The following is a 72,089-nucleotide window of genomic DNA, read 5'->3' as shown; positions in this document are numbered from 1 at the left end:
TAGATAAGCATGATCTTTCATTACTTGACCGGGATGCAGGTTTTAGCTATCAACACACAAGAAGCATCCTATGACATAACTAGGAGTTATACTCAAGGGAATGCTGGTGACATTGCTCAGACCACCATGGAAGAAGTAAATTACATGGGGAATTTCTCTAGAAATCCCAATAACGATCCCTATGCAAACACTTTTAATCAGGGATGGAGGAATCACTCTGACTTTGGGTGGAGAAAGCAGCAGAGGCCTCAACAAGGCTTCAACAACAATCAGGGTGGAACCAATCAAAATAGGTTCAACAACAGACAGTTCTAACCCTCTCAGCAGCAAATGGAGACGCCTCAACAAAGCCTCTCTGACTTAGCCACAATAGTTTCTAACCTCTCTAAGACCACTGATGGAGAAAAATTGTCGATAAAGAATTTCACAAAAATGTCGCGTTGTAAGTATAGTTCTAAACCAATAAATTATCCTCGGTCAATGTTTAAATTGTTTGTCACTTAAGTAAACCCAATAAAATTAACCGAAGTATTTAAACCTCAGGTCGTCTCTCAAGGAATTGCAGGAAAGTATGTTTATTATTGGTTATGAGATTGTATCTTTTTGGGTTTCGAGTTTAATAAGCAAGGAATGTAAATAACAAGAAAATAACTTACAACTAAGAAAAGTCCTAGCAAGGGTTGAGAATCGGAATTCCTATCCTCATTATCATTGTCAATTGTGATGGTAATTGCAAATTTCTCTCACTTAGTTAACCTCTAACAATTGAAGGAAAGTCAAGTGAGCAAATCAACTTGAGTTCACAAGTCCTAATCAAAGACTAGAGTTAGTGAAGCTCAAGCCAACTAGAAACTTTCAATCACCAACCAACAAGAGACTTTGACAATTCAAAAGTCTCCAAATTACTCAATCCAAGCTAAGAATACAAAAATCTAATTAAAAATATAACCAAGCATTTTATCAAACACTTGGTAAGCACAAAATAAAAGCATGGTAAAATTGCAATAATAATAAAATCTAACAACTACCAATTGAAAGAAATTAACAATGACAACTGAAGAAAGTAATAACAACATGAACATATAAATTGCATTAACAAAGATCCAAAGTATCAGGAGTGCACAAACATAAGGATAACAAAGTGAAGGAAATAACAAGTAGAATTGAAGAACAAAGGTTCTAGAATAATAAATTGCAAGGAATTGTAAATAAAAACAGAAATTAAATCTAAATCTAAGAAGAAATTGGAGTAGAAACCCTAAAACCTAGAGAGAGGAGATGATGACAAGTCATCTTAGCCTAGTTTTACTAGCTTTTTTCTTTTGTTTTCAATTGATTTATGCACTTTCTTGAGCCATAAGCAAGCCAATTGGGTAGATTTCCATGTTTCCTTTGATTTAATCAACCATAGATGAATTAATGCAATTTCATGAGGATTTATGCTATAATTGCCACATATTATGAAAGAATGACAAACTCATGATTTTGAGCATAGCTTTGATGTGTTTGGTTGATTGATGATAGGTGAAGAAAGCTTGGAGAAAGGTTGAAGAAAGAAGGAATAGCTAGGAGCAAGAGAGAACAAAAAGTTTGAGCAAAAGTTTGCCTCAAACTTTAGCTCAAACTTTCGGAATAAGTGAAAACACACCAGGGAACAAAAAGCTTGAGCAAAAGTTTGCCTCAAACTTTAGCTCAAACTTTTGGGAGAAAAGCTTGAGCCAACGTTTGCCTCAAACTTTTTGGCAAACGTTGGCATCACAAATCAATACCCTGGAGGACAAAAGTTTGCGCCAACGTTTGCCTCAAACTTTTTGGCAAACGTTGGCGCCATCAGCAACACACCCTGGAGAGAAAAAGTTTGCGCCAACGTTTGCCTCAAACTTTTTGGCAAACGTTGGCGCCATGAGTGTGCATAAGGGGGCCAACGTTTGAGCAAAAGTTTGACCCCAAACTTTAGCTCAAATGTTGGTAGCAGCAAGAATGGGGCAGCTGGTGTAAAAAGTTTGAGTAAAAGTTTGCCTCAAACTTTTACTCAAGCTTTTATAATTCCCAACCCGGTTCACTTCGGTTCTCTCTCCAACTCCAAGAGCAATCAACCAAGGCCTCTATCAATCCAATTCCATCAAGATGCAAAGGCCCAATTCAAAGCTTGAAGACCATTTGAAGAAAGTGTATAAATAACTTAGGATTTAAGTTTTTAAGGGAGCTTTTTCTTTTAGTTTTCATAGAGAGTTTTCGGAGAGCTTTCCTTTAGTTTTCGTAGGTAGTTTTGTAGAGAGCTTACCTTTACATTTTGGTATTGTTGTTTTAATTCAAGAGAATTTGGGGAGGAGATTGATCTCTCTTCTTCCTTGTTCCTGCTTGAATACTCTTTACTTTTCTTGCTTCGGATCTTGGGTGGAGAATTGAAGAAATTCTGTTTCAATCTCACCTTGGGATCTTGTTTAATTTTCCGCATCATTGAATTTCAGTTTCTGTTGATTGCTTCTTCTTTTACTTTCTCTGCAATTTACATTTCTTCATTTCCTTTGCAATTGTTCTTGCTGGATCTAGGAAGGCATTGAGATCTAGACTTGGTTATCTAGTCTCTTGAGTCCTGAGATCTGGATTTCCCATTTTCGATTCTCTGTTTAATGCTTTTCAAGCCCATTTACAATTCCATTTTAGATCCGATTCAATTCAAGTTATCTTCTACTCTTCTGTTTGTTGAATTTTACTTTTCCTTGTTTAATTTCTGCAAATCCAATTCCCAATCCCCTTTACAATTCAAGCCATTTACATTTCTTGCACTTTAAGATTCTACAGTTTACATTTCTTGCGTTCTAAGTTTCTGCCATTTAATTTCTTGTTCTTTAAGATTCAGCACTCTAATTCCTGTTCTCTTTAATTTCATGCAAATTTCCCATTCCCTTTACTTTCTGTGCAATTTAAATTTTGTTAATCACAAATCTCTCACCCAAATCATGATTCGCTTGACTAAATCAACCACTAAGCTAAAATTGCTCAATCCTTCAATCCCTGTGGGATCGGCCTCACTCCCGTGAGTTATTATTACTTGATGCGACCCGGTGCACTTGCCGGTGAGTTTTGTGTCGGATCGTTTTCCGCACATCAAGTTTTTGGCGCCGTTGCCGGGGATTGATTAGATTGACAATGATTAAGTGAAGTGGAGATCTAGATCAAGCACTTTTTCTTTTCTGTTTCTTTAACTTTTGACTAACACGCTAACTGTTTGAATTTTTGCCTAAGCTAACTAATATTTCACTTCAGCCATGGATTGAAGTGTTATTGCTTTTCTGGTATTGTGTGATTCTTGTGTTTTGCTTGTATGTCAGATACAAGAAGAGAGATCCCTACCTTTCATGAAACTGACGAAAGAATCCTCCGAAGGCTAAGAAGAGAAGCAAGAGAAAAAAATGTTGCTGGAGAGGAAGAATCAGATGAAGAATATCATGAATTGGAGGAACACTCAACAAATCCAACAAATCCACCAGTGAGAATGGCCAACAACAATGGTCAACCTCAGAGGAGAGTCTTGGCTTCATATACATTTGCTAATCCAAGGCATTGTGGGAGTAGCATCCTTACCCCAAATGTCGATGCAAATAACTTTGAATTGAAGCCCCAACTCATCACCTTGGTGTAGAACAACTGTTCTTATGGAGGAGGCCCATTGGAAGATCCAAACCAGCACCTATCCACCTTCCTGAGGATATGTAACACAGTGAAGACCAATGGTGTGCATCCTGACAGTTACAAATTGCTGCTATTTCCATTTTCCCTCAAAGACAAAGCCACTCAATGGTTGGAATCCTTCCCAAGAGACAGCATCAACAACTGGGATGATCTAGTAACCAAGTTCCTTGCCAAGTTTTACCCACCTCAAAGAGTTATTAGATTGAAGACTGAAGTACAAACATTCACACAAATGGATGCTGAACCCTTGTATGAGGTATGGGAACGATACAAAGCTTTACTCAGGAAGTGTCCACCAGAGATGTTTAATGAATGGGATAAACTCCAAAATTTCTATGAAGGACTGACAATGAAAGCTCAAGAGGCACTTGACTATTCAGCAGGAGGCTCAATGCAACTCATGAAGACAGCTGAAGAGGCCCAAAACCTCATTGATATGGTGGCAAACAATCAATATTTCTTTGCTCATCAGAGACAACACCAGCCATCACAAAGGAAAGGAGTGTTAGAAATGGAAGGGGTTGACACCCTCCTAGCTCAAAACAAGATAATGCAGGAGCAGATTCAACAACAATTTGAGTAGATGGCTAAAAAGATTGATAGCTTGCAAGTTGCAGCAGTGAATACAAGCCAACCATCAACCACATGGGGGCAAAATAAAGAAAACCAAGAAGATCAGCAGCAGGAACAACCTCAATATGTGCACAACCAAGGTTCAGGCCAAAATGAGGTTTATGGTGACACCTACAATCCATCCTGGAAGAACCATCCAAATCTCAGATGGGGAGATAACCACACTCAAAACCAACAACCATGGCAAAGGAATTCAAACCAAAACAACTCAAGAAGCAACCAGAACAACAACCAGCAAAACATAACCCACAATCCATATAGAAAACCCCAAAATGACCACCCAAATTCCAGCTATTATCCACCCAATAATTTAGTCACTAACCAAAACAACCATCATCCACCTTCCACATCCACATTCCACCCACAAAACAACCCCACAAATAGTTCAAACAACTTCCAGCAACAACCATCTCACTTTACACAACCACAACTAAATCCAGACTCCCAAAGAATCTCTAATCTAGAGATAATGGTGGAGAAACTCATAAAAAATCAAGAGATGGCAAGACAAGATCAGGAAGCAACACGGAAGGATCAAGCCATAACAAGTAAAAATCTTGAGAGGCATATGGAACAAATGGCTAAACGAATTGCAGAGATGGATGAGAAGCAATCAAATGTATCCCATAGTGCCACTCAAGACCACTCAAGGGACAAAGGAAAAGCTACAAAGTGGGAGGAGTGCAAAGCAATTATAGTGGAAAGTGAGAAGAAAGCCATCAATCAGGAAGAACACAACAGAGAAGTTCTACAAAAAGAGACAGAAGAGAGAAGTGAAGAAGATCAAGAAATCAAGAATGCAAAAAGCTCAAAGAGAGATAAGGACATCCTTGAAACACAACTACAAGAGAAGAAGGAAGGGGTGAAGCCACATATCCCCAAACTTCCATACCCTCAGAGGTTCAAAAAAGAGAATGAGGATAAGCAATACTCAAAGTTCCTGGACATATTCAAGACCCTCAGCATCAATATTCCTTTCTTAGAAGCACTTGAACAGATGCCAGTGTATGCCAAATTTATGAAGGAAGTGCTGACAAAGAAAAAGTCCCTAAAAGAAGGACAAATTGTTGAGATGACAATGGAATGTAGTGCTATTCTCCAAAGAGAGTTACCAGAGAAGAAAGATGATCTTGGGAGTTTTTATATACCTTGCACCATAGGAGACATAATAATTGAAAAGTCATTCTGTGACCTTGGTGCAAGCATAAACTTGATGCCTTTGTCTCTAATGAGGAAACTTCGAATTTGTGAGCTGAAATCCACACGAATACTCCTTCAAATGGCTGACAAATCCATCCAGCAAGCAGTTGGAGTTGTAGAGAATGTACTGGTAAAAGTGGGAAAATTCCTTCTCCCAGCTGATTTTGTCATTTTGGACATGGAGGAGGACCATAACACCCCCATCATCCTAGGGAGGCCTTTTCTTGCTACGGGCAGAGCACTGATAGATGTTGAAAAAGGGGAATTGTTGCTGAGAGTGCATGATGAGCACCTAGCATTCCATGTTTTTAAAAACCCACATGAGCCCACTCAAGAAGAAGATTGTATGAAGGATAAGGCCAAGGATCAAAGCTTGAAGGAGGCATTCAATGAGTTAACTCCAAGACTTCTACATCCATGCTTGAAAGAAGTAGAGATGGTGCAACAGACCAAAGAAATCAAGGAGGAACTAGATCCAAAACCCCCAGATGAGAACCTCAACATTTCAGATAAAGAACCACCAAGGCATGAATCATCTCCTAAGAAAGAAGAGAAGAAGAAGAGGCCAAAAGGGTGGAAAAACAAGAAAATCCCCACCGAAGGCTTTTCACCAGGGGATAAAGTAGTGTTAAACACACAACCAATGAAGATGTCTCCACAATTATTTGAATATTACACTGTGAATCGGGTCCTTTCACTTGAACACTTAGAGATCATCAAAGAGGAGACTGGAAGGAAGTTCATAGTAAGAGGAGAAAAGTTGAGGCACTATGATTTTCAGCCCCATGATCAAAGAATGAAGGATGTCAAGCTAGTGACATTAAAAGAGCGCTTGTTGGGAGGCAATCCAACCTGAGGTAGTTCTTTTTTTTTTTCATAGCTAGTTCAATAAAAAGGTTAAGTAGATTCACCTGTATTGTAAGGAGCTAAGTTTGGTGTTGCACACCAAAACAATTTAAGGGAGAATGAAGGATTCTAAGTTTGGTGTTCCACCGAAATCTCATTTAAAAACACATTCTCACCTTCTGCATAAAGGGTTGCTAGCTCCAAGCAATCAGATGAATCATTTAATCATTGTCTGTTTCTAGTTTTTAGTTTTATTGCCTTTAGCAAAGACACAAGGATTTCACATGTGGTTAACTTGATGCATCAGAGGCAGTGGCAAGGGACTAAGTTTGGTGTTCACACACCAAAGTAAGTTCAAAAGCCTATAAGAAAGTCTTGCACACTAACCAATTACCTAAGGGCTTGAGAAGCAAGCAACTTTTGAGAATTGTGCAGGGAATTCACCACCATTCGAAGACACTATGCATCATAACTCAAAAGGGCACAGCAGAAGGAAGGACAAAGGAACTGCAAACCAATAGGTTGTATCTACACTTAACTCTTGCTGTTGAAAAATGCTTTGACTTGTGTCTTGCTAATGTGTTCATCTAGTACAAGTAGAATCACTCTTAAAATAAGTAAGCTAGTCTAAGTGTGTGCTTGTATGTTTACTTTCACTTAACAAAAAGCATGCTTTGTCCCCTGCATTTTTAATTTAATAAAAGAAATGTTTGAATGTGAAGTAAGATAGTTCTCTGTTAGATAGAAGTACAATAAAAGTAAGTGGTGGTATGTATGTGTGATTGTATGATAGCTCACTTTTAGTGAATAAGAGAACTAGGATGTCTCCTCTTAAGTAGAAAGTGGCCTACTGTCTATGAATCTCAATCAAATAAAAGTCCTTGGTTAAAAAGAAAAACAAAAAAAAAAGAGAAAAGAAAAAGCCAAAAATGGCAACAGAACAAAAGAAAAACAAAAAGAAACAAAGCTGGACACCAATAGCTTGAACCTTAGAATATATGCCTGTGGTTCCTTTGTACTAGGATCTGCTTGGATTATTAAGCTCTTTGGAATGCATCAACACTCGGTGACTTGGGTTAACTAACCTGGGATCATCAGCTGAAAGTCCACTATCAAGAGCAACCTAACTACAAGGCATTTAGTAACCCAAAGAGGTGCTGGGCATCAATGTTTTAAGAAGGAATGTGAGCCAAGTGTCTATAGTGAATAATGTGTCAAGTATAAAGAAATCAATGAACTTGTTACACATGACACTCAAATAAAGCTTATGAACAAAATAATAGCCAAGGATAAAGGAATAATGAGAGGTCATAGCAGTGTGTTGCTTGATGGTTGAAGAAGACTTTCTAGGCCTAAGAGTCAATAAGAAGTGAGTGTTTACATATCCACATAAAACCCCATGAACTACCAATAATACTCTGCTAGCATGAACATCATCTTCCATTTCATTCTTTCTTCTCAATAATTCATTTCTTGCTTGGGGACAAGCAAGCTTTAAGTTTGGTGTTGTGATGACAAGTCATCTTAGCCTAGTTTCACTAGCTTTTTTCTTTTGTTTTCAATTGATTTATGCACTTTCTTGAGCCATAAGCAAGCCAATTGGGTAGATTTCCATGTTTCCTTTGATTTAATCAACCATAGATGAATTAATGCAATTTCATGAGGATTTATGCTATAATTGCCACATATTATGAAAGAATGACAAAATCATGATTTTGAGCATAGCTTTGATGTGTTTGGTTGATTGATGATAGGTGAAGAAAGCTTGGAGAAAGGTTGAAGCAAGAAGAAATAGCTAGGAGCAAGAGAGAACAAAAAGTTTGAGCAAAAGTTTGCCTCAAACTTTAGCTCAAACTTTCGGAATAAGTGAAAACACACCAAGGAACAAAAAGCTTGAGCAAAAGTTTGCCTCAAACTTTAGCTCAAACTTTTGGGAGAAAAGCTTGAGCCAACGTTTGCCTCAAACTTTTTGGCAAACGTTGGCATCACAAATCAATACCCTGGAGGACAAAAGTTTGCACCAACGTTTGCCTCAAACTTTTTGGCAAACGTTGGCGCCATCAGCAACACACCCTGGAGAGAAAAAGTTTGCGCCAACGTTTGCCTCAAACTTTTTGGCAAACGTTGGCGCCATGAGTGTGCATAAGGGGGCCAACGTTTGAGCAAAAGTTTGACCCCAAACTTTAGCTCAAATGTTGGTAGCAGCAAGAATGGGGCAGCTGGTGTAAAAAGTTTGAGTAAAAGTTTGCCTCAAACTTTTACTCAAACTTTTACTCAAGCTTTTATAATTCCCAACCCGGTTCACTTCGGTTCTCTCTCCAACTCCAAGAGCAATCAACCAAGGCCTCTATCAATCCAATTCCATCAAGATGCAAAGGCCCAATTCAAAGCTTGAAGACCATTTGAAGAAAGTGTATAAATAACTTAGGATTTAAGTTTTTAAGGGAGCTTTTTCTTTTAGTTTTCATAGAGAGTTTTCGGAGAGCTTTCCTTTAGTTTTCGTAGGTAGTTTTGTAGAGAGCTTACCTTTACATTTTGGTATTGTTGTTTTAATTCAAGAGAATTTGGGGAGGAGATTGATCTCTCTTCTTCCTTGTTCCTGCTTGAATACTCTTTACTTTTCTTGCTTCGGATCTTGGGTGGAGAATTGAAGAAATTCTGTTTCAATCTCACCTTGGGATCTTGTTTAATTTTCCGCATCATTGAATTTCAGTTTCTGTTAATTGCTTCTTCTTTTACTTTCTCTGCAATTTACATTTCTTCATTTCCTTTGCAATTGTTCTTGCTGGATCTAGGAAGGCATTAAGATCTAGACTTGGTTATCTAGTCTCTTGAGTCCTGAGATTTGGATTTCCCATTTTCGATTCTCTGTTTAATGCTTTTCAAGCCCATTTACAATTCCGTTTTAGATCCGATTCAATTCAAATTATCTTCTACTCTTCTGTTTGTTGAATTTTACTTTTCCTTGTTTAATTTCTGCAAATCCAATTCCCAATCCCCTTTACAATTCAAGCCATTTACATTTCTTGCACTTTAAGATTCTGCAGTTTACATTTCTTGCATTCTAAGTTTCTGCCATTTAATTTCTTGTTCTTTAAGATTCAGCACTCTAATTCCTGTTCTCTTTAATTTCATGCAAATTTCCCATTCCCTTTACTTTCTGTGCAATTTAAATTTTGTTAATCACAAATCTCTCACCCAAATCATGATTCGCTTGACTAAATCAACCACTAAGCTAAAATTGCTCAATCCTTCAATCCCTGTGGGATCGACCTCACTCCCGTGAGTTATTATTACTTGATGCGACCCGGTGCACTTGCCGGTGAGTTTTGTGTCGGATCGTTTTTCGCACATCAGGAGACTCCTCTCTCTATAATTCTACATCTAAATCCTAAAATTGTGTGAATGAAAGTTAGTCTCCCTTCCAGCTCTACTCTGCAACCTCTAATATGTATTTTCGGGCCTGAAATATGGTAAAAAACTGCCCAAAAATCGCCCCAGCAAATTTTGTTTAATGCAGCACGTGACGCTCGTCACGCGTACGCGTCAGCCACACATACGCATCACTGAACGAGTTCCTGGTCACGCGTACACGACATCCACGCGTACGCGTCGCTTGCCTGCTGCACTAATCACGCGTACGCGTCATCCACGCGTGCGCGTCGGCTCTAGCTTCTCAAATCCTCAATTTCTTGTGTTCCTTCCATTTTTGCATGCTTCTTTTCCATCCTCTAAGCCATTCCTGTCCTAGAAAAGCAGAAAATACTTAACAAACATATCACGGCATCGAATGGTATTAAGAAAAGATTAAAATTAGCGAATTTAAGGCCACAGAAGCATGTTTTCAGTCATAGCACAAAATTAGGAAGGAAAATGTAAAACATGCAAATTATATGAACAAGTGTAAGAATATTTGATAAAATCCACTCAATTCAATACAAAATAAACTGTAAAATAGTGGTTTGTCAACCACCCATAGCTTTATACAAGAGACTCGGTCCTCTATTCGAAACTTGAAGATACAAGTGGGTCAGTTGAGTAGCAGGATACCCGAGAGACCTCCCAACACTCTTCCAATCAATACAGAGATAAATCCAAGGGAAGAGTGCAAAGCCCTCACTATGGGAGAGGAGGCCAAAACCAAGGAAGAGTAAGCTGCTGAGGATTTGAAGGAGAACAATGCTCAAATGGAGACTGGGAGTGCAATGATACACGCCCCAGTGGTAACAAAGGAGCCTGAAGTACAACATTTTCTGAACATGCAAAAGGAGACTGAGGATGGACAAATTGCTCAATTCTTAGCCGTCTTCAAGAAATTACAAGTTAACATTCCTTTTGTTGAGGTGTTGGAGAAGAAGCCTCCCTACATGGCCTGTCTGAAAAGCGTATTTTCTGAGAAAAAGGTCCTGAGGGGATGATAAACCCATATTTTATGATATATTTTGTGCTTAGTTTGAGTGATTTATTCAATACTTCACCCACTTATTCATGTTAATTGCATGGCTCTACTTTCCCTTCCTCATTATATGATGTATGTGAAAACATGTTTCCTATGCTTTTAAATTAATTATTTTAATCACCTTTAATTCCATTCGATGCCGTGATTAGTGTGTTGAGTAGTTTCAGATCTTCTAAGGCAGGAATGACTCAAAGGATGGAAAGGAAACATACAAAAATGGAAGGAAAGTGCAAAACAGAGTTCTGAAGAAACTGGCATCCACGCGATCGCATGGACGACGCGATCGCGTGCCAAGCGCGAATCAACAGCGACGCGGCCGCATGACTGACGCGACCGCCCGCCTTAAGCAGAACGCATATGACGCGGTCGCATGGCTGACGCGACCGCGTGGTAAGGAAAAGCTCCGAATGACGCGACCACGTGACCCACGCGGACGCGTGACAGAGGCTACGCATCGGAAATTGCAGAAAACGCTTATTGCGAATTCTGAAGCCCTTTTTGGCCCAAATCCAAGTCCAGAAGGCATAGACCAGAGGTTATGAAGTGAGGGAATGCAACCATTCAGAGAGATTCTAGTTTAGTTTAGTTTTCATGATTTAGATTTAGTTAAGAGAGAGATTCTCTCTCTCTTTAGGATTAGGATTTAGAATTAGGATTCTTATTCACTTTCAGGGTTATCTCTTTTGATCAGGTTCAATATTCCTTTTATTTACTTCTGCAAGCCACTTTATGAATTCTTTCATGTTACAGATTACTCTTTTATTAATGTTAGTTGAGGTATTTCAGTTTAATATTGATTTCTTTTGTTTATGCTATTGTTGCTTTTACTCTGAAGACGTCCTTATTCCAAGTAGATTTACTTTTCTCCTTTTGGCCTTGGTTAAGAAATCAGTAACTCAGGAGTTATCAAACTCAAACGTGATTGATAATTGTTATCTTTTTTAATTGAATTGAACTTCCATAATCCCAATCTTTTCTTAGGAAATAAATAGGATTCGAAGATCAAACCAATTAATCCCTTGACCTTCCTTTATCTTAGTAAAGGTTAACTAAGTGGAATTAAGATTCAACCATCATCATCATTGATAAGGATAGCTAGGATAGGACCTCTAATTTCTCGTACCTTGCTAAAATTTTGCTTTACAGTTATTTATTTATTCTAATTACCATTTAATTTACTTGTCATCAATTTACTCGTTCCTCATTCTTGAACCCCCAAATTTACAATCTCCATAATCAATAATAAGAACATACTTCCCTGTAATTCCTTGAGAAGACGACCCGAGTTTAAATACTCGGTTATCAAATTTAAAAGGGGTTTGTTACTTGTGACAACAAAAACATTTGCACGAAAGGGATTTTTGTGGGTTTAGAGACTATATCTACAACGCGACTGTTTTTATGACATTCTTTACTGGCAAAAATCTCGCTCGTCAGGGGAGATGAAACTGTGGTGTTGATCAAGGAGTGCAGTGCTTTAGTGCAAAAGAAGCTACGTCAAAGAATGCCAGATCCCAGAAGCTTCCTGATTCCATGCACTATAGGGACCATTACATTTGAGAAGGCACTATGCGTCCTTAGATCAAGCATAAATCTGATGCCTCTCTCTATGATTAGGAAGCTGGGGATTCAAGAAGTATAACCCACCAGGATCTCACTGGAGATAGCAGGAAAGTCCCTGAAGTGGGCATCTGGAATGGTGGAGAACGTCCTTGTAAAGGTTGAAGACCTTTACCTCCCTGCAGAGTTCGTGATACTTGATACTGGAGAGGACAAGAACAATTCCACCATCCTAGGAAGGCCCTTCCTAGCCACTGGGAAGGCATTGATTGATGTTGAGAGAGGAGAGCTAATTCTGAGCTTAGGGGAGGATCATATCCTGTTTAAGATTCCCAACCCTCAGTCTCTTTCAACCAAAGGAGGTACTACTGTACAACACTTAGTGTTTCAACCTTCTTTCTCAGTGGAAAGCCATACAGAGCCCCGTGACATCAAACCTAAGTTTGGTGTTGGGCATTCATCACCCACTAATGAAGGAGGAGGTCTCAAGAAGAAAGTACCCAAGGGCTGGAGGAATAAGAAGATTCCGACTGAAGACTTCTCACCTGGCATAAGGGTAGTCTTCACAAGAAGTCCAGTCATACCGCATACTATAAACCGGATCCTGTCTTTAGAGCATGTTGAATTAATTCATGAGAGCATAGAAAAGAAGTTCACCATGAGGGGTGAATATTTGAGCCCCTATGAACCTCTGTAAAGGAGCTGTCCGTCAAGCTAATGACGGTAAAGAAGCGCTTGTTGGGAGGTAACCCAACCATATGTATCCTATAGTTTACTTTTCCTTTATTTTATGATAATTTAGTTTATTTAAGTTTGATTTCATATTAAGTTATTTTATATTTATTTTCATAGTTTTCCTCACTTTTCTAACGTTTGTGATCATGACTAGCACTTAAAACAGAAATAGAAAAGCATAACAGGACAAACAGAACACCCTGGAAGATACCCCTATTGGCATTCAGCACCGGAGGAAGGGATGCAAAGTTGGATGTTAAACGTCCAAATGGGAGCTATTCCAAGCCATGTTTTGGTCCCTCTAGGGCGTTCAATGCCCATTCTTGGCGTTGAACGCCCCAAAAAAAAAAGGGATCCCCCTTTGGTGTTCAACGCCAATCCAGTGCTGAACGCCCAAGAGGGAGGCAGTAGTGCACAAAATCGTGATCGTTCATTCCTTGGTAACGGCGCCAAAAACTTCATGCGCACGTTCATAATTTTTGTTCTTTGTCACAACTTCGCACAACTAACCAGCAAGTGCACTGGGTCGTCCAAGTAATAAACCTTACGTGAGTAAGGGTCGATCCCACGGAGATTGTCGGCTTGAAGCAAGCTATGGTCACCTTGTAAATCTCAGTCAGGCAGATTCAAATGGTTATAGAGTTTTAATAATTAAAAGATAAATAAAACATAAAATAAAGATAGAGATACTTATGTAATTCATTGGTGAGAATTTCAGATAAGCGTATAGAGATGCTTAGTTCCTTCTGAATCTCTGCTTTCCTACTGCTTTCATCCAATCCTTCATACTCCTTTCCATGGCAAGCTCTATGTTGGGCATCACCGTTGTCAATGGCTACATCCTGTCCTCTCAGTAAAAATGGTCCAAATGCACTGTCACCGCACGGCTAATCATCTGTCAGTTCTCGATCATACTGGAATAGGATTCAGTAATCCTTTTGCGTCTGTCACTACGCCCAGCACTCGCGAGTTTGAAGCTCGTCACAGCCATCCCTTTCCAGATCCTACTCAGAATACCACAGACAAGGTTTAGACTTTTCGGATCTCAAGAATGGCCGCCAATAATTCTAGCCTATACCACAAAGACTCTGATCGTAGATCAGGAGGCTAAGAGATATGCATTCAAGCTTGTTTGCATGTGGAACGGAAGTGTTTGTCAGGCACGCGTTCATAAGTGAGAATGATGATGAGCATCACATAATCATCACATTCATCATGTTCTTGTGTGCGAATGAATATCTTAGAGAAGAAATAGGCTTGAGTTGAATAGAAAAATAATAGTACTTTGCATTAATTCATGAGGAACAGTAGAGCTCCACACCTTAATCTATGGTGTGTAGAAACTCTACCGTTGAAAATACATAAGTGAAAATAGGGTAGACATGGCCGAGTGGCCAGCTCCCATGGAGGTCTCAGAACGTAAAAGTTACATAATGTGTTCCAGAGATGTGAAATAAATCACTAAAAGTAGTTTTTATACTAAACTAGTAACTAGGGTTTACAGAAATGAGTAAATGATGCAGAAATCCACTTCCGGGCCCACTTGGTGTGTGCTTGGTCTGAGCATTGAAGTTTTCACGTGTAGAGGTCTTCCTTGGAGTTGAACGCCAGTTTGTAACTTGTTTCTGGTGTTTAACTCTGCTTTGCAACATGTTTCTGGCGTTTAACGCCAGAATAGGGCAGAAAGCTGGCGTTAAACGCCAGTTTCCGTCATCTAAACTTGGGCAAAGTATGAACTATTATATATTGCTGGAAATCCCTAGATGTCTACTTTTCAACGAAATTGAGAGCGTGCCATTTGGGTTTCTGTAGCTCCAGAAAATCCACTTTGAGTGCAGGGAGGTTAGAATCCAACAGCATCTGCAGTCCTTTTTCAGCCTCTAAATCAGCTTTTTGCTCAGGTCCCTCAATTTCAGCCAAAAAATACCTGAAATCACAGAAAAATATACAAACTCATAGTAAACTCCAGAAATGTGATTTTTAATTAAAAACTAATAAAAATATACTAAAAACTAATCAAATCATACTAAAATCTATGTAAAAACAATGCCAAAAAGCGTATAAATTATCCGCTCTTCACAACACCAAACTTAAATTGTTGCTTGTCCCCAAGAAACTGAAAATCAAATAGGATAAAAAGAAGAGAATATACTATAAATTCCAAATATCAATGAAACTTAGCTCCAATCAGATGAGCGGGACTAGTAGCTTTTTGCCTCTGAATAGTTTTGGCATCTCACTTCATCCTTTGAAGTTCAGAAAGATTGGCATCTATAGGAACTTAGAATTTAGATAGTGTTATTGATTCTCCTAGTTCAGTTTGTTGATTCTTGAACCCAACTACTTTATGAGTCTTGGCCGTGGCCCTAAGCAGTTTGTTTTTCAGTATTACCACCGGATACATAAATGCCACAGACACATAACTGGGTGAACCTTTTCAGATTGTGACTCAGCTTTGCTATAGTCCCCAATTAGAGGTGTCCAGGGTTCTTAAGCACACTCTTCTTTTTGCTTTGGACCTCGACTTTAACTGCTCAGTCTCAAGTTTTCACTTGACACCTTCACGCCACAAGCACATGGTTAGGGACAGCTTGGTTTAGCCGCTTAGGCCAGGATTTTATTCCTTTTGGGCCCTCCTATCCACTGATGCTCAAAGCCTTGGATCCTTTTTTACCCTTGCCTTTTGGTTTTAAGGGCTACTGGCTTTTTGCTCTTGCCTTTTGGTTTTAAGAGCTTTTGGCTTTTTCTACTTGCTTTCTATTTTTTCTATTTTTTTCGCCATTTTCTTTCTTTTCCTTTTTTTTTCTGCAAGCTTTGTTCTTCACTGCTTTTTCTTGCTTCAAGAATCAATTATATGATTTTTTAGATTATCAAATAACATTTCTCCTTTTTCATTATTCTTCAAGAGCCAACAATTTTAACATTCATAAACAACAAATTCAAAAGACATTTGCACTGTTCAAGCATTCATTTAGAAAGCAAAAAGTATTGTCACCACATCAAAATAATTAAACTAATTTCAAGGATGAATTAAAAATTCATGTACTTCTTGTTCTTTTGTAAGTAAAACATTTTTCATTTAAGAAAGGTGATGGATTCATAGGACATTCAAAGCTTTAAGACATAGACACTAGTGATCATGTAATAAAGACACAAATATAAATAAAACATAAGGCTCAAAAACCGAAAAACAGAAAAATAAGTAGACAAGGAGATTAAGGAATAAGTCCACCTTAGTGAGGGTGGCGTCTTCCTCTTGAAGAACCAATGGTGCTTTTGAGCTCCTCTATGTCTCTTCCTTGCCTTTGTTGCTTCATCCCTAGTGATTTTGGTGCTCCTATCCTTAGTTGCTCCCAATAGTTGTGTGAAGGAAAATGTATCCCTTGAGGCATCTCAGGGATTTCTTGGTGAGGGAATTCCTCATGCTCTTGTTGAGGTCCATGAGTGGGCTCTCTTGTTATGCAGTCAAATGCTCTACTACTGAGCTATGGACCCTTGAGATGAATCTCTCCATCTCCCATGACTCGGAGGTAGAAGCTTTTGTCTTCCCTTTCCTCTTTCTAGGGGTTTCTCCGGCCTTAGGTGCCATAAATGGTTATGGAAAAACAAAAAGCAATGCTTTTACCACACCAAACTTAAAAGGTTTGCTCGTCCTCGAGCAAAAGAAGAAAGAAAGAAGGGGAAGAAGAAGAAAATGGAGGAGATGGAGGGGGAGAGAGAGAGGTGGGTTAGGTGGGGATCCTGTGGGGTCCACAGATCCTGAGGGGTCAAGGATGTATCATCCCTGCTCCTATTAGGCGTGTAAACGCCCTTAGAATGCATGTCTGGCGTTAAACGCCAGCTTGCTGCTTGTTTCTGGCATTAAACGCCAATTCCATGCTCTGTTCTGGCGTTAATCGCCAGTCTGGTGCTTGTTTCTGGCGTTTAACGCCAGCTTGATGCTTCTTTCTGGCGTTGAACGCCAGTTTGATGCTTCTTACTGGCGTTTAAATGCCAGTAAGCTCTTCCTCCAGGGTGAGCTATTTTTAATGCTGTTTTTCATTATGTTTTTTATTTTTCAGTAGTTTTTGTGACTTCACATGATCATCAACCTAAAGAAAACATTAAATAGTAATGGAAAATAAATAGATATAATTAGATAATATTGGGTTACCTCCCAACAAGTGCTTCTTTAATGTCAATAGCTTGACAGTGAACTCTCATGGAGCCTCACAGATGTTCAGAGCATTGTTGGGGCCTCTTAACACTAAACTTAGAGTTTGGTTGTGGCCTCTCAACACCAAACTTAGAGTTTGGTTGTGGCCTTCCAACACCAAACTTAGAGTTTGAATGTGGGGGTTTTGTTTGACTCTGCAGTGAGAGAAGCATTTCATGCTTCCTCTCCATGGTTTACAGAAGGAGAACCTTGAGTCTTAAATACAAGGTAGTCCTCATTCAGTTGAAGGACCAACTCTCCTCTGTCCACATCAATCACAGCTTTTGCTGTGGCTAGGAAGGGTCTTCCAAGGATGATGGATTCATCCTCATCCTTCCCAGTGTCTAGGATTATGAAATCAGTAGGGATGTAAAGGCCTTCAACCTTTACTAACACGTCCTCTACTAGTCCATAAGCCTGTTTCATGGATTTGTCTACCATCTCTAATGAGAATTTGGCAGCCTGTACCTCAAAGATTCCTAGTTTCTCCATTACAGAGAGTGGCATTAAGTTTATGCCTGACCCCAGGTCACACAGAGCCTTCTCAAAGATCATGGTGCCTATGTTACAGGGAATTAGGAATTTACTAGGATCCTGTTTCTTTTGAGGTAAAGTGTCCTGAACCCAGATATTTAGTTTATTAATGAGCAATGGAGGCTTGTTCTCCCAAGTCTCATTACCAAATAGCTTGGCATTCAGCTTCATGATTGCTCCTAAATACTGGGCAATTTGCCCTTGAACAATGTCTTCATCTTCTTCAGAAGATGAATGGTCATCAGACCTCATGAATGGTAAAAAAAGGTTCAATGGAATCTCTATGGTCTCTAGATGAGCCTCGGATTGCTTTGGTTCCTCAAAGGGAAACTCCTTATTGGTCAGTGAACGTCCCAGGAGGTCTTCCTCACTAGGATTCACGTCCTTCTCCTCCTCTCTGGGTTCGGCCACACCAAGTAAGGTTATGGCCTTGCACTCTCTTTTTGGATTCTCTTCTGTATTGCTTGGGAGAGTACTAGGAGGAGTTTCAGAGACTCTTTTACTCAGCTGGCCCATTTGTGCCTCCAAATTTCCAATGGAGGACCTTGTTTTATTCATGAAACTTAGAGTGGCCTTAGATAGATCAGAGACTATATTTGCTAAGCTAGATGGACTCTGCTCAGAATTCTCTGTCTGTTGCTGAGTGGATGATGGAAAAGGCTTGATATTGCTAAACATATTTCTTCCACCATTATTAAAGCCTGGTTGAGGCTTTTGTTGATCCTTCCATGAGAAATTTGGATGATTTCTCCATGAGGGATATAGGTGTTTCCATAGGGTTCACCCATGTAATTCACCTCTGCTATTGCAGGGTTCTCAGGATCGTAAGCTTCTTCTTCAGAAGATGCCTCTTTAGTACTGTTGGATGCGGTTTGCAATCCATTCAAACTCTGAGAAATCATATTGACTTGCTGAGTCAATATTTTATTCTGAGCCAATATGGCATTCAGAGTATCAATTTCAAGAACTCCCTTCCTCTGAGGCGTCCCATTACTCACAGGATCCCTTTCAGAAGTGTACATGAACTGGTTATTTACAATCATGTCAATGAGTTCCTGAGCTTCTACAGGCATTTTCTTTAGGTGAATGGATTCACCTGCAGAATGGTCCAATGACATCTTAGCTAATTCAGACAGACCATCATAGAATATATCCAGGATGGTCCATTCTGAAAGCATGTTAGAAGGACACTTTTTGGTTAGTTGCTTGTATCTCTCCCAAGCTTCATAGAGGGATTCACCTTCTTTCTGTTTGAAGGTTTGAACATCCACTCTAAGTTTGCTAAGCTTTTGAGGAGGAAAGAACTTGGCTAAGAAAGCCATGACCAGCTTATCCCAAGAGTTCAGGCTATCTTTAGGTTGAGAGTCCAACCATATTCTAGCTCTGTCTCTTACAGCAAATGGGAAAAGCATAAGCCTGTAGACCTCGGGATCAACTCCATTGGTCTTAACAGTATCACAAATTTGCAAGAATTCATTTAAGAACTGAAAAGGATCTTCTGATGGAAGTCCATGAAACTTGCAATTCTGTTGCATCAGAGAAACTAATTGAGGCTTTAGCTCAAAATTGTTTGCTCCAATGGCAGGGATTGAGATGCTTCTTCCATGTAAGTTGGAATTTGGTGCAGTAAAGTAACCAAGCATCTTCCTTGCATTGTTGTTGGGTTCAGCCATGTCTCCTTCTTTTTCGAAAATTTCTGTCAGATTTTCTCCAGAGAGTTGTGCTTTAGCTTCCCTTAGCTTCCTTTTCAGAGTTCTTTCAGGTTCAGGATCAGCTTCAACAAGAATGTTCGTATCCTTGTTTCTGATCATATGAAAAAGAAGAAAACAGAAAAGAAAATATGGAATCCTCTATGTCACAGTATAGAGATTCCTTATATGAGTATAAGAAGAGAAGAATGGAAGAAGGAAAAGATAAGAATTCGAACACAGAGGAGAAGAGTGGGTTCGAATTTTTGAGTGGAAGAGAGGTGTTAGTAGATAAATAAATAAATAGAAGGAGATGAGAGGGGGAAGAATTCGAAAATAAAATAAAATAAAAATATTTTTTGTTTTTAATTTAAAAATTAAAGTTAAAATTCGAAAATAAAAAAATGAAATTAAATTAAATTAAAATTTAAAACAATTAGTTAATTAAAAAAGAATTTTGAAAAAGAGGTTAGTGATTTTCGAAAATTAGAGAGAGAGAATTAGTTAGGTAGTTTTGAAAAAGATAAGAATCAAACAAGATAAGATTAATTAAAAAAAGATTTGAAAATTAATTTTGAAAAAATAAGAAGTTAGATAAGAAATTAGAAAAGATTTTGAAATTGATTTTGAAAAAAAAATTTAAAAAGATTTGATTTTGAAAATTAAAGTTGATTACTTGACTAACAAGAAACAAAAAGATATGATTTTAAAATTTAAAGATTAAACCTTTCTTACAAGGCAAGTAACAAACTTAAAATTTTTGAATCAATCACATTAATTGTTAGCATTAATTTCGAAAATATGAAATAGAAATAAGAAAAAGATTTTGAAAATAAATTTTGAAAATTTCAAAATTATGAAAGAAAAAATGAAAAAGATTTGATTTTTGAAAAAGATAGAATTTTTTAATTGAAAATTTGACTTGACTCATAAGAAACAATTAAATTTAAAAACTTTTGACTAAATCAAATCAAATTTTCGAAAATTATGAGTGAAATAAGGGAAAGATATTTTTTTTTATTTTTGAATTTTTAATGATGAGAGAGAAAAACACTAAATTGAAACAAGACATAAAAATTATGAATCAAAACAGCTAATGCATGCAAGAACACTTTGAATGTCAAGATGAACACCAAGAACTTATTTTTGAAAATTTTTAAGAAAAAAAACATGCAAGACACCAAACTTAAAAATTTTTAATGTTGAGACACTAACAAATTGAAAATGCATATGAAAAACAAGAAAAGACACTAAACATAAAAATGCAAAGATCAAACAAAGGAGATGATCAAGAACAACTTGAAGATCATGAAGAACATATGATGAATTTTCAAAAATTAAAGAAAATTATAAAAGCATGCAATTGACACCAAACTTAAAAATTGACACTATACTCAAACAAGAAACACAAAATTATTTTTGGTTTTCATGATTTTAAAAATTTTTTGGATTTTTCGAAATTTATTTGGAAAAAGGAAAATAAGGATTTCAAAATTTCTAATGAGAATTCTAGGAATCATGCAATGTTAGCCTAAAGCTCCGGTCTAGAAATTAGACATGGCTTACTAGCCAGCCAAGCTTTCAGTGAAAGCTCCGGTCCAAAACACTAGACATGGCCAATGGCCAGCCAAGCTTTAGCAGATCATTACATACAAAAGCTAAATTGCTGAGAAAGACAAAGAAGCTCTTCTCTAATGATAGTTGAAACCTCGGTCCAAAGGATTAGACATGGCTTTACTGCCAGCCAGACTTCAACAAATCATCATGAAACTCTAGAATTCATTCTTAAAAATTCTGAAGCCATAGAATAATTTATTTATTTTATAAAAATATGTTTTTTTTGAAAATTTTTCAAAAATAAAAATAAAAATAATAAAAATAAAAAGCTTAAAATTAAAATAAAACTACCTAATCTGAGCAACAAGATGAACTGTCAGTTGTCCAAACTTGAACAATCCCCGGCAACAGCGCCAAAAACTTGGTGCACGAAATCGTGATCGTTCATTCCTTAGTAACGGTGCCAAAAACTTCATGAGCACGTTCATAATTTTTGTTCTTTGTCACAACTTCGCACAACTAACCAGCAAGTGCACTGGGTCGTCCAAGTAATAGACCTTACGTGAGTAAGGGTCGATCCTACGGAGATTGTTGGCTTGAAGCAAGCTATGGTCACCTTGTAAATCTCAGTCAGGTGGATTCAGATGGTTATAGAGTTTTAATAATTAAAAGATAAATAAAACGTAAAATAAAGATAGAGATACTTATGTAATTCATTGGTGAGAATTTCAGATAAGCGTATAGAGATGCTTAGTTCCTTCTGAATCTCCGCTTTTCTACTGTTTTCATCCAATACTTCATACTCCTTTCCATGGCAAGCTGTATGTTGGGCATCACCGTTGTCAATGGCTACATCTCGTTCTCTCAGTGAAAATGGTCCAAATGCGCTGTCACCGCATGGCTAATCATCTATCGGTTCTCGATCATACTGGAATAGGATTCAGTAATCCTTTTGCGTCTGTCACTACGCCCAGCACTCGCGAGTTTGAAGCTCGTCATAGCCATCCCTTCCCAGATCCTACTCGGAATACCACAGACAAGGTTTAGACTTTCCGGATCTCAAGAATGGCCGCCAATAATTCTAGCCTATACCACAAAGACTCTGATCGTAGATCAGGAGGCTAAGAGATATGCATTCAAGCTTGTTTGCATGTGGAACGGAAGTATTTGTCAGGCACGCGTTCATAAGTGAGAATGATGATGAGCGTCACATAATCATCACATTCATCATGTTCTTGTGTGCGAATGAATATCTTAGAGAAGAGATAGGCTTGAGTTGAATAGAAAAGCAATAGTACTTTGCATTAATTCATGAGGAACGGTAGAGCTCCACACCTTAATCTATGGTGTGTAGAAACTCTACCGTTGAAAATACATAAGTGAAAATAGGGTAGACATGGTCGAGTGGCCAGCCTCCCATGGAGGTCTCAGAACGTAAAAGTTACATAATGTATTCCAGAGATGTTAAATAAATCATTAAAAGTAGTTTTTATACTAAACTAGTAACTAGGGTTTACAGAAATGAGTGAATGATGCAGAAATCCACTTCCGGGCCCACTTGGTGTGTGCTTGGGCTGAGCATTGAAGCTTTCACGTGTAGAGGTCTTCCTTGGAGTTGAACGCCAGTTTGTAACTTGTTTCTGGTGTTTAACTCTACTTTGCAACATATTTCTGGCATTTAACGCCAGAATAGGGCAGAAAGCTGGCGTTAAACGCCAGTTTGCATCATCTAAACTTGGGCAAAGTATGGAATTTTATATATTGCTGGAAAGCCCTGGATGTCTACTTTCCAACGCAATTGAGAGCACACCATTTGGGTTTCTGTAGCTCCAGAACATCCACTTTGAGTGCAAGAAGGTCAGAATCCAACAGTATCTGCAGTCCTTTTTCAGCCTCTAAATCAGATTTTTGTTCAGGTCCCTCAATTTTAGCCAGAAAATACTTGAAATCACAGAAAAACACATAAACTCATCGTAAAGTCTAGAAATGTGATTTTTAATTAAAAACTAATAAAAATATACTAAAAACTAATCAAATCATACTAAAAACTATGTAAAAATAATGCCAAAAAGCGTATAAATTATCCGCTCATTAGGCAGCAAAGAAGTTTGAATTTTAAAGTCTTTGGCCAATGGATCACACCCAACCACCCACCACTTCATCATTAACTCACTCTTGTCCTTTCTCTCTCCCTTTTCACCCATTTTTCCATCCACATTCATCCACCCCACCACTTCCCTTGATTTTCTCATCCCATCTTTCACTCTACCCAATAACCTCTCATCAATCCCATCAATTTCTCTTCCGACCAACACCATTCAAATTCAAATTTTATTCCCCCCCATTTTCCCCCCATAATCGAACCAACCTCACCCCCTATAAATACCCATCACTTCTTCCACTTCCACCACACCATTCACTACTCTTCCCCTCTTACACACTCTTCATCATACACATTCCCTCTCTTCCCTTTCTTTTCCCCAAAGGCCGAAGCCTATCCACTATCCCCTCTATCTATTTCTTCAATGTTCTTATCTTTTTCTTTTCTGATATTTCTACTTGCTTGGGGACGAGCAAAGCTTTTAAGTTTGGTGTTGAAAGTTCTCCGCTTTTTGCTCCTTAACTCGTATCTCCATGGCACCAAAAATTGGAGAGTCCTCAAGGAAAAGAAAAGGAAAAGCCCCCGCTTCCGAGCCATGGGACACCACAAGATTCCGCACCAAGGCCCATCAAGATCATTTCTATGACGTGGTGAGGAAGAAGAGGGTGATTTCCGAGGTCCCCTTCAAGTTGAAGGACAATGAATACTCGGAGATCCTATACCAGATTATGAGATGGGATTGGGAAACTCAGGCCAATCCCGTAACCAAGGTTGGAGTGTTGATAGTGCAGGAGTTCTATGCCAATACTTAGGTCACAAAGAAGCATGACACAAGCGAGAATCCAGAGCCGCAGAATTGGCGTACCATGGTCAGAGGGCGCATCATAGATTTTATCTCTGAGAGTGTGATGATGGTGCTACAGTTGGCAGAGTCACGAGATGATCCTCATTCATACATTCAAAGGGTCAACACTGACCAAAGGTTGGAGCAAGTTCTTGCTGACATCTGCATGCCTGGAGCTCAGTGGAGGAGGGATGCTCAAGGCCGGCCTTACCAACTATGTAGGCTTGACCTTAAGCCAGTGGTTAGGGGATGGTTGGAATTCATCCAACGTTCGATCATCCCTATAAGTAACCGCTCTGAGGTTATAGTCGAGCAGGCAGTGATGATTCACTGCATTATGCTCGGCAATGAGGTGGAGGTATATGAGGTGATCCCACAGGAGCTTTACAGAATAGCAAACAAGCCATCCACTCAAGCAAGGTTGGCATTCCCTCATCTCATTCACCGCATATGTACAGCAGCTGGAGCTCACATATAGGGAGATACCCTGATTGACAAGGAGAGACCAATCACAAGGAAGGGTATAGAGCACGCTAGGGAGCCCGTGCAAGGACCACAGCAAGAGCCAGTTCCACCATCTCCACAGGATATTCTGGAGATGCCTCAACGGATCTATTTCCCTTTCCGTGACTATTGGGATCAGTTGACTACATCTCTAGGGGAGCTGACATCATCAGTTGATTAGCTAAGGCTAGAGTATCAGGACCAGTCTGCTCTCTTCCATCAAATGATGGAAGATCAAAGGAGACTGGTGGAGGAGCAGAGGAGGCAGAGGCATGACATTGAGGAGCTTAGACACTCCAAAGGATTCCCCGGAGGGAGCAGTAGTCGCCATCACTGAGGTGGTCTAGTTTCATTTTCCCTGTCTTTATTTTATCTCTGTTTTCCTAGTATTTCATTATGTATCTATTTTTTATTCTAGTTGCATGATCACTCTTGGGATTTTTTTGCTTTCTAGTCTAATAGTAGTTTCTTTTTTGTTTTATTTAAAGATATCTTATGTATCTCGCATCAAGCTTAAAAAGAAAAATCTATTGAAAAAGAAGTAGTAAGATGCATAAGGTCTTGAGTTATATTATGAGTTATTCTATTTACTTTGATATGGTGGCCTTATCTCTATTTTCTGAATGTATGATTTAACTGTGTATATTTGATATTGAAGTTGAGTATATTGGTTCTTAAGGAACCATAATTTAGAGAAATATTATTGATTCTTTGAAATAAGAAAAAGATTGATTCTTGAAGCAAAAAAAAAATAGCAAAAAGAATTGAAATAAAAAGAAAAATCAAAAGAAAAAGGTCCAAGGCTTTGAGCATCAATGGTTAGGAGGGTCAAGATTGATCTAAAGCTCAAAAGAGTGGTTTTCCCTAACCATATGCTTGTGGTGTAAAAGTGTCAAGTAACCCTTGAGACTGAGCACTTAAAGTCGTGACCCAAGTGCTGTATAGAGTATGCCTAAGGCTCTGAGAACCACTGTCTAGGAATAAAAGTAAAGTAAAAGTCGAACCCAAAGGGTTTCCTTAGTTAAGTGCTTGTGGTGTTTATGTATTAAGTAAAACTTGAATATAAAACACTCAGAGTCACGTCTAGGCTCAAAGGTGCAAGGCACCAAAGAAAATAACAGCTGTGTTCAAGAATCAACAAGAGCCTAAAGAAGAGAATCAATAATATGATTCGAGTTCTAGTTCTAAGGGACACCAATATTTTTGAGCTTCAAAGGAGAGTGAGATGCCAAAGCTATTAAGAAATAAAGTGTTAATAGCTCCATTCAGTAATTAAAGATCTGAGCATGAACGACAACTCTAATCTTATGTGTTTTCTCTTTATTGGTCTTATATTGTTTTTGGTTGCTTGATGACAAGCAACAGTTTAAGTTTGGTGTTGTGATGCGTGAGCATCTTATACCCCTTTTCTAGTTATTTTTATATTATTTTTAGTTAGATTTTATCAAGTTTTATTATATTTTAATGCAAAATTTACCTTTGGATGCTACTTTGAGTTTTTCTTCTATTTTTATGGTTTTAGATGAAATTCGAAGCAGTTTGAAGAAGCTTGGAGCAAGAAAGGAAAATGCTGACAGCACCCCTGGGCGCTGAACGCCCAACCTGGCGTTCAACACCAGCAAGGAGGCAAGGGACCAGAACGCACTCCCCTTCTCTGGTGTTCAACGCCCAATTCTGGCATTGAACGGCAACATGCAGATCGAAGCACACACCTATTGGGCCTCAAAGTAGATTTTAGCACTTATTAGTTATCTTATTTTATCTTTGTAATTTTTATTTTAAAAATAATATCTTTTAGATTTAGCATTTATTATTAGGTTAGTATTTAAAGGGGGAGATCTCTTCTTCTTTTACACAACTTTTTAAAAACCTATTTTCTTTGTAAAGTTATGAGCAACTAAACCTCTTAATTAAGGTTAGGAGCTCTGTTTATTCTATGGATTATTATTCTTCTATTTTAATTAATGTTTGATTCAATTCTAAGGTGTTATTTTTGTTCTTAATCTTATGAATATGGGGGAACGAGAGTATGACCTTTATTCTACATGAGCTCTTGTGATTCTCGAGAGAGTTGTCTCGCTTGAGCTACAACTTGAAAACACTCCTCCTAAACTGCTAATTACTTGGATTAATTGGGATATGTGACATAAAATTCAGTTAGCTTTGGGTAATTGAGGTTTTTGTGGTGTAAAACTAGTTTTCTGAACTTCACCCTCTGATCTGAATTGGATGACCATGAGAGTGGCTTTTGATGAGGATTAGAGGAGATTAAATCACTAAGAGATTAGGGTTTAATCACTTATTGTTTGTCATAGAATTAATCACACATTGTTAAAATAGTTGGTAAGACGTTTTAATCCAAAAAAGTAAACATCTCCGAGACCTTAACTGTTTTCTCATCATTGTTTTGCTCCAAACCCATTTAATAGCTTTGTTTACTTGCTTTTTACTACTTATGCATTGATGTTAGAATTTATGTTAATCTATAATTCCTCAATAAATTGAATCACTTCGTTGCAAGCATAGTCTAGACCAACAATGGATCCTCCATCAAAGTTTAATTTTGGTTGTCACAAGTTCAACCCAATAAAAATAACTGAGAGTATTAGTCCAAGGTCGTTCTCCCTAGGAATTACAATCGAGTGCTCAATTATTGGTTATGAGTTTCACGGGGTGGGTTGATGAAAAGGCAAGAAATTAAATGACAAGAAATTTAAATGACAAGAAAAATAAACCAAATAACTAAAGATAACAAATACTAAAAAGAGGCATTCATGGCAAGGATTGAGAATCAAGGCTTTCTATCCTAGTCATTAATTATCATACAATAATTATCAAGAGTTAAGCCTATTTTGTCATGTCCAACATCGGGAGAAAATCAAATAAGACTAGCTAATCTTAATCCATAAGTCCTAATCAACTTACTAATTGAATGAGCAAAAGATTAACGACAATGGAACAATATTAACTAACAACTCTAGATCACCAACATAAGTTGGGTATTAATAACTCAAGATTGCCTAATTTCTCTTTCCAAGCCAAGAATGCTCAAAAACTACTCTAAAATCCAACCAAGCATTTTGTCAAACACTTGGAAGGCACAAAAGGAAAGCATGGTAAAATTGCAAAGAATGATAAATTTACAACTACCCAATGCAAGAAAATGACAATAACAACTCAATCAAGCAACAATAAACAAAGAAACATCGAATTGCATTAAAGAAAATCAAAGTTAGCAAGAGTTCATTAAACTAAAAGTGGCACAAATGGGAAATTAACAAGTAAAACTAAGAGAATAAAGATGTAGGAACAAGAAATTACAAAGAAAACTAAATTAAAGTAATAAATAAAACCTAAATCTAAGATGCAATTAAACTAAAAGTCCTAATTCTAGAGAGAAGATAGAGCTTCTCTCTCTAGAAAACTACCCTAAAACATGTTGCTAAGCTAATCTAATTGCTCTCCCCTTGATCCATCTTGAATTCAGCCTCTAATAGCTTCAGAAATGAGTTGGATTTAGGCCTGGATGGCTCAGAAATTGCCCCACCATATTGCCTTTAAGTTGGTCACGTGATGCTTGTTATGCTACGCATAGGTCACACGTACACGTCGCCTGGCAGATTTGCTTCCCACACGCACGCGTGGGTCACGTACACGCGTCGCCATGAATTCTACAATTGCTCATTTCTTCATGAATTCTCCACTTTGCATGCTTTTCTTTTCACTTCTACCATCCGATCCTTGCCTTTATGAACCTGAAATCACTCAATAAACATATCAAGGCATCGAATGGAATTAAAGTGAATTAAAAATTAGCAATTTTAAGGCCTAGGAAGCATGTTTTCATTCTTAAGTACAAATTATGAAGGAATCTAAAAAACATGCAATTTATGTGAATAAGTGTGAGAATAGTTGACAAAATCCACTCAATTCAATCCAAAATAAACCATAAACTAGTGGTTTATCAACCTCCCCACACTTAAACATTAGTATATCCTCATGATAAGCTCAAGAGAAGCTATAAAGGGGTGAAGAGGAATGGTAGGATTTATTAAATGCAACCTAGATATATGCAACTCAATGCAAAATGCTTCTACCTACTTGGTTAAAAGTAAATCAATCTCCAAGAACATATATGAACAAGTAGGGCTGAAATAGTATGATGATTAAAGAATTACACTAATTCAAATCACAAAATGAAGTACAAATAGACTTGCAAGAAAAAAGCTCATGAAAGCTGGGAACAAAGAATTGAGCATTGAACCCTCACCGGAAGTGTTTACACTCTAATCTCTCCAGTGTTTGAGGGTTGATTCACTCAGTCTTCTACTAATCCTGCTTTCTAAGGCTTGCTCTTCTTCTACCATTCAAAAAAAATTAATTCATGAATACACATATCAAGAGGTCTTTTCAAGGGTTGTAATGGGGTTAGGGTCAAGGCAGGAATGTATTTGGTTAAGTGGACTAAAATTTGAATCCTTGATTAACCTAAATTTCCCACCTAACCTAAGACAATCCATGTAATCAAAATGCAAACCTAACTACCCATTGACTATCTTTTACTGCATATTCATGCATCCCCATTTTGAGTACAATACATATGCATTGCTACCACCATTTACTTTGGGACATTTTGTCCCCTTTTATTGCTTTCTTTTTCTCTTTTTCTTCTTTTTATTTTTCTTTGATTTTTATATATGTGGTGGATAATATATATATATATATATATATATATATATATATATATATATATATATATATATATATATATATATATATATATATATACGAGAGATCAATGCAATTGATTAAGGTATTGAATGCACGAACATGTGCTCAACTATTTTTGTTCACATTTTCATAAAAAATATAAAATATCCAATTCTTAAACCAAGTATTTCCAAACCTAATTTCTCCACACTTAAATCATGCACTCTCTTACTAGTCTAAGCTAACCAAGGATTCAAATAAGGGATATTTATTGTTTTTTGCTTAGAGTTAGTGATGTGCTAAAATAGAGAACAAATGGGTTAAAATAGGCTCAACATTGGTTTGCAAATGATGATGAAAAGGGTAAGGCCATTTGGGTATGTAAGCTTAGTGAAACAAAGGCCTCAATCATATAGATGCATTCATACATCAAACGATGTAAATATAGAATCAAGCAAGACAAAGATCACAATTGTAGAGAGAATAACACACACTGAAACAAAATATTGGTTGATAAGATGCAACCAATCAATTAGGCCCAAAATCTCACTGGGTTTGTGTGTTCTAGCTCTAAAACTATGTTCCAAAATAAATTTCTTCAAGCAAGTTCAACAAAAGTTTTTATTCAAATTAGCGAAATGTCCTAAAATAGTTTTTTTGGAAAAGAAATCATCACTTCAACCAAGTAGTCCTAGTAAGAAAGAAGTAGTAGAATATGTACAAACTCTAAATATCATGCAATGCAACAACTAACTAACAAAGAAAATTAAGAATTGGTATTGGAAAAGGAAGTAGTTACCCACGGAAGTTGGTCTCGACCTCCCCACACTTAAAGATTGTACCGTCCTCGGTGCATGCAAAGATGAGCAAGGTGGATTAGGGTGGGTTGCTATAACTGATGAGCTTCTTCAAAATATTGTGCAGAGGGACTTGTTTTTCGCCTTATTTAGAAGCTTTTCCTTTCCCTTCTTGGTGGCCAGCCTGAAAGGGGAGAAAAGACGGAAGATTAAGCCCAAAAATAAAGCAAATAGAATATAGGTGGCGGTTAATGCCAAATAAGAGTGGGATTCTCAACTACATGGTAGCTATAACATGTAAGTGAGAAAACAATGTAAGCAAAGGGCATGTCAACTAACACTTGATGCAAGAGTAAAGTCAAAGTATAAGTAAATGGCATAAAGAGAACACTCGGAAGCATCAAGTTCAAACAAGAATTTACACAAGTAAGATTAGTTATAAGCATGAGAGATTACGGTCCCATCCTAACTTAATGATAATGAAGCACAAAAATATGGTTATTGAGTTAGAAGGGGCTAAAGCACTAATCTTTGTGTGTGGTGCAAGATTTGCAACAATACCAAACAAGTCACGAAGCACCATAACTATCCAAGAAATATTCAACAGCCGGGTAGGAAAATTCAATACCAATATTAAAATAACAAACTTAGAAAAGAAAATAAGAATAAGCAACAAAGTTAAAATGCAATAAATGAAAGTATGCAAATGCAATAAACAAAAGCGAATGAAAGAGAGTAAAGATGAGAAGTGAAACTTTGAAAAGAGGGAAAAGAAGAAAGTAAGAAAGGAAGAGGAATGAGTAGGAAAGAAATAAAGAAAGAAGAAGTAGAGAGGAGAAACAGGGCAGGGAGGCGACGCGGAGGCGTTAACCACGCGTATGCGTGGAAGGAAATAAACACTGGTGACGCATGCGTGTCGGCCATGCACACGCATGAGGGGCTCCAGAAGAAAGTGATGCGTACGTGTCGAGGTACATCGTGCTCCTCGCACCTTAGCTGCATGGTTCCAGCACAACTTTCTGGTTTTTGTACCATGCAGTAGCAGCATCAAAATTTGGGCATCAATGCGCACGCGTCGGTCATGTCTACGCGTGACAGCCCCCTTTTTTTTCAAAAGCTTATTGAGAAACTAACAAGCTACCAAAGCAATGCTAAATATTATCAAACAAGCTAAACCACAACTTAAACTAAATAAACGTAACTAAAAATGAAAATTCAACTTATTACCAATATAAACAAAAGGAAAAATGGGAAGAATTTACCATGGTGGAGTGTCTCCCACCTAGCACTTTTATTTATTGTCCTTAAGTTGGACATATGGGGGAGCTCTTTGTCATGGCGGCTTATGCTTATATTGGTCCTTGAACTTCCAACAATGCTTGGATCTCCAAAATGCTCCAAGATTACTAATTGATTTTACCGAGCCTTGATGGAGTTTCGAACAAGCTATGAGCTCCCAAAGTTGATCCTCATGTAATAATCCAGGATCCCATATCTTATTTTCGCACCTGTCTTCAAAGTTAGCTTTGTAATTCCACTCGGGTGGTAAGCAAGCCGAATTCTTAATGAAGTACCAAACTCTTCTCTTAGATCTAACCAATTGAGCACTAGTCCAACCCTTGCATCTAATCCTTGAAGTTTTAACCATAATGAGCCTAGATTTACAACGCCAACCACTAAACATCCTTCTCTTATGCTTCATTCCACAAAGCGCCCTAAGTTGGCCATCCGTTTCGAGCAAACCATATTCAAGTGGGATAATAAAGCTAAGAGAAATAAGTTTTACCCAGTCAAATAGAGGAGTAGATGGTAACCTAGGTAGAAAAGTCTCCAATGATCCTGACAAAGCAAATTTCACTCCCGTCCATCTTTTTCGAAGGACTTCTACCTCTTGACATAATGCCTCAATTTCAATCATTTTCTCACTAAGTTCCCCCAACTCTTCTCCGTCACTCAAATCATAAACTGGAGGTTGAGAGAAATCTACCTCAACGTTGCTTTCAATTTCATCAGGAGAAGGTTCTTCAAACTCAAGGAGTTCACTTGCGGATGCAAATTCATCACTAGGAGGGCTTGATTCATGATCATCGTCACCAAGGGAACTTGCCTCTTGATCTATTCCGTCCAATTCTTCATAGGAACATGCCTTGGAGATTGTGCACTATCCTCCTCAACATCAATTTCAAGCTTCTTGGAGGAATACTCTACAACTCTAGATTCTCATGGAGGTTCTGCATCTCCTAAGTCTTCAACTAGTTCTTCCTCTTCAACAATTACGGCTTCCTCTAATTGCTCCAATACAAAGTCACATTCCTCATTTTTCATCGGAGTTTCTAATCTCTCCTTCATGCTACGCTCCTCATTAGATTCTCCACATGCGGCCATGGGGGTACTTTGAGTGTCGAAGCGTAGGGAGGCTAAATTATTTACTACCTCGGTCAAGGTAGCCATGAATTCTAGTGCCGTCCTTTGCATCTCTCTTTTCCCTTGAAGAACAAGACCAAGGGTGTTATCCATTGGAGATTGGAGTGGATATAAGGGTTCATTGCTTAGGAGGAAGGGTTCATGATAGGAAGGTAGTTCATCTTGATAAGGATATGTAGATGGTGTATATTGAGGTGGTTCTTGGGAGTATGGGTATTGGAATTGTTGTGGTTCTAAGTATGGCTCATATGGTGGTTGGTATGGTAGATAAGGATTAGGATCATATGAAGGTGTTTGGTGGTATGAAGCTTGTGAGTATGGTTGAGGGCTATATTGTGGAAGAGGTTTATAGGCATATGGTGGAGGTTATTGATAATCACAAGGAGGTTCACCATAGCCATCAGATTGGTATGCATCTTGGAATGGCTCTTGCTCATAGTAAGTTGGAGGAGGTTGTTGCCAAAAAGGTTGATCATATGCTTGAGGCTCCTCCCACTTTTGATTGTTCCATCCTTGATGCATGTTCTCATTGTAATCTCCATTTCCTACAACATAGTTGTAAGCAGACTCATAGGCTAAAGGATAAGAATTCATAATAGCAATAGAAAATAAAAACAAAAACTGACAAAAATAAGCAAACCAAGTCCTAAAACTAACAAAAACTAACAAAGAAACAAAAGGCGAACATATTCATAATATATACAATAACTAATAATAAGGCACACCTTTGCAATTCCCCAGCAACGGCGCCAAAAACTTGATGTTAGAATTTATGTTGATCTATAATTCCTCAATAAATTGAATCACTTCGTTGCAAGCATAGTCTAGACCAACAATGGATCCTCCATCAAAGTTTAATTTTGGTTGTCACAAGTTCAACCCAATAAAAATAACCGAGAGTATTAGTCCCGGGTCGTTCTCCCTAGGAATTACAATCGAGTGCTCAATTATTGGTTATAAGTTTCACGGGGTGGGTTGATAAAAATGCAAGAAATTAAATGTCAAGAAATTTAAATGACAAGAAAAATAAACCAAATAACTAAAGATAACAAATACTAAAAAGAGGCATTCATGGCAAGGATTGAGAATTAATACTTTCTATCCTAGTCATTAATTATCATACAATAATTATCAAGAGTCAAGCCTATTTCATCATCTCCAATAACTGGAAAAAATCAAATAAGACTAGATAATCTCAATCTATAAGTCCTAATCAACTTACTAATTGAATTAGCAAAAGATTAGCGTCAATGGAAACAATATTAACTAACAACTCTAGATTACCAACATAAGTTGGGTATTAATAACTCAAGATTGCCTAATTTCTCTTTCCAAGCCAAGAATACTTAAAAACTACTCTAAAATCCAACCAAGCATTTTGTCAAACACTTGGAAGGCATAAAAGGAAAGCATGGTAAAATTGCAAGGAATGATAAATTCTACAACTACCCAATGTAAGAAAATTACAATAACAACTCAATCAAGCAATAATAAACAAAGAGACATCAAATTGCGTTAAAGAAAATCAAAGTTAACAAGAGTTCATAAAACTAAAAGGGGGCACAAATGGGAAATTAACAAGTAAAACTAAGAGAATAAAGATGTAGGAACAAGAAATTACAAAGAAAACTAAATTAAAGCAAGAAATAAAACCTAAATCTAAGATGCAATTAAACTAAAAACCCTAATTCTAGAGAGAAGAGGGAGCTTCTCTCTCTAGAAAACTACCCTAAAACATGTTGCTAAGCTAATCTAATTGCTCCCCTTGATCCATCTTAAATTTAGCCTCTAATAGCTTCAGAAATGAGTTGGATTTGGGCCTGGATGGCTCAGAAATTGCCCTCAGCGTATTGCCTTTAAGTTGGTCACGTGACACTTGTCACGCGTACCCATGGGTCACGCGTACGCGTCGCCTGGCAGATTTCCTTCCCACGTATACGCGTCGCCATGAATTCTGCAATTGCTCATTTCTTCATGAATTCTCCACTTTGCATTCTTTTCTTTTCACTTCTTCCATCCAGTCCTTGCCTTTATGAACTTGAAATTACTCAACAAACATATCATGGCATTGAATGGAATTAAAGTGAATTAAAAATTAGCAATTTCAAGGCCTAGAAAGCATGTTTTCATTCTTAAGTACAAATTAGGAAGGAATCTCAAAAACATGCAATTTATATGAATAACTGTAAAAATAGTTGACAAAATCCACTCAATTCAATCCAAAATAAACCCTAAAATAGTGGTTTATCATGCGTTTTACACCAACAATAATCTTTTACTGTTTGCTTGACTAAGTTCAACAAGATATCTATTGCTTGCTCAGTTTGATAATCCTTGTGGGATCGACCCTTACTCACCTGAGGTATTACTTGGATGACCCGGTGCACTTATCGGTAAAGTTGTACGAGTTCTAATTTCACGCACCAACCATCATGTTCACTTAACATCTTTTTCATTTCTTTCAATTTCACTTACTTAACTCATTGGCCTTATCCCTAACTCTTCCATCCTCAATTCCACCAGCCCTTGACCCATATCAAAGTTTATAAAGGTTTAGGAGGCTAAAGGAATGGTTAAAAGTCATAAAAACACTTTTATTCCAAATTCTGGAAAGTGTACGTACGCATGCATGTAGTGTGTGTACACACAAACTGAAAACTTGGGTGTCCGCATATGCATGCAAAAGGGCCGCGTACGCATACACTAATTTTGGACCATATCGCGTATGCAAGTAGTGTCCGCGTACGCAAGTAGTGTCCGCATACGCAATGGCACTTGGCAGAGGCGAAGGTCTGCGTACGCATGTCCAGAGCCACGTACGCATCCATATCAGAAACCAGAAAATCTGATATGTTGCAGAAATCAGTTTTTTAGTCTAATTTTCAAAACCTCATAACTTTTTCCTCAAAATTTCTTCTTCAACCATTCTTGAACCGTTGAAAAGATCGTTAAATAAACTTTCATAAAAATCTAGTTTTGAATAATTCTCAACTCTGATGACAAAGTTACAAACCGCCGAAGTTGGCCAAAAATTTATTTTTAACAAAAAATGACTTTTACCAATCTTTCCAAATGTCCACAAGCCAAAATAGTTTTTATTCATCAAATTGACCACAAACCAATCAAATTCACCTATTTACTCTCAACCACATTCAAACCTATCTCATCTACCTAATTCAACCCAAATTCATCAAATTCCACACCTAATTCCTAAATTCTCATTATTCAACAATCATTCCATTCACTCACACATTCACTAACAAAAAATCCATTCAATCTCATATAACATCACATAACACACACATCAACTCACCTTTTTTCGGCCTCCGGCCCAACATTCATAAAATCAATATATATATACATATATACATGTACATCTCACAATTCAGACAATTCATCATCTAATACTAATCTCAACAACACACCAATTATGCACTATTACTCTAATCTCATCAAAACCCTTAAATACCATCAAATATTATATACACATATCAAATTCATCCAAATACATAATTCAAACCTAATCCTAAAGACATTTAACCTAGGAATTCTCATCACACCACATGGTACTTAAATAAAACTTAAACCGTACCTCTTAAAAGTCAAATTTAAGCTCTCAACTTGTGAAATCTCACCAAGTCTCAGCTCCAAGCTCTACCCAACCATTCCTCAAGCGAATTTCAAGTTCCAAAAGCGTACCCAATACTCTAATACACACATTACATACATACATCAACTTAGAGCTCACAAAATCTCATAAATTACAAGGGTTAGAGGGTTCTTTATCTTAACCTACAAAATTAGTTGATGGAACTCACCAATGGCTCATACTAGAGTACCATAAACAATCAAAACCACAAGATTTCCTCAAAAGCCACAACCAAATTCAAATTTAAAGGAAAAACAAAAAATGAACAGAGGAGAGCAAAATAATCACCACAAAACTTAGATAGGATTGTAGAGGATGAGTAGAGCGATGCGTGGCCATAAACAGCTCATCAATCGGAGCACCAGAGAGAAAGTTATGGTAATTTAAAGTTGGGTGGAGTTAGGGTTTTGCTCTCCCTTCTCTATTCTCTCTAGCAATCCTTGCTTCACTCAAATGGGGGGATATGTTGCTGAACTTTGCTAAGTTATGAGGCTTATATGTGTGTGGGCTTGGGCCACTTAGGCCTGGTTCAATCGGTTTAGCCTGTTGGCCCAATTTTGGGCCAAAACCTTTAAGATTAGAGTTTTAAATCGTATTTTAAATATTTCTATCTTCCCAAATTATAAATTCTTATTTCTTAGCCTTATTCACTTCTAATTAATTTTCTCAGCTGCAGTACCAGACAGATCTCAGCCGGTACTGCCAGTCAAATTTTTGGTGCGTGTTTTTACACAGAAACTAAGTTTTCTGACTCAAAAAAATCCACTAAGTCCAAATATCATATTTAAATTATCAAATTCCGATTGCTAAATTTTCTAACCATATTCACTCATATTTAATTTATTATTTAATTAATTACGGTTTGATTGGGTTTTACAAAAATGTCATTCAATTTAAAAATAGGAGTATATGTTTTTTTTATTCTTTAGCTTAAAACTATTTTTTTATTATTAATATGTTAAATGATACTTGCAGAAGAGAGATCTATCAGATACATCTATATTTTTGCTCAACTTAATTGACAAGACCTTCTCTTTATTGTTGAAGTCCAAATATCTGATAATCCACATTTTTTACCTTCTTATAAAGTTAGAAAGATGACTGATACTGTGGATCTCATAAATAAATTCAGAAAGGCTCACCCTATTCAAATTATGGGTACAGTTACAATGGTAATTTCTATTAAAAATGAATTAATTTTTTTATTCTTTGGTCATTGGTAGTATCTAATTATATAAAATAATTATTAATTAATTAATTATAATTTCAGGATGTTGACTATACCGGTAGTTTGCTTCCAACCTCAAAGACATCCTTAGTCATTGAAAAAGAGAAAATAGAAGGTGCAAAGGTAGTTATTCAAAAAATATATATTTTTTAAAGTTAAAGTCTAATTTTATTTAAAAAAATTATTGAGTTAAAATAAAATGTGAAAATGATGTATTTAATTTAACATAATATTTTGTACAAAATTTATTACTTGAATTCTCTAATAAAGTTGTGGACAATGGTGATTCCGAGATGTTAGAAAATACTATTACGCTAACCAAGCGATTATTCTCGGAGTCCGAAGATTTGGGAGCAGAAGGAGATACCTCAACTTGCAAGATGATCAAAATTAAAAAATAAAATTGAGAATTTGAATGTACATGTTTTAGAATTTCTCTTTAGAGTCTATCTAATAAAATAATGCCAAAAACATTTGTTTGTTTTGGGAAAATATTATTTTTTCTTGAATTGTTATTTTTCTTTTGTTTTTTCTTTAATGTTTATGTTTGGAACTTAGAATTTTTTTAACAATATAAATTGATATTATTTGATTATTACTTATGATTTTATTTTTCAATTCACACCATTGATATTTTATTAATTTCTAATATAGTATTTGATGTCATAAAGTTTTAAATTTTTAATATGAACTATTTTTATATAATTAAATTGGTTTTTAATTTTTGACGTGTATTTATTTAAAAAAAAAAATCATTTTTAGGGTTTTCAACATGAAAACAAAGAATTGATGAGTATGATAACAATTTAAACATGATAACAACTCTTAATTCAAGTTTATCTACGTGATAACAAATATATTATTTTTATCTGTATTTTAGCAACTTTTTAAACAATATAACAATTTAAAAATATTGTTAGTTAGGATGTAAGTTGATATTATATCTATAACAATTCTACATTTGAAAATTTTTGTTAGTTAGGATGTATTAGGACTTTTGTTAGTGATTTATAAATTATAATTTATTATTTACTTAAGTTGTTACTTTTTAAATTTTAGATATGTTTTCTTAGATTGTTAGGTATTTAGTTTTAATATTGTTGAACTAATTATTTGCTTAGGTGTCGTCACTAAAAAAATTTAAAATTTTATTTATAAATCATAAATTATTATTTACTTAGGTTGTTACTTTTTAAATTTTTAAATACATTTTCTTAGATTGTTAAGTAATTATTTTAATATTGTTGATGAATTAATTTAAAAAATTATTTATAAATTATATTTTAAATTTTAAATACTTTTTAAATAAAATTATTCCTAATCTAACAATTTAGATAGTTTATTTATAACATATTTTTTTTTATCTTTTTGTTATAAGGAATATACACAATGGAATTTCAAAAAAGATGCCTACCACATGTTTATATTCTTTTATGGTTGAGTGGAGACCACAAGATAACAACGACAATTCAAATTAACTGGTTAGTATCATCAGAGTTGCCCGATCCTGTTCGGTACCCAAAATTGTTTAGAGCTGTGTCTACATATATGATTCATGGACTATGTGGTAGAACTTTCTTAAAATCTCCCTGCATGAAAGCTGGGTACTGCACCAAGTATTATCCCAAAATATTCAGTAGCACCACAATTATCGATGATAGTGGATACCCATCATATAGAAAATGAGACACAGGAGTAGTTACTGAGAAGAAGGGAGTACATATGGATAATAAGAATGTGGTTCCATACAATGCATATCTACTGATGTTTTATCAAGCACTTGTTAATGTAGAATACAGCAACAAGTCAAATGTTATCAAATATTTATTCAAGTATGTGAATAAAGGTCTAGACAGGGTAGCAGTAGGAGTTTCAAAGGAAACTTCCAGTGGAGAGGATGCTCAGGTTATTGATGAGATCAAACAATTTTATGATTGTAGGTATTTGTCTTCATGTGAAGTGTGAAGAAATTTGGCTTATGATATTCATCAGAGATGGTCTTTAGTGACGAGATTAACCTTTTATTTTCCTGGAGAGCAAAATATCATCTTTAAAAATGATGGCGATCTTGAGAAAATCGTGGAAGAAGAGGAAGAAAAATGTACGATGTTCTTAGCATGGACGGAGGCCAACAAAGAATTTGAAGCAGGTCAAACTTTGACGTATGCTGAGTTTCCAAATCAAGTTATTTATGATAAAGAAGTAAGGGAATGACATCCACACAAAAGAGGGTATTCTATCGGGAGGTTAAACTATGTTCCACCAAGTACAGGTGATATCTACTATATGAGAATTTTGTTAACTATTTAGAGCGGTTGCACATGATATGATTCTATTAGGACAGTTAATGGGATTACATTCTAACTTCCAAGATGCTTGCTATTCCATCGGACTACTGTGTGACGATAGGGAATTCTTTGCAGCTATTAATGAGGTAGCTGAACTTATATCTGGTCATCAATTGAGAAAAATATTTGTGTTGCTACTGATATCTAATAGCGTTAGTAAACCAGATCGTGTTTGGAATGCAACTTGGACATTATTAGCTGACGAAATACTATACGAGAGGAGAAAAGCATTGAAAAATCAAGGTATTTCACTATGTAATTTTTTATATCAAGATTGTATTCTCTAATTACTTTATTTTTATTAATAATATTAACGGTTTTTATTTTGAAATTACTTATTAAATATTTCATAAAACCATCATGTGCTTTTGTTAGGACTAAACATGACTGATGACGAATTAAAAAACCTCTGCCTTATTGAGATTGAGAAGATACTCAACAGCAATGCGAGGTCTTTAAGAAACTATCAATCAATGCCATATCCTGAGTTGTCTGATGTTCGTTTTTTACAGAATAAGCTAATAGAGGAAGAGTTAGCATATGACACAAATGAGTTGACTAATACAAACTTATATAAGAAACAAAAGATGACGGATAAGCAAAGATTAGTATTCACTGAGATACTCAATGCTGTTATTATAGACTCTGGTGGTTTTTACTTCGTTTATGGGCATAGTGGGTGTGGTAAGACATTTATTTGGAATGGACTTTCTTCTACTATTCGATCTAGAGGAAATATTGTTTTAAATGTCACATCCAGTAGAATTGTGTCTTTACTCCTGCCTACTGGTAGAACGGCTCATTCTAGGTTTTCAATACCCATTACAATTACTGATGAATATACTTACAAAATCAAGCATGGCAGTTTGAAGGCTGGGCTGCTCATCCAAAGTAGCTTAATAATTTGGTATGAAGCTCGAATGTTCAATAAAATATGCTTTGATGCACTTGATCGAATGCTCAGGGATCTTATGTCAGCCGACCAACATAAGACACATCAACCATTTGGTGATAAGGTTGTGGTTCTAGGAGGTGATTTCAGACAGATACTTTCGGTGATTCCGAAAGAGTCTAGACACGATATATTGTCATTAGCTATCAACTCATCCCATTTGTGGTCGTTTTGTAAGGTTCTAAAGCTGCATACGAACATGAGGCTTCTAATGTCTTATTCAGATCAACATGGTGGTAGAATGAAAAGATTTGCTAATTGGATACTTGATGTTGGAAATAGAAATATTAGTTAGTGATGAGTTAGAAGTTGAAATTCCAAATGATCTGATGATTACAACTGTTGATGACCCTCTCTTTCATTTGGAAGATTTTGCATATCCAGATTTGTTACAAAACATGTCAGATTACGGGTATTTTCAGAGTAGGACAATTCTTACACCCACGCTTGAGAGTGTCGAGAATGTAAAATGATTTTGTCTTGACAATCTTCCCAGGGAAGGAAATGGGGTGTCTAAGTTCTAACACAACATGTCAAGCTTTTGAGAATGAAGATGTTCAACAAAAGTGGTTCACACCAGAGTTTCTAAATGAAATCAAATGTTCCAGACTATCCAACCATAAGTTGACTTTGAAGCCAGGAGTCACTATAATGCTACTGCAAAACATAGACCAGACTTCAGGTTTATACAACGGGACAAGGATAGTTAACGAACTTGACAACAACATAATTGGAGGGACGGTAGTGACCGATAGAAATATTCGCGACAAAGTGTACATTTCAAGAATGAACTTGGTACCTTCAGATTCAAGATTTCCATTTAAGTTCAAATGGAGACAATTTCCATTAACAGTGTCCTTTGCAATGACCATCAACAAGAGTAAGGATCAATCATTATTGCATATAGGACTTTACTTGACAAAATCAGTGTTCATCTTTGGACAACTTTACATTGCTTGGTTAAGAGTTAAGGGTCACAGTAGACTCAAGGTTCTAATTCTAGACGAAGACGGCAATCCAAAGTCATCAACAACAAATGTCGTGTTCAAAGAAGTTCTTAATAATATTTAGGTAAGAAAAATAGTATTTTCATTTTAATAACATGTTATGATTACACTTTTGTACAAATATTTACGATAGATACAACTAATTTATCTATAGCTCTACTTTCAGACTTGAAATGAAATGTGTAACAGGGAGCATCACATCATATGCCAATTGCTTTTCTAATGAGGTTAATCAAATACTAGGTTGTCAATAAATTTTTATTAGCTTTTTGATATAAAGTTTAGTGTAAAATTGACATGCTAGTAGTACAGTTATATATGTTATTATTTTTCAGGTCTCTTTCCTTATAGTTCAAGAATATTATAGACTTCAAATGGTTCTATTTGCATTTTACTTTGAATAAAGATAAAACATCATATTCAATATGTTTATTATATAATGACAATGATAGTGTTATACTAAACTCAAGAAATTTATGATTATAGAATATTATTTTTGATTTATCATGTCAAATTAAAATGTAAGCCCATGTATCGCATGGGTTTAACACTAGTAAAAGTACATTCAAAGAAAACCCAAAATATAGATCAACCCCAAGATCTGAAAACCCATATTCTAAGTTTCCAATTCCGGCTACTTATACTACTCTGACCCATAGCCGAAACATTGACCTTTTGTTTGAGATTCACTTAGCCTCTGACTTTATACTACCGAGTTTAGTAAACAATAAAATAAATGATAATGACAAACATTATATTTTGTTGGGTTAAAAGTCTAATTCGTGTTTGATCCATGTGTTAGTGTAGCAGGCTGGTACACGAAATTGCGATCATCAACAATGGTGCCAAAGACTTGGTGCTCTCAAACGTGAATCACACTTTGTCACAACTTCGCACAACAAACCAGCAAGTGCACTGGGTCGTCCAAGTAATAAACCTTACGTGAGTAAGGGTCGATCCCACAGAGATTGTCGGCTTGAAGCAAGCTATGGTCACCTTGTAAATCTCAGTCAGGCGGATTTAAATGGTTATGGTGAATTGACAATAAAAATATAATTAAAATATAAACTAGGATAGAGATACTTATGTAATTCCTTGATGAGAATTTCAGATAAGCGTATAGAGATACTGTTGTTCCTCCTGAACCTCTGCTTTCCTGCTGTCTTCATCCAATCATTCCTACTCCCTTCCATGGCAAGCTGTATGTAAGGCATCACCGTTGTCAATGGCTACATCCCATCCTCTCTGTGAAAATGGTCCAATGCGATGTCACTGCATGGCTAATCATCTGTCACTACGCCCAGCACTCGCGAGTTTGAAGCTCGTCACAGCCATCCCTTCCCAAATCCTACTCGGAATACCACAGACAAGGTTTAGACTTTCTGGATCTCGGAAATGGCCATCCATGGGTTCTAACTTATACCACGAAGACTCTAATATCTCAGACTCGGTCCCCTGTATTAGATATCTAAGAGATACTCATTCTATCTCATCTTCATGTAGAACATAAGTGGTTGTCAGGCACGCGTTCATAGGTGAGAATGGTGATTAGCGTCACATAATCATCACATTCATCATGTTCTTGGGTGCGAATGAATATCTTAGAACAGGAATAAGCTTGAATTGAATAGAAAAACAATAGTACTTCGCATTAATTCATGAGGAACAGCAGAGCTCCACACCTTAATCTATGGTGTGTAGAAACTCTACCGTTGAAAATACATAAGAGCAAGGTCCAGGCATGGCCGAGAGGCCAGCCCCCATGATCTAAGAACTAAACGTCCCAAGAGATGTCTAATACAATAGTAAAAAGTCCTATTTATGCTAAACTAGTTACTAGGGTTTACAGAGATAAGTAAATAATGCAGAAATCCACTTCTGGGGCCCACTTGGTGTGTGCTTGGGCTGAGCATTGAATCTTTCACGTGGAGAGGTCTTTCTTGGAGTTGAACGCCAGTTTATAACCTGTTTCTGGCGTTTAACTCCACTTTGCAACCTGTTTCTGGCGTTTAACTCCAGAATGCAACATGGAACTGGCGTTGAACGCTAGTTTGCGTCATCTAAACTCGAGAAAAGTATGGACTATTATATATTTCTGGAAAGCCCTGGATGTCTATTTTCCAACGTAATTGAGAGCGTGCCATTCGAAGTTCTGTAGCTCCAGAAAATCCACTTTGAGTGCAGAGAGGTCAGAATCCAACAGCATCTGCAGTCCTTCTTCAACCTCTGAATCTGATTTTTGCTCAAGTCCCTCAATTTCAGCAAAAAAATACCTGAAATCACAGAAAAACACACAAACTCATAGTAAAGTCCAGAAATATGAATTTTATTTAAAAACTAATAAAAATATACTAAAAATAACTAAATCATATTAAAAATTATGTAAAAACAATGCCAAAAAGCGTATAAATTATCCGCTCATCACAACACCAAACTTAAATTGTTGCTTGTCCCCAAGCAACTGAAAATCAAATAGGATAAAAAGAAGAGAATATACTATAAATTCCAAAATATCAATAAAACTTAGCTCCAATCAGATGAGCGGGACTAGTAGCTTTTTGCCTCTTGAATAGTTTTGGCATCTCAATTTATCCATTGAAGTTCAGAATGATTGGCATCTATAGGAACTTAGAATTCAGATAGTGTTATTGATTCTCCTAGTTCAGTATGTTGATTCTTGAACACAGCTACTTTACGAGTCTTGGCCGTGGCCCTAAGCACTTTGTTTTCCAGTATTACCACCGGATACATAAATTCCACAGACACAAAACTGGGTGAACCTTTTTAGATTGTGACTCAGCTTTGCTAAAGTCCCCAATTAGAGGTGTCCAGGGTTCTTAAGCACACTCTTCTTTTGCTTTGGACCTTGACTTTAACCGCTCAGTCTCAAGTTTTCACTTGACACCTACACGCCACAAGCACATGGTTAGGGACAGCTTGGTTTAGCCGCTTAGGCCAGGATTTTATTCCTTTAGGCCCTCCTATCCACTGATGCTCAAAGCCTTGGATCCTTTTTACCCTTGCCTTTTGGTTTTATGGGCTATTGGCTTTTTGCTCTTGCCTTTTGGTTTAAAGAGCTTTTGGCTTTTTCTGCTTACTTTTTCTTTTTCTTTCTCTTTTTTTTCGCCATTTTTCTTTTCTTTTTTTTCGCAAGCTTTTGTATTCATTGCTTTTTGTTGCTTCAAGAATCATTTTTATGATTTTTCAGATTATCAAATAACATGTCTCCTTTTTCATCATTCTTCAAGAGCTAACATATTTAACATTCATAAACAACAATTTTAAAAGACATGCACTGTTCAAGCATTCATTCAGAAAACAAAAAGTATTGTCACCACATCAAAATAATTAAACTAGTTTCAAGGATGAATTCGAAACTATGTACTTCTTGATCTTTTGTTTTTAGAACAGTTTTCATTTTAGGAGAGGTGATGGATTTCATAGGACATTCATAACTTTAAGACATAGACACTTAAACACTAATGATCATATAGTAAAGACACAAACATAAATAAAATATAAAGCATAGTAAATGAAAAACAGGAAAATAAGAACAAGGAGATTAAGGAATGGGTCCACCTTAGTGAGGGTGACGTCTTCCTCTTCTTGAAGAACCAATGGTGCTCTTGAGCTCCTCTATGTCTCTTCCTTGTCTTTGTTGCTCCTCCCTCATAGCTCTTTGATCTTCTCTAATTTCATGGAGGATGATGGAGTGCTCTTGGTGCTCCATCCTTAGTTGTCCCATGTTGGAGCTTAATTCTCCTAGAGAAGTGTTGATTTGCTCCCAATAGTTCTATGGAGGAAAGTGCATCCCTTGAGGCATCTCAGGGATTTCATGGTGAGGAATTTCCTCATGCTCTTGTTGAGGTCCATGATCTCTTGTTTGCTCCATCTTTTTCTTAGTGATGGGCTTATCCTCTTCAATGAGGATGTCTCCCTCTATGTCAATCCCAGCCGAATTGCATAGGTGGCAAATGAGGTGAGGAAAGGCTAACCTTGCCAGAGTGGATGACTTGTCAGCCACCTTGTAGAGCTCTTGAGGTATAATCTCATGAACTTCTACTTCCTCCCCAATCATGATACTATGGATCATGATGGCCCGGTCTATAGTAACTTCAGACCGGTTGTTAGTAGGAATGATTGAGCGTTGAATAAATTCCAACCATCCTCTAGCTACAGGCTTAAGGTCCAGTCTTCTCAATTGAACCAGCTTGCCTCTTGAGTCAACTTTCCATTGAGCTCCTTCTACACATATGTCCATGAGGACTTGGTCCAACCTTTGATCAAAGTTGACCCTTCTAGTGTAGGAGCGTGCGTTTTCTTCCATCATTGGCAAGTTGAACGCCAGCTTTACATTTTCCGGACTGAAATCTAAGTATTTCCCCCGAACTATGGTAAGCCAATGCTTTGGATTCGTGTTCACACTTTGATCATGGTTCCTAGTGATCCATGCATTTGCATAGAACTCTTGAACCATTAAGATCCCGACTTGTTGAATGGGGTTGGTGAGAACTTTCCAACCTCTTCTTTCAATCTCAAGTCGGATCTCCGGATACTCATTCTTTTTGAGCTTGAAAGGAACCTCAGGGATCACTTTCTTCTTGGCCACAACTTCATAGAAGTGGTCTTGATGGACCTTTGAGATGAATCTCTCTATCTCTCATGACTCAGAGGTGGAAGCAATTGCCTTCCCTTTTCTCTTTTTTGAGGATTCTCTGGCCTTAGGTGCCATTGATGGTTATGGAAAAACAAAAGGCAATGCTTTTTACCACACCAAACTTAAAATATTTGCTCGTCCCTGAGCAAAAGAAGAAAGAAATAAAGAGAATAAGAAAAAGAAGGCAGAGATGGAGGGAGAAGGTGTATTCGGCCAAAGGGGAGAAGAGAGGGTTGTGTTGTGTGAAAATGAAGAAGGAATGAGGGGTTTATATAGGAGTGGGGGAGGGATTAGGGTTCGGCCATTAGGGTTAGGTTTGGGAGGGAAAAGATTTTGAATTTTGTAGGTAGGTGGGGTTTATGGGGAAGAGTGGATGGATGTGAATGGTGAAGAGTTGATGGGAAAGAGTGATTGAGGTGATTGGTGAAGGGTATTTGGGGAAGAGAGATATGAAGAAGGTGTGAAAAAGAGAAAAGAAGGTGGTGGGGATCCTGTGGGGTCCACAGATCCTGTGGGGATCCTGTGGAGTCCACAGATCCAGTGGGCCAAGGACTTAACATCCCTGCTCCAATTAGGCATGTAAAACGCCCTTACTGTGCAATCCTGGCGTTTAACGCCAGACTGCTGCCTGTTTCTGGCGTTAAACGCTCAAATGTAGCCTGTTTCTAGCGTTTAACGCCAGGTAGATGCTTGTTTCTGGCGTTAAACGCTAGACAGATGCTTGTTTCTAGCGTTTAAATGCCAGAATGCTCCTCCTCCAGGGTGTGCTGGTTTTAATGCTGTTTTTCATTTTGTTTTTTATTTTTCAGTAGTTTTTGTAACTCCACATGATCATCAACTTAATAAAACACGAAAATAACAATAAAAATGAAATAGACATAATTAAATAACATTGGGTTGCCTCCCAACAAGCGTTTCTTTAATGTCAATAGCTTGATAGTGAGCTCTCATGGAGCCTCACGGATGTTCAGAGCATTGTTGGGACCTTCCAACACCAAACTTAAAGTTTGAATGTGGGGGTTCAACACCAAAATTAGAGTTTGGTTGTGGCCTCCCAACACCAAACTTAGAGTTTGACTGTGGGGGCTTTGGTTGACTCTGCAGTGAGAGAAGCTTTTCATGCTTCCTCTCCATGGTTACAGAAGGAGATCTTTGAGTTTTAAACACAAGGTTGTCCTCATTCAGTTGGAGGACCAACTCTCATCTATCCACATCAATCACAGCTCTTGCTGTGGCTAGGAAGGGTCTTCCAAGGATGATGGAATCATCCTCATCCTTTCCAGTGCCTAGGATTATGAAGTCAGCAGGGATGTAAAGGCCTTCAACCTTTACTAGCACATCCTCTACTAGTCCATAAGCCTATTTTCTTGAGTTGTCTACCATCTCTAATGAGATTTTGGCAGCTTGCACCTCAAAGATCCCAAGTTTCTCCATTACAGAGAGTGGCATTAAGTTTATTCCTGACCCTAGGTCACACAGAGCCTTCTCAAAGGTCATGGTGCCTATGGTACAGGGTATTAAGAATTTGCCAGGATCCTATTTCTTTTGAGGTAATTTCTGCCTATCCAATGCATTTAGTTCATTGGTGAGCAAGGGAGGTTCATCTTCCCAAGTCTCATTGCCAAATAATTTGGCATTCAGCTTCATGATTGCACCAAGGTACTTAGCAACTTGCTCTTCAGTGACATCTTCATTCTCTTCAGAAGAAGAATACTCATCTGAGCTCATGAAGGGCAGAAGGAGGTTCAATGGAATCTCTATGGTCTCTAGATGAGCTTCAGATTCCTTTGGTTCCTCAAAGGAAAACTCCTTATTGGTCACTGAGCATCCCAGGAGGTCTTCCTCACTAGGATTCACGTCCTCCCCCTCCCTTATAGGTTCGGCCATGATGGTCAAATTAATGGCCTTGCACTCTTTCTTGGGATTTTCTTCTGTATTGCATGGAAGAGTACTAGGAGGAGTTTCAGTGACTCTTTTACTCAGTTGGCCCACTTGTCCCTCCAAATTTCTAATGGAGAACCTTGTTTCATTCATGAAACTGAAAGTGGCCTTAGATAGATCAGAGACTATATTTGCTAAGCTAGATAGATTCTGCTCAGAATTCTCTGTCTGTTGCTGAGTGGATGATGGAAAAGGTTTGCTATTGCTAAACCTGTTTCGTCCACCATTATTAAAGCCTTGTTGAGGCTTTTGTTGATCCTTCCATGAGAAATTTAGATGATTTCTCCATGAGGGATTATAGGTGTTTCCATAGGGTTTACCCATGTAATTCACCTCTGCTATTGCAGGGTTCTCAGGATCATAAGCTTCTTCTTCAGAAGATGCCTCTATAGTACCGTTGGATGATTCCTTCAATCCATTCAGACTCTGAGAGATCATATTGACTTGTTGAGTCAATATTTTATTCTGAGCCAATATGACATTTAGAGTATCAATTTCAAGAACTTCCTTCCTTAGAGGCGTCCCATTACTCACAGGATTCCTTTCAGAAGTGTACATGAACTGGTTATTTGCAACCATGCCAATGAGTTCCTGAGCTTCTGCAGGCGTTTTCTTTAGGTGAATGGATCCACCTGCAGAATGGTCCAATAACATCTTAGATAATTCAGACAGACCATCATAGAATATATCCAGGATGGTCCATTCTGAAAGCATGTCAGAAGGACACTTTTTGGTCAGTTGCTTGTATCTTTCCCAAGCTTCATAGAGGGATTCACCTTCTTTCTGTATGAAGGTTTGAACATTCACTCTAAGCTTACTAAGCTTTTGAGGAGGAAAGAACTTGGCTAAGAAAATCGTAACCAGCTTACCCCAAGAGTTTAGGCTATCTTTAGGTTGAGAGTCCAACCATATTCTAGCTCTGTCTCTTACATCAAACGGGAAAAGCATAAGCCTGTAGACCTCGGGATCAACTCCATTGGTCTTAACAGTATCACAGATCTGCAAGAACTCAGTTAAGAACTGAAAAGGATCTTCTGATGGAAATCCATTAAACTTGCAATTCTGTTGCATCAAAGAAACTAATTGAGGTTTAAGCTCAAAATTGTTTGCTCCAATGGCAGGGATTGAGATGCTTCTTCCATGTAAATTGGAATTTGGTGCAGTAAAGTCACCAAGCATCTTCCTTGCATTGTTATTATTTTCGGCCATGTCTCCTTCTTTTTCGAAAATTTCTGTCAGATTTTCTCCGGAGAGTTATGCTTTAGCTTCCCTTAGCTTCCTCTTCAGAGTCCCTTTCAGGTTCATGATCAGCCTAAACAAGAATGTTCTTATCCTTGTTCCTGCTCATATGAAAAATAAGAAAACAGAAAAGAAAATATGGAATCCTCTATGTCACAGTATAGAGATTCCTTATGTAAGTATAGAAGAAGAAAAAGGTAAGAATCCAAACACAAGGGATAGGAGTAGGTTCAAATTCTTTAGTGAAAGAGGGGTGTTAGTAGATAAATAAATAAATAGAAGAAGATGAGGGATGGAATTTTTGAAAATAATTGAAAAGAAAAGGAAAATATTTTTGTTTTTAAATTAAAATTATAATCAAAATTTGAAAATAAAAAATGAAATTAAATTAAAAGTTAAAACAATTAGTTAATTAAAAAGGAATTTTAAAAAAGAGGAAGGTGATTTTTGAAAATTGAAGAGAGGAAATTAGTTAGGTAGTTTTGAAAAAGATAAGAATCAAACAAAAAGATAAGATTGATTGAAAAAGATTTGAAACTTAATTTTTGAAAAGAAAAGAAGTTAGAAAAGATTTTGAAATTGATTTTGAAAAAGATGTGATTGGAATTTATTTTGAAAAAGAAATTTAAAAAGATTTGATTTTTGAAATCAAAGTTGATTACTTGACTAACAAGAAACTAAAAAGATATGATTCTAGAGTTTAAAGATTGAACCTTTCTTACTAGGCAAGTAACAAACTTAAAAATTTTTGAATCAATCACATTAATTGTTAGCATTAATTTTGAAAATATGAAATAAAAATAAGAAAAAGATTTTGAAAATCAATTTGAAATTTTCTAAAATCATAAAAGAAAAATGAAAAAGATTTGATTTTTGAAAAAGATTTGAAAAAGATAGGATTTTTAAATTGAAAATTTGATTTGACTCATAAGAAACAACTAGATTTTAAAAATTTTTGAAAAAGTCAACTCAAATTTTTGAATTTTATGAGAAGAAAAAGGGAAAGATATATTTTTTTTGATTTTTTGAATTTTAATGATGAGAGAGAAAAATATTAAAAAGACTCAATGCATGAAAATTTTGGATCAAAACACATAATGCATGCAAGAACACTATGAATGCCAAGATGAACACCAAGAACACTTTGAATGTCAAGATGAACACCAAGAACTTATTTTTGAAAATTTTTAAGAAAAGAAAAACATGCAAGACACCAAACTTAGAAATTTTTAATTTTTAGACACTAACAAATTAAAAATGCATATGGAAAACAAGAAAAGAAACAAGACATAAAAATGCAAAGATTAAACAAAGCAATTCATCAGGAACAACTTGAAGATCATGAAGAACATATGCATGAGTTTTCGAAAAATGCACAAATTTTAAAAACATGCAATTGACCCCAAACTTAAAATTTGACTCAAGACTCAAACAAGAAACACAAAAAAATATTTTTGATTTTATGATTTTATTAATATATATATATATATTTTGGTATTTTTCGAAAATTAATTTGAAAAAGAAAAATAAGGATTTCAAAATTTTTAATAGGAATTCCAGGAATCTTGTAGTGTTAGTCTAAAGCTCCAGTCCAGGAATTAGACATGGCTTACTAGCCAGCCAAGCTTTCAGTGAAAGCTCCGGTCCAAAATACTAGACATGGCCAATGGCCAGCCAAACTTCAGCATAAAAATCAGGCATAGAACAGCTGATACTTCATCCAACTTCATTCTATGCTGATAGGTGGAAGCCTTAGTCCAAATAAATTAGACATGGCTTTACAGCCAGCCAGGCTTCAACATGCTTCATGAAACTCTAGAATTCTTTCTTAAAAATTCTGAATAAAAATATATTTTTGAAAATATTTATTTATTTTTTTGTATTGTTTTCGAAAATAAGAAATAAAAAGTTTGAAATTAAAATAAAATTACCTAATCTGAGCAACAAGATGAACCGTCAGTGGTCCAAACTCGAACAATCCCCGGCAACGGCGCCAAAAACTTGGTGCACGAAATTGCGATCATCAACAATGGTGCCAAAGACTTGGTGCTCTCAAACGTGAATCACACTTTGTCACAACTTTGCACAACTAACCAGCAAGTGCACTGGGTCGTCCAAGTAATAAACCTTACGTGAGTAAGGGTCGATCCCACGGAGATTGTCGGCTTGAAGCAAGCTATGGTCACCTTGTAAATCTCAGTCAGGCGGATTTAAATGGTTATGGTGAATTGACAATAAAAACATAATTAAAATATAAACTAGGATAGAGATACTTATGTAATTCCTTGGTGAGAATTTCAGATAAGCGTATAGAGATGCTTTTGTTCCTCCTGAACCTCTGCTTTCCTGCTGTCTTCATCCAATCATTCCTACTCCCTTCTATGGCAAGCTGTATGTAGGGCATCACCGTTGTCAATGGCTACATCCCATCCTCTCTGTGAAAATGGTCCAATGCGCTGTCACTGCATGGCTAATCATCTGTCGGTTCTCGATCATACTGGAATAGGATTTACTATCCTTTTGCGTCTGTCACTACGCCCGGCACTCGTGAGTTTGAAGCTCGTCACAGCCATCTCTACCCAGATCCTACTCGGAATACCACAGACAAGGTTTAGACTTTCTGGATTTCGGGAATGGCCATCCATGGGTTCTAACTTATACCACGAAGACTCTAATATCTCGGACTCGGTCCCCTGTATTAGATATCTAAGAGATACTCATTCTATCTCATCTTCATGTAGAACGGAAGTGGTTGTCAGGCACGCATTCATAGGTGAGAATGGTGATGAGCGTCACATAATCATCACATTCATCATGTTCTTGGGTACGAATGAATATCTTAGAACAGGAATAAGCTTGAATTGAATAGAAAAACAATATTCAGTTTATCATTGAATAGGAATAAGCTATTCTACATCATTTCCTTCATGGTTTATCATTGAATATTCAGTTTCTATGTTTTATCTTTCGTTGTTTTACTTCAATGAAAAGGCATATATGTGAAGCATAAAGAAAAATCCATTGAGAGAAAAGGCAAAGAGAGGTAACTTAGAGAGAAAAGCCAAAATTTATGTCATATCTCTTTTGATTATATTTTTGTTTTGTATCTTGTATTTGAGATGTGTCCCTCGCTAAGTTGGGTGAGAACTTAGTGTGTTGTGAGTCTATGGAGTAAATCTAGCCAAGTCAAGCTCAGGTCGAAGTTTGATTTCTCCTTGACAAGATTAGATTGAATCCTTGGGTATTGTTGAATGTAAAATCTGAAAAGATAGTGAAAATTCCACTACTGTTGTGGTGGACACTGGATTTAGGCTACATTACACAAGGTAGCTGAACCAAAATACATGGTTGTGTCTTTTTCTCCTCCCTGCTTGATGAGCGAAAAGTGAGGCTCATGGATGCCAGCAGGTACACAGATCGCTCAAGTAATACAACGGTGAGTGGATATCGTTCCCACGAGGATTAAAGGACTGAGCACACAAATATCGAGTTAGATAACTAATTAGATCAATAAAACTTGGAATTGATGAATGTTTGAAACTTGCTAAAAACTTAAAACGCTTGGATGTTGGATTACTTGTGGGTAGTGAACATGTAATTGATTGAAAGAGAATACATAATAGGAAAGTCAAGGGTTTTAGAGATATTTAAGTTTTTAGAAAAACCAAACTTCATTTTCCTATTCTAAAGCAAGCAAAGATCTTTTCACGACGAATCTTAATTAACTGATTTCCAGTATCTTGGCTCCTTGGTTTCTCTTCAGTTAACCAACCGACAATGTCTTGGTCGACCGATTAATCAAAGAGGTTAAGTGCAAAATCTGATTCAGTTCCTCATAAGATTCAAAAGTAGTCCTTAGGTCGGATTATATGTCACATATCCAAGTTAGTCCTGTCCGATTGAATCTTATGAGAAAACACAATTTTCAAAAATTGTCCTAATCCGAATTATATGTCATGTATCAAAACTAGGGTAATTGACAAATCATGTATAGTGTCGCACACTTTAAAAACCACTATATCTAGTTGATTCAAAAAGTCATGTGAAAGAGTTTTCAAGCATAATTTGGATGTTAGTTCTGTCGAAGCAATAAACAAATTTAAAACAGGATTAGTATGCCTATCGACACTACTAATCCTTTAAAGATGAAGAACGAAATACTCAATTATAAAACAGAGCAATGCAATACTTTAAAATAAAATAAAATTTAGAGTAATAATTCATAAAAACATAAATAGTGCTCCTAACCCTTTGCAGAGAGATTAGTTGCTCATGGTGGGTGCAAAATCAACAATGAAACTGTTCTGAGGGTTACCTGAAAATGTAGGTCGATCTCGGACGAGATCTTCTGTACTGGTCGGAGATGACGTGTCCGGCTGGTGGATGGCGGCCGGAGCTGTCGTGTCTGACTTGTTGGACTGGCAGTACTGCTGATCCTTCATCACCGGAGGGTGGGGGTACCTACAAGAGACTCCGATGCTTAAGTTAGCATGGGTATTAAACATGTTTTTAGTAGAATTAGAGTATGAGTTATACTTGGGTGCTCCAGTGTATTTATAATGGTTGTAGAGTGACTATTTTTAGATAAGATAAGTTAGTTATCTTATCTTATCTTTATCTTTGAGCTGAGGTTAGCTTATCTTCAAGGGAACCGCCCTTATCTCTATAGGCTTAGACTGCCTTTGGTTTTGGGTCGTGTTCCTCTATTTGGGCCCTTTACTGGACTTTTCTGTAGATTCATCCAACCTCTTTTGAGAAGAGGTCGGATAGCCTGACCTGAAGAGGTCGGTCGCTTTATTACAGAACATCCCGGATCGGATAGCTCGAACCAGGGTGTGAACAGTGCCCCTGCTTGAGCTCGGTCTTCTGTTTTGAGGTCGAGTCTTTGACTTTTAACTTTCTATAGTGAAGCCGAACTCGAGCATTTTTTCGACTCCTTTCTTTGTAGAACCTTTTTGAATGTGGAACGTTTTCCTCTAAAAGCGCGCGCTTTGCATTAGCGCTCTATTCTTGGAAAGGCGCAAGGGTTTAATACCCTCATTTATTAGCTTTAATGCCCCGTTCCCCTTTTTATTTTGAACTTTACGCACAGAAACAGTTTCTCTTCTCCGTTTTTACTTGTAACTTCCCTTTTCTTTCTCCCTTTTTGTTTCCTGAAGTTTGCGATTTTCATATTTCTTCCCTGCGACGTCTGTTTGCTACTGCTTTCTGTGGAAGAGGGGTAATTCTGGATTTCATCTTCCGTTTCCTACTTTTGGCAAATTTTTCCGTTTGAGGTGTGGCTCTTTCGCCTACCACTTCTGCTCTTCAGCTTTCTTTTGAGGTTTTCTCCTATTTCTCCAGGTTTGATTTTTCTTCCTTTCTCTTTTTCGTGTCACTTTTTCATGTCTGATTTTGAGAAAGTTTTTATTTTGCTTGGAGAAAGTTTGGATCTTTCTGCTTTTGCTGTGCCTGATTGCTGTTGTAATGTGTGTTCTGGGAGTTTTTTCGCCTTTTTGCATGAACCTTTTCGCCTTTTCTGTTGGTTGATGCTTTTAGGGCTTTTGCATGTTATCACCATTTCTGTTTGTGCTTTTGATGATTGATAAACCCATATTTCATGAGTTATTTTGTGCTTAGTTTGAATGATTTATTCAATCCTTCACCCACTTATTCATATTAATTGCATGGTTTTACTTTCCCTTCCTTATTATGTGATGTATGTGAAAAATATGTTTCCTAAGCTTTAAAATTAATTATTTTAATTACCTTTATTTCCATTCGATGCCGTGATTAGTGTGTTGAGTAGGTTCAGATTTTCTAAGGCAGAATGACTTAAAGGATGGAAAAGGAAACGTACAAAAATGGAAGGAAAGTGCGAAACGGAGTTTTGAAGAAGCTGGCATCCACGCGATCGCATGGACGACGCGATCGCGTGCCAGGAGCGAAGAAGCAGCGATGCGGCCGCATGACTGACGCGGCCGCGCGACTTGAGCATAGCGCATTCGATGCGGACACGTGACCGACGCAACCGCGCCACAAGGAAAACTCCAGATGACGTGACCGCGTGACCCACGCGGACGCGTGACAGAGGCCATGTATTAGAATTTACAGAATACACCCCCAGCGATTTCTGAAGCCCTTTTGGCCCAGATCCAGGTACAGAACACACAGACTAGAGGCTATAAAGTGGGGGAATGCATCCATTCAAAGGAGGCTCGCCAATTTTTACTTCCCATGATTTAGATTTAGTCTTGAGAGAGATTCTCTCCTCTCTCTCTTAGGATTTAGGACTTCTCTTAGTTTGTAAGAGTGACTCTCGATCCAGGTTTAATGTTTCTTTGTTTTAGCTTCCCTTTCACTTTTAATTATTCCAGCACTTGAGTTGATTATTTACTTTTATAATTGAATTTATGAATTATTCCATGTTACAGATTATTATTTGAATTAATGATATTTGAGGTATTTTCAGTTTATGATTGCTCTTTTTAATTTATGTTATCATTGTTTCCGATCTGAAGATATTTTATTCCAGCAATTTACTTTTTCCCCTTTTGGTCCTGGTTAAGAAATCAGTAACTCAACAGTTATCAACCTCAGCATAATTGATAATCGTTATCTTGCTAATTAAAATGAACTTCAATAATCCCAACTTTTTCTTAGGAAATAATTAGGATTCGAAGGTCAAACTAATTAGTCCCTTGACATTCCTTTGCTTTAGTAAGGGTTAACTAAGTGAAATTTAGATTCAACTTTCATTATTGTTGAGAGAGAGATAATTAAGTTGGACTTCTAATTTCTCTTACCTTGCCAAAAGTTGCTTTACAGTATTTATTTATTTTAATTACCATTTACTTTACTTGTCATTCAAATCACTTGCTTCTCACCTTCTAAACCCCGATTACAACCTTTATAGCCAATAATAAGAACATACTTCCTCGCAGTTTCTTGAGAAGACGACCCGAGGTTTGAATACTCGGTTAACAATTTTTAAGGGGTTTGTTACTTGTGACAACCAAACGTTTGTATGAAGGGATTTTTGTTGGTTTAGAGACTATATCTACAACGCAACTGTTTTTTTATGAAATTCTTTACTGGCAAAAATCCCAACGTTAAAATGGCTCCGTTGCTGGGGAACTGCTAACGTGTGCCTTATTATTGGTTATTGTAAATATTTTTTTTCTTTTGCTTGTTTATTTATTTTTTGTTTTTCCTTTTCATCTTTATTTGCTATCATGAACTCTCACCCCTCTCGCTTTGAGTTTGGTTCTAATTTTGTTGAAGGAAATAGAAGTTACAGCAGGAATGTACATCAAGGTCAGACCAATCAAGGATGGATGGAGCCAAGAGGATCTAATCAACCCTTTAGGCAGCAACACCCTCCGAGGTATCCTGGACAAAGACCATTCTACAATGCATACCCAGCTGAAAGATATGGTGGACAACCTTGGAACTACCAACAAGCCCCACCCCATGCCTATAGACCATCCTTTCAACATAACCTCGAACCACCACACTCACAAGCTTCTCTTCACCATTCGCCACCATATGATCCTTCTTTACCCCAGTACCAATCCAATCACTCCCAATCACCGCCACTTTTCTATGTGTCATGTCCAAATCCGGCAACCCGAGAAGTAGAGGTTCGCCTAAAGGAAACAGTAAATAAACTTCAAACAACCATTCGACAACTGGAGCAAGCAGTAATTCAATGAGTTTCTAGGTGCTCAAATACACAAGGATCAGCCACAGCCCCATGTGAATAGTCTAACAAAGAGCATAGCATGAAGGAGATACCAGAAACTCCAGTGGACAAGACAGAGAATGAATTCGTACTGGAACAAGTAGAAGAAGCTGTCATTGTTCAAGAAGAAGAGTTGGTTGAAGATCTAGGAGATGCTGAACCTCCATGGGAATCCAGAACTGAGGAGAACTCCATCAAGGACGCTACAGTTGATGCTAAGGAGGATATTGTACAATCCCCAAGGCAAGTTGTTGTTGAAGAATCAGACGGAATAACCCAAGAAACAAATTCCCTTGATGATGATAGTCACAAGTCTGGCTTTCTCAGTAATGAATTTGCATCTGCAAGTGAATTCTCTGAGATCGAAGAATCTTCCCCAAGTGAATACGAAGACGATAAGGAGGTAGATTTCTCTCAACCTCCAATCTATGAGTCAAGTGATGAGGAAGACATAAAAGACTTTGACCAGGACACAGATACATTTGAAGATTCTTGCAAAGAAGTGGAGGAAATCACAGAAGGGCATAAGGGAGTAGAACTTACAGAACCACCAGAAACACCTGCCCCAAGGCCATTACCACCTAATACAAGCTTCAAGTGGGTACAATCCTTAACCTATAACTTTACTTATTCACTTGAATATGGTTCGCTTGAAACAGATGGCCAGCTTAGAGCTCTTTGCGGCTTTAAGAGTAAGAGGGAAATGGCTCGTACTCAGAGCTGGTGCACAAGGTTCAATAAGGTTCCACGCTTCACCTCGAAGTACACGGATTGGTATCATGCTCAATTGCATGGATCAAAGAGAACGTTTGGTCACCATGGTGAGATTCTACTTTTTAAACCGCCCGGATGGAAACATATAGATCAAGACGGAGGCGGATTTAATAGCAAAGCTTGGGATTCTGGAATCTATTCTGACATTCATCACCCCGGGAGCCTGAAAATTTGTCTGAAGCTGCTCAGAAGCTTTACATGCCTAGTATGGGACCCCGGAGGCTATTGGCATTCCAAGCACTGGTGGAGATTTTTGGACGAATTTAAACATAAGCTGCCATAGCAAGAAGCTCCTCCAATGTCCAACTTAAGGACCTTAACTAAAAGTGCTAGGTGGGAGACAACCCACCATGGTATGGTCGCTTCTTTTTCAATTTATTTCTTGTTAATTGCTTTCATTTTTATTTCCTTCTCATTTTGCTTCCTTGAACCTCGAATCATGCATAGCATTCATGTCAATCATTGCATGCTGCATTTATCTTACATATATATAAAAAAAGGGATGCACGACGCGACCGCATGCCCCATGCGATCACGTCATATTGCAAAAACATTATCCACGTGACCGCGTCACCCACGCGGCCGCGTGCTCTGGAGATTGACGTCAAGATCCAACGTCCAGAAAGTTAGGCTGGAATCGTGCGGCCCTTGTGCGTTTTGCACTAATTGGCCCACGCGATTGCATGCCCCATGCGATCGCGTCACATACACAAAACCAATCCCACGCGACCGCGTGAGCGACACGATCGCGTCGCATGGATTGCACAACACCCTTGGAGGAGACAAAGAGTTGCGCTGAAACGACGCTGGAGTCGTGCGTCTAGCACAAATTCCAGCGACGCGATCGCGCGACCCATGCGATCGCGTCATCCCCTCTTCTACCCCCTCCATGCGATCGCGCGACCCACGCGATCGCGTCACCTCTGTTTTCACCCCCATCACGCGACCGCGTACACCACGCGGCCGCATGGATTCCAATTTAAACCCCCTCAGATCACACGAACTCTATTATCACGCCACACCCCCTAAACCCCCTTCCCTCCCCCCTCTCCTCCTCCAAGCCACAACCACTACCACGACACCTCCGCGCCACCACCCGAACCCCGCCGGCCACCCAGACGCCACCGCCACCTACCCCCTCCCTCCTTTTTCCCTTCTTCCTTCTTTTTTCTTCTCTTCTCCCCATCTCCGCCGCTGCTCCCCTCCACACCACCACCCACCGCCGCCATCCACCCCCCATCCGACCACCCACACGCACCCACATTAGAACCCCTAACCCCATCACCCCCTCCCTTTTCCCCTGACCGAACTGCCACGCAAGCAGCCACCGCGCCGCCGTGCCCGCCACCGCGCCGGACGCTGCCGCCGTCACCACCCAGCCACTTTTCTGCCCCATTCTACTTCTTATGCTTTCCAGGTTCCGCAGCACGCAAGCCCTTTTATCCGTTCATAGTTTTTCTTATTTTTTTCCCGTTTATGTTCATGTTTAGGATAGCTAGATATGCATGTTGTAGTGGATTTTAGGTTGTTAGGTAGATTAGGCTGTGGTTAGTGAATTTAGGTCTATTTACTTGCACTGTTCATGTTTCTGTTTTATCAAAACTGTAATTCTGCTGTTCCTGTGACCTTGTTCATATGCTGTGATTTCCTGCATTTGCTGCTTGTTACTCTGAATTTTCATGTTTCTATTAATTATAGGTAACTGCAGCAAGTTTTTTTAATTCATATGAACTGCCTTGTTTGTTGTTTATTTTCCGGGACAATCCAATTTTAGCCGGAATGTTGCCCAAATTTTTTGTGAATTATTTTCATTCATGTTTTGGTTTGGCAATCTGAACTCTGTTGTCCTCTGCTTTAACCAAAACATTTCATGAATGCTATGGCAGACTCTCTTATCCTCTTTGATTTCCTGGTTTATAAACTGCATTTGTGATATTCTGATTCCAATTCTTGCTTTCTTTATATCTGTTTGAATCAACATCACCCTGTTTTCCTTGTTCGGTTATGAGTTATTTCTAGTCATAATTGTGAATCCTTGTTACGTGGAATATTTTCTTTATGCCACTTACTTTAACCCACATTTTACTGCGTCACTAATTTTAATTTACTAACCCCTCTTTCAAATTCTAACTATACTAACTTTTTCCAAATCTCTTTTCTGATTTTTTCTCATTTCCCTCTAACTTTCTCACCATGGCATTATGACAATTTCTCTATTTAACTTGGATTCTAATACATTTTGGATTGTAAATTTTTCCTTTCAAACTTTTAAACTACTATACAATCCTTAATACACCATTACTTAACTCATTTACCTATTTCCCATTCTCCTTTGCCGCTTTGAGTTTTCTTTGTTTAATTGCCTATTTGCTTTCCTATTTTTGTCCATATCCTGGTTTTCCATTTTTCAGGATGTCTGCCTCACAGAGGAAAGGAAAAGGCAAGGCTACTGGCAAGCGCAAGAGAGGAGATTCCTCCCAGTCCATCATTGCCCTCATGCATGATTCCTCATGGCGGGAGAAGAACTTTACACAGCAGGAAAAAGCTGACCAGCTGCTCCTTGCAAATGATTCAATAAAATTTACAAACCGATACTGTGAGCTGAAGTATCCGGCATTTGCAAACTCCAAGAATTTATACCTGGAGAGAACTCTGAAGATTCCAGAAGCACTCCAGCAGTAGACTACTGAGCAAATCAAGCAAAGAGGCTGGTTCTTTCTGGAGAGAGCACTGACAGAGGTCAATGCATCTTGGGTCAGGGAATTCTACTGCAACTACTACATCACCACTCTAGATGCAGTAAACCTGAGAGGAAAGCAAATTCTGGTCACTGAGGAGGCCATAGAGGACATTCTCCGGCTCCCAGCCAAGTCCGATCGGCCTGATGGCTATAAAAAGGCTGAGGAGGACATGCGCCTGATGCGGTTTGATTGGGATGCTGTGAAGGCACGGATAGCTCTCGACCCGACGGTTTCTTGGGAGATGGGTCAGGACACCACCATGCCTAGAGGGATCAAGAGGGCATACTTAAATGATGAGGCTCGGTTATGGCATTAGATCTTGAGCAACTATGTGATGCCGAGTACTCATGAGACAGAGATCCCGGCTGCTATGATCACCCTCCTATGGTGTGTGATGGAGGGTAAGGACCTTTATCTGCCACGCTTTATCCGGCATTATATGGCCAGGGTCCACGTCCGAGGCACCCTCCCTTTTCCGTATTTGGTTACACAGCTAGGCCGTTGAGCTGACGTGCCATGGGAGGATGCTGATGAGAGACCACCAGCGGCAGACTGCAGGAAGATCATTCCTCACAGCCGAAACTTCCTAGCTTTGGGTTACAGACCACCACCCTTCACTGCTACTGATGAGACAGCCCCACCGTCAGCTGGACCCTCTTCATCCACGGCTACCCCTACTGCCCCTGCTGCCACCACTGCACCTCCACCTGCCTCTGAGCCCGTATACCACCTCGTGCACTGCCTATTCCGACAGCTTGATCAGATGGAGCACCGTAACCGGTGCCGATATGAGAGATTGGAGTGTCGCAGCCAGCGACGCTATTCGCATCTGAAGCTGATGATCCGACAGGGTGGTGACATCCCTTCCGAGCCCGACACACCATCAGAGCCATCAGAGGAGGAGGATGAGCACGAGGAGGAGACTCCTTTCCAGGAGGAGACCCATCAGCAGGCAGACACAGAGCAGGCTGCACCACATCAGGAGGTTACACATCAGATCGAGGCTGCAGATCCAGAGATCCCGATCCAGTCAGCACCGCCTCTACAGCAGCCAGACCCTCAGCCCACCACCACCACAGAGCCTCCAGCTACCCTCCCTACCAGTGATGACACCCCTTCACACCCGGCTTGACTGAGCATCAGGGACGATGCTTCATTTTAAGTGTGGGGAGGTCGCCATCTCTGACGTTTTATTTTGGTGAACCACTACATCTCTTTTTTCTTTTATTTTGGAAATTTTTTCTGTATTTTTCTTTTTACTGTTATTTTCTGAGTACTTATACATTGCTACTTTTGTGTATTTTTACTCTAATTTTGCATTTTGCATTTTTATTTCATATTTTAGCTATTTAGTTTATTTTAGTTATTTAGTTTAGTTGGCAATTCTGACTTATTAGTGGATTAATTAGTATAGTTTACCCTTTTTAGCATAAGATAGCATAGTTTAAATTGAAAAATATAAAAAGGAAGTAAGCTAGGAAATTGAACATAACAGATTTAAATCCATAAACCTTTTATATATAGCATTACATCATATAAGTTGACAACATTTCATCAAGGAGGAACATTAAAACTTTAAAGGCTACCTGATGAGCGGATAATTTATACGCTTTTTGGCATTGTTTTTAGTATGTTTTTAGTAGGATCTAGTTACTTTTAGGGATGTTTTCATTAGTTTTTATGTTAAATTCACATTTCTGAACTTTACTATGAGTTTTTGTATTTTTCTATGATTTCAGGTATTTTCTGGCTGAAATTGAGGGACTTGAGCAAAAATCAGATTCAGAGGTTGAAGAAGGACTGCTGATGCTGTTGGATTCTGACCTCCCTGCACTCAAAGTGGATTATCTGGAGCTACAGAACTCAAAATGGTGCGCTTCTAATTGCGTTGGAAAGTAGACATCCAGGGATTTCCAGCAATATATAATAGTCCATACTTTGGCCAAGAATAGATGATGCAAACTGGCGTTCAACGCCAGCTCTCTACCCAATTCTGGCGTCCAGCGCCAGAAAAGGATCCAAAACCAGAGTTGAACGCCCAAACTGGCACAAATGCTGGCGTTCAACTCCAAGAAGGACCTCTACACGTGCAACACTCAAGCTCAGCCCAAGCACACACCAAGTGGGCCCCGGAAGTGGATTTATGCATCAATTACTTATTTCTGTAAACCCTAGTGACTAGTTTATTATAAATAGGACCTTTTACTATTGTATTAGACATCCTGGATTGTATTTTGATCCTGTGATCACGTTTTGGGGGCTGGCCATTCGGCCATGCCTGGACCTCTCACTTATGTATTTTCAATGGTAGAGTTTCTACACTCCATAGATTAAGGTGTGGAGCTCTGCTGTTCCTCAAAGATTAATGCAAAGTACTACTGTTTTCTATTCAATTCATCTTATTTTGCTTCCAAGATATTCATTCGCACTTCAATATGAATGTGATGAACGTGACAATCATCATCATTCCCTATGAACGCGTGCCTGACAACCACTTCCATTCTACATTAGATTGAATGAGTATCTCTTAGATCTCTTAATCGGAATCTTCGTGGTGTAAGCTAGAATGATGGTGGCATTCAAGAGAATCCGGAAGGTCTAAACCTTGTCTGTGGTATTCCGAGTAGGATTCAATGATTGAATGACTGTGACGAGCTTCAAACTCGCGATTGCCGGGCATAGTGACAGACGCAAAAGGATAGTAAATCCTATTCCAGCAGGATCGAGAACCGACAGATGAATAGCCGTGCCGTGACAGGGTGCGTTGACCATTTTCACTGAGAGGATAGGATGAAACCATTGACAAGGGTGATGCCTCCAGACGATTAGCCGTGCTATGACAGGGCATTTGGATCATTTTCCCGAGAGAAGACCGAAGGTAGCCATTGACAATGGTGATGTATCACATAAAGCCAGCCATGGAAAGGAGTAAGACTGATTGGATGAAGATAGCGGGAAAGCAGAGGTTCAGAGGAACGAAAGCATCTCTATTCGCTTATCTGAAATTCTCACCAATGATTTACATAAGTATTTCTATCCTTTATTATTTATCTTTTAATTATCTAATCCAATCACATTTAACCCTACCTGACTGAGATTTGCAAGGTGACCATAGCTTGCTTCATACCAACAATCTCCGTGGGATTCGACCCTTACTCACGTAAGGTATTACTTGGACGACCCAGTGCACTTGCTGGTTAGTTATGCGAAGTTGTGAACCATGGTATTGGCATCATGTTTTTGGCGCCATTACCAGAGAAAGAAAGAGCAATGAATTTTACATAATTAAAGTGTAATCACAATTTCTGCGCACCAAGTTTTTGGTGCCGTTGCCGGGGATTGTTCGAGTTTGGACAACTGACGGTTCATCTTGTTGCTCAGATTAGGTAATTTTCTTTTTGTTTTGTTTTCAAAAATTTTTCAAAAATCTTTCAAAAATTTTTCTTTTGTTTTCAAAAAAAATTTTAGATTCAAAATTTTTAAGAATGAATTCTAGTGTTTCATGAAGCATGTGAAGCCTGGCTGGCTGTAAAGCCATGTCTAATTCTTTTGGACTGAGGCTTCCACTTATAAGTATATGAAGTTAGATGAAATATCAGCTGTTGTATACATGAGAGGTATCTATGTTTGCTGAAGCTTGGCTGGCCATTGGCCATGTCTAGTGTTTTGGACCGGAGCTTTCATTGAAAGCTTGGCTGGCTAGTGAGCCATGTCTAATTCTTGGACTGAAGCTTTAGACTAAGAATGCAAGATTCCTGGAATTCATATTAAAAATTTTGGAATCCTTATTTTCCTTTTTTTTCAATTAATTTTCGAAAAATCCAAAAAAATTAGAAAATCATAAAAATCAAAAATATTTTTCTGTTTCTTGAGTCATGTTATAAGTTTGGTGTCAATTGCATGTGCATCTTGCATTTTTCGAAAATTCTCATGCATTCATAGTGTTCTTCATGATCTTCAAGTTGTTCTTGGTAAGTCTTCTTGTTAGATCTTTGCATTTGCATGTTTTGTGTTCTTTTCTTGTTTTTCATATGCATTCTTGAATTCTTAGTGTCTAAGCATTAAAGAATTCTAAGTTTGGTGTCTTGCATGTTTTCCCTTGCATTAAAAATTTTTCAAAAATATGTTCTTGATGTTCATCTTGACATTCATAGTGTTCTTGGTGTTCATCTTGACATTCATAGCATTCTTGCATGCATTCCTTGTTTTGATTCAAAAATAAAAGAGAAAAATAAGAAAATGATGTTTTAATTTTTCTCTCTCATCATTAAAAATTCAAAAATCAAAAAAATATCTTTCTCTTTTTCTCTCTTAAAATTTCAAAAATTAGATTTGACTTTTTCAAAAAATTTTAAAAATCTAGTTGTTTTTGAGTCAAATCAAATTTTCAATTTAAAAATCTCATCTTTTTCAAAATCTTTTTCAAAAATCAAATCTTTTTCAAATTTCTTAGTTATTTTCGAAAATTCCAAAAAATATTTTTCAAAAATATTTTTCTTATTTTTATATCAAATTTTCGAAAATAACATAATCAATTAATGTTTTGATTCAAAAATTTCAAGTTTGTTACTTACTTGTTAAGAAAGATTCAAACTTTAAGTTCTAGAATCATATCTTGTGATTTCTTGTGAATCAAGTCATTAATTGTGATTTTAAAAATCAAATCTTTTTCAAAAACTAATTTCAATCATATCTTTTCAAAAATATCTTCTTATCTTATCTTTTTCAAAAATTTGATTTTCAAAATATCTTTTCTAACTTCCTAACTTCTTATCTTTTCAAAATTGATTTTCAAAATTTGTTTCACCTAACTAACTAACTTTTTTTTGTCTCTTACCTTTTTCAAAACCACCTAACTAACTCTCTCTCTCTAATTTTCGAAAATATCTCTCCCCTTTTTGAAAAATCTCTTTTTAATTAACTAATAATTTTTTAATTGAATTTTCGAAAAACTACTAACCTTTTTCAAAACTATTTTCGAAAATCACTAACTCTTTTTCAAAAATTATTTTTGAAAATCCTTCTCCCTCATCTCCTTCTATTTATTTATTCATCTACTAACATCTCTTCCTCACATCACCAAAAATCCGAACCCTCTCTCTCTCTCTGAGTTCAGATTTTCTTCTTCTTTTATTCTACTAATAATAAGGAACCTCTTTACTGTGACATAGAGGATTCCTCTTCTTTTCTTTTTCTCTTCTCTTTCTTATGAGCAGGGACAGAGAAAAAGGCATTCTTGTTGAAGCTGATCCAGAACCTGAAAGGACTCTGAAGAGGAAACTAAGGGAAGCCAAATTACAACAATCCAGAGACAACTTGATTGAAAATTTCGAACAAGTAAAGGAGATGGCAGCCGAACCCAACAACAATGCAAGGAGAATGCTTGGTGACTTTACTGCACCAAATTCCAATTTACATGGAAGAAGCATCTCCATTCCTGCCATTGGAGCAAACAACTTTGAGCTGAAACCTCAATTAGTTTCTCTGATGCAGCAGAACTGCAAGTTTCATGGACTTCCATCTGAAGATCCTTTTCAGTTCTTAACTGAATTCTTGCAGATATGTGATACTGTTAAGACTAATGGAGTAGATCCTGAACTCTACAGGCTCATGCTTTTCCCTTTTGCTGTAAGAGACAGAGCTAGAATATGGTTGGACTCTCAACCTAAAGACAGCTTGAACTCTTGGGATAAGCTGGTTACGGCTTTCTTAGCCAAGTTCTTTCCTCCTCAAAAGCTGAGCAAGCTTAGAGTGGATGTTCAGACCTTCAAACAGAAAGAAGGTGAATCCCTCTATGAAGCTTGGGAAAGATACAAACAGTTAACCAAAAAGTGTCCCTCTGACATGCTTTCAGAATGGACCATCCTGGATATATTCTATGATGGTCTGTCTGAGTTATCTAAGATGTCATTGGATACCTCTGCATGTGGCTCTATTCACCTAAAGAAAACACCTGCAGAAGCTCAAGAACTCATTGACATGGTTGCAAATAACCAGTTCATGTACACTTCTGAAAGGAATCCTGTGAATAATGGGACGCCTATGAAGAAGGGAGTTCTTGAAATTGATACTCTGAATGCCATATTGGCTCAGAACAAAATATTGACTCAGCAAGTCAATATGATTTCTCAGAGTTTGAATGGAATGCAAGCTACATCCAATAGCACTCAAGAGGCTTCTCCTGAAGAAGAAGCTTATGATCCTGAGAACCCTGCAATAGCAGAGGTAAATTACATGGGTGAACCTTATGGAAACACCTATAACTCATCATGGAGAAATCATCCAAATTTCTCATGGAAGGATCAAAAGCCTCAATAAGGCTTTAATAATGGTGGAAGAAACAGGTTTAGCAACAGCAAGCCTTTTCCATCATCCACTCAGCAACAGACAGAGAATTCTGGACAAAATGCCTCTAATTTAGCAAACTTAGTCTCTGATCTGTCTAAGGCCACTGTAAGTTTCATGAATGAAACAAGGTCTTCCATTATAAATTTGGAAGCACAAGTGGGCCAGTTGAGTAAAAGGATCACTGAAATCCCTCCTAGTACTCTCCCAAGCAATACAGAAGAGAATCCAAAAGGAAAGTGCAAGGCCATTGACATAACCAAAATGACCGAACCCAAAGAGGGAGAGGAGGACGTGAATCCCAAGGAGGAAGACCTCCTAGGATGTCCAGTGATCAATAAGGAGTTTCCCTCTGAGGAACCAAAGGATTCCGAGGCTCATCTAGAGACCATAGAGATTCCATTGAACCTCCTTATGCCCTTCATGAGCTCTGATGAGTATTCCTCTTCTGAAGAGAATGAGGATGTTACTGAAGAGCAAACAGCCAAGTTTCTTGGTGCAATCATGAAGCTGAATGCCAAATTATTTGGCATTGATACTTGGGAAGTTGAACCTCCCTTGTTCATCAATGAACTAAGTGATCTGGATCAACTGACATTGCCTCGGAAGAGACAGGATCCTGAAAAGTTCATAATACCTTGTACCATAGGCACCATGATCTTTAAGGCTCTGTGTGACCTGGGTTCAGGGATAAACCTCATGCCCCTCTCTGTAATAGAGAAACTGGGAATCTATGGGGTGCAAGCTGCTAGAATCTCATTAGAGATGGCAGACAATTCAAGAAAACAGGCTTATGGACAAGTAGAGGACGTGTTAGTAAAGGTTGAAGGCCTTTACATCCCTGTTGATTTTATAGTCCTGGATACTGGAAAGGAAGAGGATGAATCCATCATCCTAGGAAGACCTTTCCTGGCCACAGCAAGAGCTGTGATTGATGTGGACAGAGGAGAATTGATCCTTCAATTGAATGAGGACAACCTTGTGTTTACAACTCAAGGATCTCTCTCTGCATCCATGGAGAGGAAGCAGAAAAAGCTTCTCTCAAAGAAGAGTCAAACAAAGCCCCCAAAGTCAAACTCTAAGTTTGGTGTTGGAGGGTCTCAACAATGCTCTGAACCTCTGTGAGGCTCCATGAGAGCCCACTGTCAAGCTATTGACATTAAAGAAGCGCTTGTTGGGAGGCAACCCAATTTTTATTTATCTAACTATATTTTTCTTAGTTATATGTCTTTATAGGTTCATGATCATGTGGAGTCACAAAATAAAGAGAAAAATTGAAAACGGAATCAAAAACAGCAGAAGAAAAATCACACCCTGGAGGAGCATCTGCCTGGCGTTCAACGCCAGAATAGAGCATGGTTCTGGCGCTGAACGCCCAAAATGGGCAGCATCCTGGCGCTGAACGCCCAGAAGAAGCATGGTTCTGGCGTTCAACGCCAGAAATGGCTAGTAAATGGGCGTTGAATGCCCAAAATGGGCACCAACCTGGCACTGAACGCCCAGAGTTGTGTGCAAGGGCATTTTGCATGCCTAAATTGGTGCAGGGATGTAAATGCCTTGACACCTCAAGATATGTGGACCCCACAGGATCATCTCAGGATCTGTGGACCCCATAGGATCCCCACCTACCTCCACTCACTTCTTCTCATCCCTCACCACTCTCTTTCACACAATCCCATAAACACTCTTCCCCAAAAACCCTTCACCAATCACCTCAATCTCTCTTCCCCATCACCTCCTCACCACTCACATCCATCCACTCTTCCCCATAAACCTACCTCATAAACTCAACCTACCTTCAAAATTCAAAACCAATTTCCCACCCAAACCCACCCTAAATGGCCAAACCTTAACCCCCCTCCCTTCCCTATATAAAGCCTTCCATTCTTCATCAAATTCACACAACACAACCCTCTATACCCTTCTTGGCCGAAACACTTCCCACTCTCCCTCTCCTCCATATTCTCTTCTTCTTCTTCCTTTATTCTTTCTTTTATTGCTCGAGGGCGAGCAATATTCTAAGTTTGGTGTGGTAAAAGCATAAGCTTTTTGTTTTTCCATTACCATTGATGGCACCTAAGACCGGAGAATCCTCTAGAAAGGGAAAAGGGAAGACAAAAGCTTCTACCTCCGAGTCATGGGAGATGGAAAGGTTCATCTCCAAAGCCCATCAAGACCACTTCTATGATGTTGTGGCCAAGAAGAAGGTGATCCCCGAGGTCCCTTTCAAACTCAAAAGAAATGAGTATCCGGAGATCCGACATGAAATTCAAAGAAGAGGTTGGAAAGTTCTAACAAATCCCATCCAACAAGTCGGCATCCTAATGGTTCAAGAGTTCTATGCCAATGCATGGATCACCAAGAACCATGATCAAAGTAAGAACCCGGATCCAAAGAACTGTGTTACAATGGTTCGGGGGAAATACTTAGATTTTAGTCCGAAAAATGTGAGGTTGGCGTTTAACTTGCCTATGATGCAAGGAGATGAACGCCCCTACACTAGAAGGGTCAACTTTAATCAAAGGTTGGACCAAGTCCTTATAGACATATGTGTGGAAGGAGCTCAATGGAAGATTGACTCCAAAGGCAAGCCGGTTCAACTGAGAAGATTAGACCTCAACCCTGTGGCTAGAGGATGGTTGGAATTCATCCAATGCTCCATCATCCCCACTAGCAACCGATCTGAAGTTACTGTGGATCGGGCCATCATGATTCATAGCATCATGATTGGAGAGGAAATAGAAGTTCATGAAGTCATTTCTAATAAACTCTATAAAATAGCCGAAAAGTCATCCCCCATGGCAAGGCTAGTTTTTCCTCATCTTATTTGCCATCTATGCTACTCAGCTGGAGCTTTCATAGAAGGAGATATTCCTATTAAGGAAGACAAGCCCATCACTAAGAAAAAGATGGAGCAAGCAAGAGAGCCCATTCATGGAGCTCAAGAGGCGCAGGAAGCTCATCACCATGAGATCCCGGAAATGCCTCAAATGCCATTTCCTCCACAAAACTATTGGGAGCAAATCAACACCTCCCTAAGAGAATTAAGTGCCAATATGGGACAACTAAGGGTGGAACATCAAGAGCACTCCATCATGCTCCATGAAATAAGAGAAGATCAAAAAGCAATGAGGGAGGAGCAACAAAGACAAGGAAGAGACATAGAAGAGCTCAAGGACATCATTGGTTCCTCAAGAAGGAAATGCCACCATCACTAAGGTGGATTCATTCCTTGTTCTTATTTCTTCTGTTTTTCGTTTTCTATGTTATGTGCTTATCTATGTTTGTGTCTTCATTACATGATCATTAGTAGTTAGTAACTATGTCTTAAAGTTATGATTGTCCTATGAATCCATCACCTCTCTTAAATGAAAAATGTTTTAATTCAAAAGAACAAGAAGTACATGAGTTTTGAATTTATCCTTGAACTTAGCTTAATTATATTGATGTGGTGACAATGCTTCTTGTTTTCTGAATGTATGCTTAAACAGTGCATATGTCTTTTGAAGTTGTTGTTTAAGAATGTTAAATATATTGGCTCTTGAAAGAATGATGACTAGGAGACATGTTATTTGATAATCTGAAAAGTCATAAAAATGATTCTTGAAGCAAGAAAAAGCAGCAAAGAACAAAGCTTGCAGAAAAAAAAATGGGCGAAAAAAAAATAGAAAGAAAAAGAAAAAGCAAGCAGAAAAAGCCAAAGCTCTTAAAACCAAGAGGCAAGAGAAAAAAGCCAATAACCCTTAAAACCAAAAGGCAAGGGCAAATAAAAAGGATCCCAAGGCTTTGAGAATCAGTGGATAGGAGGGCCTAAAGGAATAAAATCCTGGTCTAAGCGGCTAAACCAAGCTATCCCTAACCATGTGCTTGTGGCGTGTAGGTGTCAAGTGAAAACTTGAGACTGAGCGGTTAAAGTCAAGGTCCAAAGCAAAAAAAGAGTGTGCTTAAGAACCCTGGACACCTCTAATTGGGGACTTTAGCAAAGCTGAGTCACAATCTGAAAAGGTTCACCTAACTATGTGTCTGTGGCATTTATGTATCCGGTGGTAATACTGGAAAACAAAGTGCTTAGGGCCACGGCCAAGACTCATAAAGAAGCTGTGTTCAAGAATCATCATACTGAACTAGGAGAGTCAATAACACTATCTGAACTCTGAGTTCCTATAGATGCCAATCATTCTGAACCTCCATGGATAAAGTGAGATGCCAAAACTATTCAAGAGGCAAAAAGCTATAAGTCCCGCTCATATGATTGAAGCTATGTTTCATTGATAGTTTGGAATTTATAGTATATTCTCTTCTTTTTATCCTATTTGATTTTCAGTTGCTTGGGGACAAGCAACAATTTAAGTTTGGTGTTGTGATGAGCGGATAATTTATACGCTTTTTGGCATTGTTTTTAGTATGTTTTTAGTAGGATCTAGTTACTTTTAGGGATGTTTTCATTAGTTTTTATGTTAAATTCACATTTCTGGACTTTACTATGAGTTTTTGTGTTTTTCTATGATTTCAGGTATTTTCTGGCTGAAATTGAGGGACTTGAGCAAAAATCAGATTCAGAGGTTGAAGAAGGACTGCTGATGCTGTTGGATTCTGACCTCCCTGCACTCAAAGTGGATTTTCTGGAGCTACAGAACTCAAAATGGCGCGCTTCTAATTGCGTCGGAAAGTAGACATCCAGGGCTTTCCAGCAATATATAATAGTCCATACTTTGGCCAAGAATAGATGATGCAAACTGGCGTTCAACGCCAGCTCTCTGCCTAATTCTGGCGTCCAGCGCCAGAAAAGGATCCAAAACCAGAGTTGAACGCCCAAACTGGCACAAATGCTGGTGTTCAACTCCAAGAAGGACCTCTACACGTGCAACACTCAAGCTCAGCCCAAGCACACACCAAGTGGGCCCCAGAAGTGGATTTATGCATCAATTACTTATTTCTGTAAACCCTAGTGACTAGTTTATTATAAATAGGACATTTTACTATTGTATTAGACATCCTGGAT

The 72,089-nt window shown here is 37.9% G+C and overlaps 2 protein-coding genes and 3 non-coding genes across 5 annotated transcripts; 4 read left to right on the top strand and 1 right to left on the bottom strand.

Moving 5' to 3' along the window:
• The first annotated feature begins 19,030 nt into the window (after nt 1–19,030).
• LOC148572215 (small nucleolar RNA R71) lies at nt 19,031–19,138 on the top strand. The gene has a single exon (XR_015907763.1). It is a non-coding gene; the product is annotated as a small nucleolar RNA R71 (small nucleolar RNA).
• A 19,944-nt stretch (nt 19,139–39,082) lies between these two features.
• On the top strand, nt 39,083–41,133 carry LOC107633506 (uncharacterized). Its single transcript, XM_016337124.1, has 5 exons — nt 39,083–39,265; nt 39,353–39,522; nt 39,671–39,951; nt 40,084–40,896; nt 40,943–41,133. Exons 1-5 carry the CDS (start codon nt 39,083–39,085, stop codon nt 41,131–41,133), a joined length of 1,638 nt encoding a protein of 545 aa, XP_016192610.1.
• A 31-nt stretch (nt 41,134–41,164) lies between these two features.
• Nucleotides 41,165–41,731, top strand: LOC107633505 (uncharacterized). Its single transcript, XM_016337123.1, has one exon. It carries the CDS (start codon nt 41,165–41,167, stop codon nt 41,729–41,731), a length of 567 nt encoding a protein of 188 aa, XP_016192609.1.
• Nucleotides 41,732–48,973: 7,242 nt separating this feature from the next.
• On the top strand, nt 48,974–49,081 carry LOC148572214 (small nucleolar RNA R71). Its single transcript, XR_015908529.1, has one exon. It is a non-coding gene; the product is annotated as a small nucleolar RNA R71 (small nucleolar RNA).
• Nucleotides 49,082–66,484: 17,403 nt separating this feature from the next.
• On the bottom strand, nt 66,485–66,592 carry LOC148572213 (small nucleolar RNA R71). The gene has a single exon (XR_015908670.1). It is a non-coding gene; the product is annotated as a small nucleolar RNA R71 (small nucleolar RNA).
• Between the last annotated feature and the right edge of the window lie 5,497 nt (nt 66,593–72,089).

Source organism: Arachis ipaensis, chromosome B3 (genome assembly GCF_059453495.1).
Source record: "Arachis ipaensis isolate K30076 ecotype BB chromosome B3, ASM5945349v1, whole genome shotgun sequence".
NCBI classification, from domain to species: domain Eukaryota; kingdom Viridiplantae; phylum Streptophyta; class Magnoliopsida; order Fabales; family Fabaceae; genus Arachis; species Arachis ipaensis.
This window is presented reverse-complemented; position numbering and strand designations above follow the sequence as displayed.

Excerpts from the sequence above, each read along its gene's own strand:
- LOC107633506 (XM_016337124.1), top strand. The coding sequence starts at position 39,083 with ATGGATAATAAGAATGTGGTTCCATACAATGCATATCTACTGATGTTT. Across the intron at positions 39,523-39,670 it reads GAAGCAGGTCAAACTTTGAC|AGCGGTTGCACATGATATGA; the intron begins GTATGCTGAGTT and ends TTAACTATTTAG. Across the intron at positions 40,897-40,942 it reads TTATTCAGATCAACATGGTG|AAATATTAGTTAGTGATGAG; the intron begins GTAGAATGAAAA and ends TGTTGGAAATAG.
- LOC107633505 (XM_016337123.1), top strand. The coding sequence starts at position 41,165 with ATGGGGTGTCTAAGTTCTAACACAACATGTCAAGCTTTTGAGAATGAA.